The sequence below is a fragment of the Castanea sativa genome, chromosome 11 (genome assembly GCF_040712315.1).
Source record: "Castanea sativa cultivar Marrone di Chiusa Pesio chromosome 11, ASM4071231v1".
Lineage (NCBI taxonomy): Eukaryota > Viridiplantae > Streptophyta > Magnoliopsida > Fagales > Fagaceae > Castanea > Castanea sativa.
In genome coordinates, this window is record NC_134023.1 from 8792113 (window position 1) to 8864201 (window position 72089).

The 72089-nt window shown below is 33.2% G+C and overlaps 9 protein-coding genes across 10 annotated transcripts; 4 read left to right on the forward strand and 5 right to left on the reverse strand.

Annotated features, from left to right (window-relative positions):
* The first annotated feature begins 8410 nt into the window (after positions 1 to 8410).
* LOC142614829 (putative disease resistance RPP13-like protein 1) lies at positions 8411 to 12598 on the forward strand. Its single transcript, XM_075787463.1, has one exon. It carries the CDS (start codon positions 8411 to 8413, stop codon positions 12596 to 12598), a length of 4188 nt encoding a protein of 1395 aa, XP_075643578.1.
* Positions 12599 to 26221: 13623 nt separating this feature from the next.
* LOC142615487 (uncharacterized) lies at positions 26222 to 29801 on the forward strand. Of its 2 annotated transcripts, none has more exons than XM_075788228.1 (3): positions 26222 to 26367; positions 27794 to 27859; positions 28172 to 29801. In XM_075788228.1, the coding sequence occupies exon 3, from the start codon at positions 28217 to 28219 to the stop codon at positions 29615 to 29617; it is 1401 nt and encodes a 466-aa protein (XP_075644343.1). In that variant the 5' UTR covers positions 26222 to 26367; positions 27794 to 27859; positions 28172 to 28216; the 3' UTR covers positions 29618 to 29801. The 2 variants fall into 2 exon arrangements, with proteins under 2 accessions (XP_075644343.1, XP_075644344.1); XM_075788229.1 differs by having other exon boundaries at positions 26279 to 26554.
* A 6467-nt stretch (positions 29802 to 36268) lies between these two features.
* Positions 36269 to 36652, forward strand: LOC142616017 (uncharacterized). Its single transcript, XM_075788910.1, has one exon. It carries the CDS (start codon positions 36269 to 36271, stop codon positions 36650 to 36652), a length of 384 nt encoding a protein of 127 aa, XP_075645025.1.
* Positions 36653 to 38326: 1674 nt separating this feature from the next.
* On the reverse strand, positions 38327 to 40656 carry LOC142614524 (peptide-N4-(N-acetyl-beta-glucosaminyl)asparagine amidase A-like). Its single transcript, XM_075787057.1, has one exon. The coding sequence runs from the start codon at positions 40409 to 40411 to the stop codon at positions 38558 to 38560; it is 1854 nt and encodes a 617-aa protein (XP_075643172.1). The 5' UTR covers positions 40412 to 40656; the 3' UTR covers positions 38327 to 38557.
* A 6553-nt stretch (positions 40657 to 47209) lies between these two features.
* LOC142614527 (polyubiquitin) lies at positions 47210 to 49676 on the forward strand. Its single transcript, XM_075787060.1, has 2 exons — positions 47210 to 47270; positions 48275 to 49676. The coding sequence occupies exon 2, from the start codon at positions 48277 to 48279 to the stop codon at positions 49420 to 49422; it is 1146 nt and encodes a 381-aa protein (XP_075643175.1). The 5' UTR covers positions 47210 to 47270; positions 48275 to 48276; the 3' UTR covers positions 49423 to 49676.
* A 1784-nt stretch (positions 49677 to 51460) lies between these two features.
* LOC142614526 (peptide-N4-(N-acetyl-beta-glucosaminyl)asparagine amidase A-like) lies at positions 51461 to 53606 on the reverse strand. Its single transcript, XM_075787059.1, has one exon. The coding sequence runs from the start codon at positions 53556 to 53558 to the stop codon at positions 51780 to 51782; it is 1779 nt and encodes a 592-aa protein (XP_075643174.1). The 5' UTR covers positions 53559 to 53606; the 3' UTR covers positions 51461 to 51779.
* Positions 53607 to 54778: 1172 nt separating this feature from the next.
* LOC142614525 (peptide-N4-(N-acetyl-beta-glucosaminyl)asparagine amidase A-like) lies at positions 54779 to 56888 on the reverse strand. Its single transcript, XM_075787058.1, has one exon. The coding sequence runs from the start codon at positions 56648 to 56650 to the stop codon at positions 54845 to 54847; it is 1806 nt and encodes a 601-aa protein (XP_075643173.1). The 5' UTR covers positions 56651 to 56888; the 3' UTR covers positions 54779 to 54844.
* Positions 56889 to 69874: 12986 nt separating this feature from the next.
* LOC142616018 (uncharacterized) lies at positions 69875 to 70567 on the reverse strand. Its single transcript, XM_075788911.1, has 2 exons — positions 70181 to 70567; positions 69875 to 70126 (listed from the first exon to the last, which is right to left on the reverse strand). The coding sequence occupies exons 1-2, from the start codon at positions 70565 to 70567 to the stop codon at positions 69875 to 69877; spliced, it is 639 nt and encodes a 212-aa protein (XP_075645026.1).
* Positions 70568 to 70696: 129 nt separating this feature from the next.
* Positions 70697 to 71434, reverse strand: LOC142616019 (putative mitochondrial protein AtMg00310). Its single transcript, XM_075788913.1, has one exon. The coding sequence runs from the start codon at positions 71432 to 71434 to the stop codon at positions 70697 to 70699; it is 738 nt and encodes a 245-aa protein (XP_075645028.1).
* Positions 71435 to 72089: the final 655 nt, after the last annotated feature.

Here is a 72089-nt window from a genome sequence, read left to right on the forward strand (position 1 = left end):
CTTATCCATTTTTGTTAAAAACAAAGGTAAATATGTATTTTTCTCACATTTTATGTATCACTCGTCCCAAAACAAAATAATACATAAAAAATTAAGAGAATTAAGATCTAGAAACATATTTTTAATATTTGTAGAACTTTGGTTGAAGAACATACCTCCTCTAGTATGAACATTCTGGAGCCGATCAATCCAAGTAAATACAAATTCAAAAAAAGTTCACAAACTACACTTATATACATGATTAACCTTAAATTTAAAAAATCCTACACTTTCATACACATAAGCAGCAGCTTAGAGAGAGACAAATAGAGGGGGAGAGAGAGAAAGAGAGAGAAGAGCAAATCCAAGACTTTACTAGCTGACCACTACCGATCTAGAAAACCACCATAACTAGAACCCATGACAAATCCACCACCGGTCTCCAAGAACACCATGACCAGAACCCATGGTTGATCCACCACCAATCTGCATGGCCGAAGCTTCACTGGAGCCATGGTCGTCTCTCACACACACACACACCCAAACAAGAGCCATAGCTGAAAGTGTGTTTCTTCTCTGCATTCTCATTGCCACCATCACCAATGACAGTGCCTTCCTCTTTCCCCCAATCCCTTTCCTCTTAAACCTCAGGCTCTCTCTCGACCCATACCAGTGGCAGAGCCTCCTTGCCTTCCTTGCTCTCTAACACGACGATTTCTCTCTTAAAACCCCCTATGCTTTCTCTAATCTACACCAAGCCCATGACCTCAAGCTTCACCCCCGTTTTCTTTCCCCCTCTCTCTCCGTTCTAAACCAAATCCATACCCATGGTGGAACTTTTATTTTGTGTTTATTGTGATTTGTGGGCTTTCTCTCTCTCTTGTGTTGTTTTGTCTTGTGTTTGTTGTGATATCTAGGCATTTGATTTGTATCAGTCTTAATTTCAAATAATTTGATTTGTAATGGTTTGGAATTTCATTTGTAATGTTCATCATTTTTTGTAAAAAAATCAAACCCTAACTCTTTGATTTATTTTAAATTCTTTTTAGTCTTAAAAAAGTGTTTTAATAGAGGTGCATAATAGAAGACTAACGGAGGTAACTTCAGGTGGGCAAAGTATTAAGTTTTAAACCACAGTTAGGTAAGGTACAAATGGGTCAAACCACATTGGGTTTACAATAATTTTCCCAATAAATTATTGGTTATTTACTTTTACTTTCAGAGCTTGAATTTAAACAGTTATTATTGTTTATGTAAAGTTGAATTTAGGCAAAAAACTCATTTTAGTCCCTATATTTTCACGCAATTCGCACTTTGGTCCCTAACTTTTTTTCCACCGATTTAGTCCCTATCCTGAAAAGCGCGTCTCTTTTTTGTCCCTGACATTACATCAGGGACAAAAATTGCACAACTAGCAAACGGCATGCACAGTTGGCACACTAAAAACTGACGTGGCCATTAAAATAATAATAATAAATGTCACGTCAGCATTTAAATTAAAAAAAATTAATTTATTAATTTTAACTAAATAAAAAAAATTAAAAAATAAAATTCATATGAATTGAGATCAAACTGTGTCTTGAACAATAAAAAATAAGAACCCAGTTCTAAATCTAAGAACAAAAAAAGAAAAAAACACCCACAAAAAAAAAAAAAACAAACAAACAAACAAACCTTGAGATCAAACTGTGTCTTGAACAAGAAAAAATAAGAACCCAATTCCAGATCTAAGAACAAAGAAAGAAAAAAACACCCACATACACACACTTTCTTTCCTTCACTAAAACTCACTCAAAAAAACAACACCCAGATCTCAAATGTAACAACACCAACAACACCTCTCTCTCTCTCTCTCTCTCTCTCTCTCTCTCTCTCTCTCTCTCTCTCTCTCTCTCTCTCTCTCAAAAATGTCATCCCAACAATAGCAACAGTAAGAAGCCAAGAACCCGAAGCCAAGAACCCAAATCCAATCCAAAAGCCACAAAGAAAAACATAAGATCTCCCTCAATTGGAGTTGAAGCAAAAAATCCTGACTTCTCTCTCGAAACTCTCCGATCGCCTGTCGCAACGCCATTGTCTTGCTCTCCAACCTCTACCTCAAGGCTTTGAGGCTACTCCTCCCGCCGCCGCCACTGTGGCCGCATCGGAAAGAGCTGGCCAAGAAATAGGCGAGGCACCATCGCCATTCATCGCCACCATCGCCGGAGTCTTCCACGCAGACTTCAACTTCGACTTGGTACCACTCGCTTCCTAATCATTCTCCGCCATCACCATCCCTCCTCCGATCGAACCCAAAACCAAAAAAAAAAAATCCCACCAAAACTTCTCTCACTCGCAGCTACCAGAGAGAGAGAGTGAGTGAAAACAAACCCAGATTTTGGGTGTGGCCTGTAATGGGTCTTTGATTATTTTGTTGGGTTTGAGAAAATAGGGGCTTTGGGATTTATGAATTTGTATTTGAGCTAAATTTTTTGGGTTTATTTTGTGTTTGTTTCCTAAGAAAATATAGGTTTATGGGTTTGTTGGAGATTGGATAGTTTTCTGGGTTTATGGGTTTGATTTGCTAAAGAATTTAGTGTTGTATGGTTGATTAGTTATTCAATTATGGACTTTGTGAAAATCATGTGGATTAGTGATTTGTTGGAGAATTCGGTGTTGAATGGTTGTTTGTTGGTTTTTTTTTTTTTTTTTTTAAATTTCTGGGTTTGTGTTCTTGGATGTGGGTTTATGGTCTTGTTGTTCTTGATCAAGACACACTTAGATCTCAATTCATATGATTTCTAGTTTTTAATTCTGTTTTTAATTTTTTATTTAGTTAAAATTAATAAATTAATTTTTTTAATTTAAATGCTGACGTGGCATTTTTTATTATTATTCTAATGGCCACATCAGATTTTAGTGTACCAACAGTGCATGTCGTATGTCAGCTGTGCAATTTTCGTCTCTGATGTAACGTCAGAGACAAAAACAAGACGCGTTTTTCAAGATAGGGACTAAAATCGGTGGAAAAAAAAAAGTTAGAGACCAAAGTGTAAATCGCATGAAAATGTAAGGACGAAAATGGGTTTTTCGCCTTGAATTTATTCAACTATGTGTTGGCTTTATTTCGTGCCAAATTTGCTTGTAATTCAGCATTTAGAAACCCTGTATTTAGGTGGGAATAATGTAAGAGTTGTATGTGAAAGAGTGTGAAGATTTGATCAAGTGTGTACAAGTGCAACAAGGAGTGACTTGCAATTGGAACTTGTGACTGACCCACAAGTAGTGACTAGCCAAAATGTAGCACACGTGTGAAGCATGCAAGAAGTTGAAGGGTCAGGACAGCTAGATCACTACAAGACAAAAAGTACAGTCTGGCCAATCTGGTAACTAGCAACTAGAACTCGCAACTCATCCCAGTCGCGAAGTGAGTCACCAGTGCACCCTGTTTTGCTGAAAATTGACTTTTCACATTCCATCTCATACTTTACTATAAATACCCTTATACCCACGAAATGTAGAGAATTTCGAGAGAGAATTTTGAGAGAGAAACCCTAGAAAAAAACAAGAATAATTCATCCACAATCTTATACATTTAATTCTCCAAATTCCTCTACTCTCACTCTCTCCATTGTCATACCCATGAGAGGATTATAAACCAAATCCTTACCTCACCAAATTCAGAGTAGTGAGAAGGTTCTTGGTGTTTAAGAAGCAGTTCAAGAGAGAACCAATTCATATTGGTTAATGCAATGAGCTAATTGCAGGATCCGGTAAGCTAGAGAAGACACAGTTTGACGTAACCTTGTTGGAGCAAGAAGCTTGGAGGGCTTTGGTGTATCGGGTAGATTAAGCTTGGAGGGTTTATTGCTATTCATGTATTCCAACTAATTTTCTAGAGGATCATTTACTGCTTGGAGGGCGACGGAAAGGTTTTTCGCTGAGTTCTTTGGTTTCCTCTTCGATAACACATGCTGATGTTATCTTGTATTTGCATCTCTCTTTCCCTTATTCTTAGCTTTTAATTTCTGCTGGTTGTGATTAATTAATGGCTTAGAGTAGTTTGATAATTTGGGTTTTGCTTATATTTCATATTCTGCTCATTTATTGTTTGAATATAAGCTTGCTTTAGAAAATTTGTTTTTGGGCGTCTAAACATTCACAAATGTTTTATACACTGAGTAAGTTTTCTGTTTATTTGTGGGATGATACCAAAATATTGACGGAAACAAAGTTGATATTGTGTTTAAAAATAAACTAAATATAAGAATTTCATATTTATGGGCATCTAGATTCTTAAGAATTTGAATGTCAAGGGTTAATGTGTTATGTTGATTCTCTATACCAACTGCTGCCATATTTATTTTTATTACAAACAATAAAATTTCCCTTTACCTCTAAAAAAAATAACACCCTAAATTAAGGTTTTAACTAAGAAATCTAGATATTTCCCTATCTCATAGAAATTAGACACATCACACAAGGTTAATTACCCAAACACCAATTTTGCAGCGGCTACTTTTATATTGTTGCCTAACCATTAACCCCCACGCCTCTCTGGCAGTTTTGCAAGTGGCGACTGTTATATTGTTTCCTCCCTCCCTCCCTCCCTCTCTCTCTCTCTCTCTCTCTCTCTCTCTCTCTAAATGAGTCCTACCTAGTCTATTAAACAAAATTTGAAAATAATAATTTATTTTGACTTCAAATACAAGTTAATTTTGAATTAATTAATTTTAAGTTCAACCTCATTTTCTTGTCAAACATATTCGACCTTGTTCACGTCCATAGAGACTTTTATCTAATCACAAATCATCCTAAAAATTAATAATTAAAGACTAAAATGGTGTTTCCATCATTAAAATTTGAATAAATCTGGATTTCATTCCTAAATTTTAAATAGTCTTTTTTTTTTTCCTTTCTTAAACTATTAAAAATGTTATACTTTCTAATCTTACACTTTAAAAAAAATATTTTTATCCCTAAAAGTATTGAAAAAAATGTTCTTTATTTTACCCTATTTTCACCCTTTAACTATTAAAAAAAGTTTTAAAAAAGCAATATAACATTTTCAATAATTTTGGAATGAAAAAAAAAAATTGAACTTTTTAAAATTTTTGGACAAAAATTGAACTTCTCATGCAAACTTTAGTCTTAGCCCATAATTAAACTATAGCTAAAATTATATAATTTGAATTAATCAAATAAAATTATTTTTGTTTATGAACTTGAAAATTAGATTCACCAAACTTATATTGTTAAAAATCATATATAATTACTAGAAGCAAATTTTTTTTATATCATCAATGAATTGCAAAAAATAATTTATTATCTTGATGACATTACAAATAATAATTTGATATCCTATGAATTCATTTACATACCTAGACAATCCAATAACAAGTCTATGATGTATATTTGTATACATGTATATATGTAAACATAGACAATTATACAAACTTAGATTGAGTCTCTTGCTAAATGGATCACTAAAAAAAATCAAATTCTAACTTACAAAACAACTAATTATTACCTCAAATCAAATAAAATTAATGGGATAAAGACAAAGAACTTGTGACCCAGAATTGGAATACCAAAATACCTAAATATGCATAAATATTTATACAAATTTTTCAAAAAGAGAAACAAATGTGATGTGACAAATAAATCAACAATAACAAAAAGAACTATTAGTGAAAAAAAGTTGTTGAAACAATAAGAAAATCCACCAAAAGAGAAACAAAATTGGAGAGAGAGTATTGACCTTTTTTGTTGTAGACAATTACTTGGAAGGAGAAAGGTGGAAATCAAGTAATAAGAAATTTCTATGAAAATCAAGATGAAAGAGGAATGGTAGGAGTAGATGAAAGGTTGAATAAAGTGAAACGGTAGAATGTAAGAAGATATAAATCAGAAAAATTAAAAAAGTCTATGAAGGAAATAAAATGGAAATTTTAAAAAGAGAGTGATTGAAGGAGATGATAGATAGAACTAAGAACACAATGGTTGAAGAAGATGAAAGGTTGAACAAAGTGAAAATTGCAAAAAATAAAAAATAAGAAAGGATTCTAATGATATGGCGCAAAAAGAATTTTGTAAAATTTATTTCTAAGCTTTCATTATTATATATAATATAGATATATATGTATAGATATTATTTTTGGTTTTTTATTCTTCAATGATTTAATTTTTTAGTTATAAACTTCTACCAAGAGCCTTAAAACTTAATGGACAAAGTTTAGCTACAAAATTAGTTGAAGGTTAAGGTTACAAATTTACTCAATAAAATATATATTACAACATATTTTGAAAATCTAACCGTTAATTTACATGTTTTTTATGCTCTTAATACACATATTAAATTTTGTGTCAATCAAATATTATTTACTATATGAGTTATAAGCTTATATTTTGAGCATAATTTTAAAGTACAAAAACTTGCAATTTAAAAAATTTATTGATGAAATAGCTATTGATCTTTAATTTTCTTGAAATTTTGCAAGCATAGAGAATATAAGAAGAAGATATAATCTAATAGTAAATTTGTCAAAATTCACTTCCAATAAAGAGATATTAAGTAAGTTTGTAACCTAAGGCTACAACTAATTTTGTAGTTAAACTTTATCATAACTTAATTTGCATCTCTATGTACAAAATAGGGGAAATGGTTTGATTTGTGAGGTTAACAATATATTTTAACCATGAAAAAAAAAAAAAAAAAAAAGAGAAAGAAAGAGGTGGATCCATTTTAAATCTTTTAGGTGTCGGGTTGAAAAAGCATCATTTTAAATACTAAAAATGTGGAAGAGTTTATTTTCCCACTAAAAAAAAAAAAAAAAAAAAAAGTCTTTCAAAGAAACATATATTTGCATAGTATACTGTAGCCATTTGATTAAAATAACAAGGGATTAGAGGGGAAAAAAACTTAAAATATACTGTAATAATACTAAACTTTTAGAAAAGTTTTATTAAAAAAAGACCTTTCTTTCTATCTTTTTTATTTTGATTTCGTGAGCTAGTGGCAGTTGGTAGGAAATTTTGAGCAAGACCAGTATCAGACTTTCAGTCATTAGGATAATCAGAGCAAATAGATGAAACCTACACTAGAAAGAATTCTGTCGAGCGTCGCGTGCTTTAGGGTGAAGATGAATCATACGACCAATTGATAAAGCAAAAGTAGAAATAAAAATAATATGAATCGACTTTCACTTATTGAGTGGATCCATTTTAAATCTTTCTTTTACATGCCGTGTTGAAAATTGAAATAGCACCCATAATTTTAAATACTAAAAATGTGGAATAGTTTATTTTTAAAATGTAAAATTTTTAACTAACACTAGCCTCATCACATACACTCATTTCATTTGAATTTGTTTACTGCTAGTGAGATTACATGGAAATGGATTTTTAAGAAGTTGAAATTTAGAATTTTGAAAATGAGTAAACTGCTTGGTTTAGTATGTGCTAATTTTTAGAAAAAAATTGTATCAAATGTGTATGAGATATATTTAAATAAAGAGGGTGTGCTAATTTTTAAGAAAAATGAATATTTGGTAGTTTTGTTTTTGTTGAATTACAATTTTAACCCTATTTTTAATTTTTTAAGAATAAGAATTATCTAATTAAATTAGGGATATTTTTTACATTTTTTGAAATACTAACTAACTTTCTAAATCATCTTAATATATATAGATAACAAAAAAAATATTAAAGAATTTTGACCTAAAGGCAAAAGTATTAGTGAAATAATTATGAAAGTTACCATAATAGTAATACCCTTATACCACTTAGGTGGATCCATTTTAAATCTTTTGGGTGCCGTGGAAATAGCACCCCAAATTTTGAATACCAAAAATATGGAAAATTTTATCTTTAAATTATAAAAATATGAACTAACAAACAAATAAAATATTGAAGTGAGTTTTAGTTGGTTCAAATGGTAAATTTTTTTATAGAATTGATGTTTGGGATCGTACATAGAGTTGTTGGGAGGGTCTTGCTGATCAGTTTGTAGTAAGAAAATTTTTTTTTTTTTGGTCAAAAATTGATAAAAATCAATAAATAATAATGATATATGTTAAAGAGCGATTAAAATTATTAAAAAAATAGATAAATTTGATATAATGCAACTTTCACACTCTACGAATCTACTAACTATATAAATTTTTCAACACAGATTTATTCAAAAGTCAAGCTTAATACAGACTATACAGTCCACTTTTAGGAAACAGAAGGGCGTCCATATGAGAAATGACCTGGTAATGGCATGGTCTTTCCGCACCGGTTGCATCCAAGTTGCTCGGATGTTTTATTAACTTTGAAATCTTCAAACAAAAAGACTTGAAAAAGGTAGACTCACTTTTTCTTTCACTCTTTATTTCACAGAACAAAGAATATCTCCACTCCTAACTAACTCAAATTTCAGAAGAGTTCTTCTAATTCCCAGGATCAAATCATGTCATTAATCGGAGAGGCTGCTTTATCCTCCTTGTTTGGGGTGCTGTTTGACAAGTTAACCTCCTCTGATTTGTTGAAGTTCTTTCAGCAAGAACAAGTTAATGCTGACCTCAACAAGTGGAAGAAAATGTTAATGAAAATCCATGCAGTTTTGGATGATGCAGAAGAGAAGCAGGTGACAAGTAAGTTTGTGAAGATTTGGCTGGATGAGCTGGAAGACTTGGCTTATGATGTGGACGACATCTTGGACGAGTTTGCTACTGAAGCTTTGCGACGTGAGTTGAAGCCTGAACCCAACAAAAGTAAGGTACAGAAGATCATCAATGCTTGTGTTGGTTCGAATGGAAGTTTTGCTCGGACGATGCAGTCCAAGATTGCAGAGATTGACTCAAGACTGCAAGGAATTGTGAAAGATAAGAATGATTTGGAATTGAGAGAAACCAATGGGGGAAGGACTAAAACAACAAGATCAAGGGTGCCCACAACTTCTCTGGTGAATGAACGTCATACTTACGGGAGGGATGAGGATAAAAAGGCTATCATCAAGTTATTGCTGAGTAGTGAATTTAGTGATGCTCAACTCTCTGTGATTTCCATAGTTGGTATGGGAGGGCTGGGTAAGACAACTCTTGCCCAACTAGTCTACAATGATGAGGATGTGAGCCATTATTTTGACTTGAAAGCATGGGCTTGTGTTTCTGAAGATTTTGACATTGTAAGGGTGACAAAAGCAATTCTACAATCTGTTACTTCTAGTCACTATGAAACTAATGATTTAAACATAATTCAAGTCAAATTGAAGGAGAAATTATATGACAAGAAGTTTTTGCTCATTCTGGATGATGTTTGGAATGAAGACTATGATGATTGGACTAAACTACGTTGTCCGTTTGAATTTGGGGCTCCAGGAAGTAAGATCATTGTCACCACTCGGAATTACAATGTTTCATCAACAATGGGAACTACTCCGGCTTACGAGTTGGAAGGGTTATCAAAAGATGCTTGTTGGCATCTATTTAAACAACATGCATTGGGGGCAATAGATTTTATAGTGCATCCAGAACTTGAAGAAATTGGTAGAGAAATTTTAAACAGATGCAAGGGGTCACCTTTGGCTGCAAAAGTACTTGGAGGCGCTTTACGCACTAAACGAAGTCCTAATGAATGGAAAAATGTACTAAATAGTAAGATTTGGGATATTCCAAAAGAAAAAAAGGGTATTATTCCGGTTCTTGAAATGAGCTACCAATACCTCCCTTCACATTTAAAGAGATGTTTTGCTTATTGTTCACTATTCCCAAAAGATTATGAATTTGAAAAGAATGAGCTTGTCTTGTTATGGATGGCAGAAGGTTTGGTTCAAGAAACAGAAAGAAACAAGCCAATTGAAGATCTTGGTGCTGAGTATTTTCATGATCTAGTCATGAGATCATTCTTTCAACAGTCAAGCAATAATGAATCACTCTTTGTCATGCATGATCTCATCAATGATCTAGCTCAATGGGCAGCAAAAGGCTTGTGCTATAGATTGGAAGATACTCTTAGCAGTAACAAGCAATCCAAGATTTCTACAAAGGTAAGACATTTCTCTTACATTCCATGTCAGTTTGATGGCATCAAGAAGTTTGAAGACTTGCCTATAGATATGCATCTACGAACCTTTCTACCCCTACCAAGAAATAACATGTGCTACTTAACAAACTATGTTCCTAATTGTTTGCTACCACAATTAAGCTGCTTAAGGGTAATATCTTTATGTGGTTATGAAATCATTGAGCTACCAAGTTCAATCGGTAATCTGAAACATCTAAGATACCTCAACCTTTCTCATACTTCAATTAGAAGTTTACCAGAATCAACAAGTTTGCTATATAATTTGCAGACATTGATGTTGAAAGCTTGTCACAAACTTACAAAGTTACCGGAGAAAATTTGGGATCTAGTTAATCTTCGGTATCTCGACATTACAGATACCAATTTAATTAGAGAAATGCCGGTGGGAATAGAAAAATTAAAGAATTTACATACACTATCTAATTTTGTTGTGGGGAAAGATAGTGGGTCCAAAATAGGAGACTTGATAAACTTAGAGTTTCTTCGGGGAAGACTTTGCATTTCAAGTTTGGAGAATGTTCTTGATGTTGAGGATGCACGAAGAGTCAAATTAAATGGTAAGAAGAATTTAGATGCATTAGTTGTCAAATGGGGGTTTGCACCTAAAGGTTTACAATATGCAAGCATTGCAGTAGATATTCTTGACATGCTACGACCTTGGACAACGGTGAAAGAACTTTCAATTGATGGCTATATTGGTGTGAAATTCCCAACATGGATAGGAGATCATTCCTTTTCTAATATTGTGGACTTAAAGATTGTTAGATGTGAAAAATGCATGTCCTTACCCGCTATTGGACGTCTATTCTCCCTCAAATTCCTTATCATTAAGAGCATGTCTAAGGTGCAAACCATTGGTCCTGAGTTTTATGGGGAAGGTTGTTTGACACCTTTTCGATTCTTAGAAAAGCTTCACTTTGAGGATATGCAAGAATGGCAAGATTGGATTCCTTGTGGAGTTGAGTACGGAGATTTCCCTTGCTTGCGTGAGCTTTTTATCTCTCAATGCCCCAAATTGCAAGGAAAATTGCCAAACCATCTCCCATCATTGGAAAACTTTTCTATTAAATATTGTGAGCAGTTGGTTGTATCAATTCCAAGCCTTCCAATTCTCCAAGAATTAGAAATTGTGGGATGCAAAGAGGTGGTGAGCAAAAATAAGGATGAGTTATGCTTGCTAAAGTCAATTATTTTTTCTATTCCTGGTCTTAAAAGCTTAACAAAAGAGTTCATGGAAGGGTTAGGAAAGGTAAAAAACCTAAAGGTAATCGACTGTAATGAGTTGACATCTTTGTGGCAAGATAGTCTCATGTCCCTTGTTAAGTTGGAAATCTGGTCATGCCCTAGTCTCATCAACATCAGCTTGACGTCTACGTTAAAGACACTGTATATTAAAGGTTGCGGTGCTTTAAAATCTTTGCCAATGTCCAATTGTACAAGCTTGGAATATGCAACTATTGAGCACTGTAATTCTTTAATGTTCATTTCAAGACACCAGCTGCCTCCAACTTTGAAAAGGCTAGAGATACAAAGATGTGTGAATTTGCAGTTTTTGATAGATGAGGGAGAGGCTTCTTCTTTATTAACGAAAGAGGAGAGTATTAAGAGCAACGCATCACTTCTTGAGCACTTGTATATTAGTAATTGTCCATCTCTAAAATGTGTATCATTGAGAGGGGAGCTATCTGAGAAGCTTAAACACCTTGAAATTTGGACATGCTCAAAGCTGACATCCTTATCATCAAGAAACCAGTTACCTATGGCTCTTAAATACCTTCAAGTATATAATTGCCCGAAGTTAGAGTCACTGGCAAACGAGTTACCCAATAATGCGTCTCTTGAATATCTTAAAATCAGTCATTGTCAAGAGATTAAATTCTTACCGGAAGGCCTACACAAACTCAACCACCTCAATGAGATCCACGTTGACAACTGTTGTAGTCTTGTTTCATTTCCGGATGGAAGGTTTCTCCCTACTCACCTGAGAAAAATATTGATCACTAACTGTGTGAAACTAGAGGCCTTGCCCCGCATGCATAACCTCACTTCTCTTCAAACATTATGTATATATGAATGTACAAGCACTGTATGCTTTCCGGAAGACGCCTTCCCTACCAACCTAAAGGAACTTTTGTTGAAAGGAGTGACTAACTGTAAGCAAGGATTGAACAGACTCACGTCTCTTAGACGTCTCACCATTTATGGTAATGGATTTCAAGATTGGCAGTCGTTTCCTGAGGAGGAGGATGATGGGAAGATGATGATGCTGCTACCTACTTCTCTCACCTCTCTTTGGATCCTAAATTTTCCAAATATAGTGTTACTATCCTCCAAGGCCTTTCAGAACCTCTCTGCTCTTGAAAAACTGTATATCGACAATTGCCCTAAACTCGCATATCTCCCAGAGGGCCTGCCTCACACGCTTCTGAAGCTTTATGTTTACAATTGTCCAGTGCTGAAACAACAATGCAGGAAAGGAAAAGGGCAAGAGTGGTTGAAGAAGATCAACAACATCCCGTTGGTTAAGATTGATTACCAGTCCATCTATGAGCTGGAGCAGGACGAGGAGTGATAATTGTGTAAAACAGAGAGCATTTATGCAATATGATTTTTAAAAATCCGAACCCTCTGCAGGTGTTGCAGCAGAGCCTATCTTCTAACTGGAATGTTATTTCAACTAGACATCATTCCTTGCGCAGATGATTGAAGCATTGTCACCTATGCGCTGCAGATGGGCAGGTATTTCATTAAGCAATTATGCTATAAAATGAAATATAATAGTTTCGTTAAAATGTGTACCAACCTTGTTAATGATATTGATCATTCCATAACTTGTTTATATCCTTATGCTTTTCTTGGAATGCAAGAGCCCTTTAGTTTGGATAAGATTCCAGAATTATATCTTAATTTATTGAATCAAATACCATTGTTAATTGGTTCTCTATCATGGGCGGAGAGATGTCTACCTATGCTGATATTTTTCTTCTACTATTGTTGTTATTGCAGCCACTCTTAGGAATCTCTTTTCTTTTCTTTTCTTTTCTTTTTTTGGGTGGGTTAATTACTCTTTTGGCAATTTAAAAATGCAGAAGTGAGGCCATGCATGAAGGGAAGGCTGCCAATGCTTCTCAAGTTCTTAACTATTACAAGCACAAGGTCATGATCTGTCAAGAAGCAAAGCTGGGACTCATTCTTTAAGAAGTTGTCAACCTCCTTTTTGCAAGTGGACAAAATTTCTTGATTTTTGAGATCGTCAACTGCTGAAATCAGTGGACGTTAGTACCAAAAGAGTTTCTAGTGAGGAGCAAGCTTTCTATGTAAAGGTTGAAAGGGAAACCAAATTGCAATGGGCTTTCATGGTTTGATGGCTTAGGAGAAATCCATAGTCCCTCTTCTGACAATTTTGGAAGCCTTATCCTTTGTACTTATGAAAGGCAGGGTGGCTGCACTTGTACTTACCAGTAGCTCTGAGGATTGCAGCTTTTGTTGTAGAAAGTAAACACCTCGCTGGGAGATATAAGTTTTTAAGAAATACATTTCTTGATGTGTTGCATCGAGATTTTCTAATTGGCGACTGTCCAGTGCTGAAACAGCACTGCAAGCAAGGTAGAGGGCAAGAGTGGCTCAAGAAAGGCAGAGGGCCTCGTGTTGATAGGATGTGCATCTATGTGGTGGAGGAGGAGCAGCAATAATTGGGCAAAACAGAGAGCAAATGTACAGAAATAAGCATATTTACTCCTAGGTACATCATTTAGAAATTGGTACCTCTCATCCTCTGTGTGTGTATATTCATGCAATATTATTTTTAAATATCTGAATCCTAACCCTAACTAATGCTTCTAGTATTGCAGCAGAATCTATCTTCTCAAATTACAAAATTTGGAGGTATGATAACCTTTTGGGTTGTAAATGTTCAATTTTTATTTTTACTTTTTTCCTTTTTACTATTCAACTTCTGCCACTTTGGATTTTCAGCTCAACAATTGTCCTTATTGAAGAAATTAGAGTTGTAATTTTTGGTGAGTGTTGCTTCAGATTGTGTATTTATAAGGCTGATTAAAGTGGATTTTGTGTGGGCATATATCATCGTGATCACGATTTTCATTTCATTCAATAAAATTCTAATTACTTATCAAAATATATATATATATATATATATTGGTGCAAGATTTTTTAACCTTAAGAGGAATTGCTTTTGTATTTTTCATTGGGGGCCATTTAGAATGTGCCTTAGTAAGATAAATTTTGGTCTCACTACCGGATTATAGTGATCTTATATGTAATACTTTATAACCCCACCTCTTGTTCTCTCTCTTGCTTGTTTCTTGGTTTGTGCTTCCATATTATTTTTCTTTTTCTTTCATCTTTAGTATGTTTATTGAAAACGTAGTAACTAGTAAGTAAGAAGAGGGAGTTATTGTAAAACTGGTAATAGACATCATATTTGCGTTGGATTTTCCTTTGGTAACAGAAGAGATGTAAAGTTGGAATGATGATATTAATTAGAAAGTAAACTCTTTGAGCGAAAGAGTTTCAAGTAAATTGGCTTGGACCGCAACTATGTGATTCAGCTGGTTAGACAGGAATGCTCGAGTATATAAAGACAATGAAAAAGTAAGAGGCAATAGTCCAATCAATCATATGGCAAATTGGCCAGTGTTAGATGCAGGCTTTCTATGCAAAGATTGAATGGGGAACCAAATTGCAAGAGGCTGCTTTTGTTGGATGGCTTAGGAGTAATCCATAGTCCTTAGACAATTAATGAAACCTTATCCTTTGTACTTATGAAAGGCATGGTGGCTGCACTTTTACTTACCAGAAGGTCTGAGGTTTGTAGCCTTAGTTGTGGAAAGCAAACACCAATTTGGGAGATACAAGCTGTTAAGAAAGACATTGCTTGATCTGCTGCGTCAATTTTCTAAGCTCCCAGCTTAGTAATTCTTCAGTGTCCTGTTTGATGCATATAGCCTGGTCCTCTTTTTATGCAACTTTTATGTTAAAGATCGTATGTACTAATTACAAGTTTCAGGCTTACCAGTTAAAAAAAATATCTTTGTGGATTCTGTTGACTAACCACCACTTTGACTAATAAGTTGAAAATTGTTGTTTGAATCTTTACTTTCAGCCATCAAATAATCCTGGCTTAAGAATAATCTGGACATTGTACTTGAAATCATAGCTTTAGGACATACCACTATGGTGAATACTAAATTTCATTATCTGGTAAGTCCATCATTTTAATCCCTCTTTTGGAATTTTTCTTGATAGTGAAGCACGAAAATTTTAGCTTTAATTTGTAGTTTATTTTTCATATATATATATATATATATATATATATATTTGTAGTTTATCTTACTCAATTTCATTTCAAATTTTCAGCTTCTTTATGATTGATTGTTGGATGCAAAGTGGGCCAGTCATCCAGCATTAGATTGATTTATTGGATTCTTGCAAAGATGGTCACAATAGCTAAAGTCTGGCATCAGGTAGTAAAAAAAAATTTTGCTGGTTTTTTTTTATCATTTTTAACTGTGAAGGTCAACTGAAATACAAAAGTTAATCAGTAAAAGAAGGGTCATATCCATAAAGATATGACCACTTTCATATCCACTTTCAAGGATTTCACAATGGACCAATAAAAGAAGGGTCAATACTTCTTCGCTTGATGAGTATTTGGGTGCAGTTTAAACCTCTCACTATACCTCCTGACCTGAGCTGTCAATTTTAACTTATTTAATAGTTCCATTCAGTAAATGCATATTAATAGGAGGAACTTTGATGCAGCTATTGAAGAAACGAAGCAGCCTATTTGTAAGGATACATCCCCCAACACAAGGTATAATATTGAAAACAACACTCAAGAACCTGAATTTATATCTTGCTGACATGCAGTGTTTTTAAAAACAAACTCTAATTATAGGGTAGACATGAGATTTAGATTAAAATGAGAAATTATGGCTTCAGATTTTTATTTGTTTGAACTGGATTCAAGTTTTTTAATTTTAGTAAGACAAGATGATTTGCCTGATTGCAAGTTCTATATTGTGCTGTGGAACATCTTTACCAGTGGGCATATATGGAATGGAGGGATGGCATTTTAATACTATGCCTAACTGGAATGTTATTTCAACTAGACATTATTCCTTGCTTAGATGATCAAAGCATTGTCACCTATGTGCTGCAGATGGGCAGGTATTTCATTAAGCAGTTATGGTATAGAATGAAATATAGTAATTTCAGTAAAATGTGTACCAATCTTATTAACAATCTTGACCATTCCTTCAAATATGCACATTTTTACCCTTTCTTTAGAATCCAAAAACCATTTAGTTTGGATAAGATCTTACAGTTAGATACTTAGATCTGAGTTTATTGACTCACATTCCATTAATAATTGGCTCTCTGTTTGTGTGGGATGCTGATTCTCTTAGGGCTTGTTTTATTGGCTAATAACTCTTGGGTCAATTTAGAAGTGCAAAAGTAAGAGCATGCCTGAAGGGAAGGCTGTTAATGCTTCTAAAGCTTATAATGGAAGTTGTAAACCAATTGGAAACGATTTGTTGATTGTTAAGAATGACAAGTGCTGATTTCAACAGAAGTAAATACCAAAAGAGAATGTTGCTGTTATGATTGGATGGCTTAGTTGAAATCCATAGTCCTCTATTAGACAATTTGTGAAGCCTTGTCCTTCATATTATGAAAGCCAAGGTGACTGCACATGTACTGAACGGTAGCTCTTAGGTTTGCAGCCTTTGCTATGGAAAGCAAATACCAAGCTGGGAGATACAAGCTGTTAAGAATGACATTGCATAATGTACAGCATTCGCAATTTTCTAAGCTCTCAGCTTGCTAATTCTTCAGTTTCTGGTTTGATGTACAGAGCCTGGTCCTCTTCTCATGCAACTTTTATGTTAAACTTACCACCATATGTACTGACGACAAGTTCAAGCTTATCAGTTTAAAGAATATAGTTAAGGATGCTGTTAACTTACCACCATTTTGACCAACAGGTTGAAAATTGTTGTTGAAACTTTACTTTTGTCCATCAAATAATCCTGGCTTAAAGAATAATCAGGATAGAATTGCATATTGTGCTCGAAATCATAGCTTTAAGATAGACATTATGGTGAATACTAAAGTATACTACCTAGTAAGACCATCATTTTTTGTGTCTCTTTTGGATTTTTTCTTGATAGTGAGAGCACAGAAATTTTATCTTTCATTTTTAGTTTATCTATTCATTAAAAAAGGAGGAAAGATTTGTAGTTTATCTAACTCAATTTTTTTCATTTCAAATTTTCAGCTGCTTTATGATTGATGGTAAGATGCAAAGTGGGCCAGTAATCCAGCATTGGATTGATTTATTGGATTCTTGCAAAGATGGTCACATAAGCTAAATTTTGGCATCAGGTAGTAAACAATTTTGTCTTGGTTTCTTATCTTTGTTAAGTGTGAAGGTTAACTGAAATACAAAAGCTAATCAGTAAGGAAGACACATTGACTGATTTATGCTATTTGGGAGGGATTTTGTTGCAGATATTGAATGAAGCAAAGCAGCCTTTTGTAAGAATACATCTTCCAACAGAAGGTATAATATTGAAAATAACACTCTAGAACCTGAATTTATATCTTGCTAACATTCAATGTTTTTCAAAACAAACTCTAATTATAGGATAGACATGAAATTAAGATATAAATGGGAAACTATGAATTCATATTTCTGTTTGTTTGATCCAGGTTAAGTTAATTTTAGTATGAAAAGATTGTTCACAATCATCACCTGATTGTGTTTCAGTGGGAACAACCTTTCCTCTTATTATATGATCCTTAAGAAGTAAAAAATCATTGCTGATGATAGATCTGGTTTCTTGCTTTGAAGTATACCTTATTAGCTGATTGTTCAATCTTTCTCTTACCTTTTCTTCTCCATTTTATTTTTCTATGTTTCTCTTTACTGTCCGTTTTATGGTTTGCCCAATTTGAATCTCTAATGAGCTTAAAGATTGAGGAAAGAAATTATTCAGGTCTGAGTGGGCAAACACCTAATTGAATTTTCATTTGTGTTCATGTAAATAAAAATATCAGTGCCCCTTTCTTTTATGTTTTTTATCTTTCGAATAGAAGCAAGTTATAGATAAGTACTAGAAATTTGTGGTGACTTTCATTTTCGAAGTTTTTTCTTTAGATTAGTGTATGCTATAGTACCTTCTTTTCCACAAATGTTACATGCAGTATAGAACAAGAAACCAAGGTCTTAGTTGTCACTGAATTTTTATTTGTAAATTTTCAGGCAAGTTTTACATTGGATATGTGATCTAAAGGAGGCTAACCAGTTATTATAGATATTCTAAACCATTGAAAACATGGAAATGGCAAAGCAGTTCCACTGATTTTGCAAGTCTGGTAATTACAAATATTTTTCTTGTCTTCATTTCATAAGGTGCCACTGCTTTATGTGTTCTGTATAATCTATTTTGGTCTTCGTAAATAGTATAGTGCCTCCACTCCCTTGATAACTAATTGGATCTTGAATTTCTCAACAGGCATCTGCAATTAATATAAGAAGTTTTTGAAAGCGAGCACCATAATGCCAAAATCCTTTCTGTCTTCTATAAATTTCCTGCCCATCGAGCTTGACCTGTTGTAAATTGTAATGTCTATCCTTCTAAGCATGTATATTAATGAGAAGGCTTATTAGGTTTGCTTTACAGCTTCAGATCATGGTAATGAATTAATGATGGAGCTTATAGTCTTTGAAATCCTGACTCAAACTATTCAGTGGTCAAAACTGAAAACTCTTACTACTTGAGAGATGTATAATAATGTTGCCACTTGGTTCTTTCACTTGCCTTGCCTGTCCATAAAAATTTCCCAATGAATACCTATTGGTTTGGGCTTCCAGAATCTTACTTTCTTTGACATTTAGTTATCCAAAGAATTTTTGGCTGTCATGGAAGATGGAACTTCTCCATTTTGCTTATTTATAGTATACACTGTTTAGCTTACCACATTAAAACATTTCAAATATAACCAATCTATATTGAACATTGCTTGTGTTGTATTATTATTAATTTTTTTTACAAGAAACCAAGCTTTATTAAAAAGAACTAACCTCAAATCATACAACCCAGAGCATCCTTTGTGATCACATATAGCAAATGATCAAGTAAGGCCACAAGGGTATGTTTTGGAAGATTCTTCAAGCAACAGTAGAGTCTTTTGATGGACCATAAATATGCATGGGGGACCTTAATAACATTCTTGAGCATTGGGATAAGATGGGGGTAGTGTAGGCGATACTCCAAACAATTTTTTGAGTGATTCCATGCTATTGACTTGGGTTTCAATGGAAACAAGTATACCTGGTCAAACTAAAGGTAGGGTCAAGAATTGCATCAAAGAGAAATTAGACGGGAATGTGCAATGATGCTTGTGAATTGTGATTTAATTTAGTTTCAAAAATTTGATGTAAGTGTATTCATAGACGAGTTTGTGGCGGTAAAGGGTGTGAATGCTGAATTCATCCCATTATAACATTAAATAAAATGCACTGATCCATATAGAATTTCAGTTTCATGTCCTTTTTTTTTTTTTTTTGTGATTAGAAGTAGGAAGTTTTTGTTCATTAATTTTGGAAATTAGAAAGTGTCACATGATCCACCCCTGATTAGTATGGGGCAGTGGGCAAGATTTGGGATTCTATTACTCGAGTCTTCACCTAATAGAAAAATTTTGGGAATAAGAAATGAAATTCATATTTAAAGATCTTATTTGTTTTTGGAGGTGCTTAACAATAAAATATATATTTTGTAGAAGATTTTTGAATTTCATTGAATTGGAGGAGGTGCTTTAGACAATGTTATGGAGAGGATGGGTAATATCCTGACCCAAATTATGTGATTATTGTTAATATTTTAACATTTAATTAGGTTAATTTAAAGAGTGAAGTCCCTAAGTGATAAGCTTGATTAACTATATGTTACTCTTTATCATCAAACGTCAATTGATTTTTGGTGTAGGACTATGGGTTCCACTTCTAATGATTGTGCTCTTTATTATCAAATCAAGACACCAATCAATTTTTTGTGTAAATAGGAATTGAACCCCAAATCTCGCATTCAACCATTAGAGATTTTACCAATTGAGCTAACTGGAATTTACAACTATATATTGTATAAGTAATATTATGTAATAGGGTAAAATATAGTCAACACATCTGATATTAGGTGAATAGTATACCAACCAAATCCAAGACATTTCAAAACTAACCAACTTAGTCTATAAATCCAACATAGTCACTCAAATGTTACTCATTTTTATGCTTTCTATTACATGATCAAATGCTAAATTTGTCAGTTTTAAAAATATTTTAGAAATTAACCCAAATTTCAGGACGTTAGCTGTATTTTATCTTATGGGCAAGTAATTATGATAACCTATCTATATATATAGTAATATAGGAGTATTAAAAGAGTAGGAAAACACATGGTTAATGTTGTAAATATGTTGAGAAATTCTGAAGGGTTAGATGCAGGGTTTCTATGCAAAGATTGAATGGGGAACCAAATTGCAAGAGGCTGCTTTCGTTGGATGGCTTAGGAGTAATCCATAGTCCTTAGACAATATCTGAAGCCTTATCCTTATGATAGGCATGGTGGCTGCACTTTTATTTACCAGAAGGCCTGAGGTTTGTAGCCTTTGTTGTGGAAAGCAAACACCAGGCTGGGAGATACAAGCTGTTAAGAAAGACATTGCTTGATCTGCTGCATCAATTTTCTAAGCTCCCAGCTTGGAAATTCTTCAGCATCCTGTTTGATGCATATAGCCTGGTCCTCTTTTTATGCAACTTTAATGTTAAACATTGTATGTACTAATTACAAGATTCAGGCATACCAGTTAAAAAACTATCTTCATGGATTCTGTTGACTAACCACCACTTTGACTAAAAAGTTGAAAATTGTTGTTTGAATCTTTACTTTCAGCCATCAAATAATCCTGGCTTAAGAATAACCTGAACAGCGTTGCACATTGTACTTGAAATCATAGCTTTAAGATATACAACTATGGTGAATACTAAATTTTATTATCTGCTAAGGCCATCATTTTTTTTTCCTCTTTTGAATTTTTCTTGATAGTGAAGCACGAAAATTTTAGCTTTAATTTGTAGTTTATTTTTCATATATATATATATATATATATAGTGTATCTAACTCAATTTCATTTCAATTTTTCAGCTGCTTTATGATTGAGGGTTGGATGCAAAGTGGACCAGTCATCCAGCATTAGATTGATTTATTCGATTCTTGCAAAGATGGTCACATTAGCTATATTCTGGCATCAGGTAGTAAAAACTTTTGTGCTGGTTTCTTATCATTTTTTAACTGTGAAGGTCAACTGAAATACAAAAGTTGATCAGTAAAGAAGATACATTGACTGAATTACGCTATTTGGGATCAAGGTTAATTGATAGTGTTTTTTCTCTCAAGACTCATATCCGCTTTCAAGGATTTCACAATGGACCAATAAAAGAAGGGTCAATACTTCTTTGCTTGATGAGTATTTGGGTGCAGATTAAACCTCTCACAATACCACCTGACCTTAGCTGTCAATTTTAACTTATTTTTAATAGTTCCATTCAGTAAATGTATATTAATAGGAAGAACTTTGATGCAGCTATTGAATGAAATGAAGCAGCCTATTTGTAAGGATACATCCCCAAACACAAGGTATAATATTGCAAACAACACTCAAGAACCTGAATTTATATTTTGCTGACACGCATTGTTTTTAAAAACAAGCTCTAATTATAGGATAGACATGAGATTTAGATTGAAATGGGAAACTATGGCTTCATATTATTATTTGTTTGAACTGGATTCAAATTTTTTAATTTTAGTGAGACAAGATTATTCACCTGATTGCAGGTTCTATATCGTGATGTGGAACATGTTTATCAGTGGGTATGTATGGAATGGAGGGATGGCTTTTTAATACTATGCCTGACTGGAATGTTATTTCAATTAGACATCATTCCTTGCACAGATGATCAAAGCATTGTCACCTATGCGCTGCAGATTGGCAGGTATTCCATTAAGCAGTTATGATATAGAATGAAATATATTAGTTTCAGTAAAATGTGTACCAATCTTATTAACGATCTTGATCATTCATTCAAATTTGCATATTTTTACCCTTTCTAAATTCTGGCATCAGGTAGTAAAATGTTTTGTCTTGGGTTCTTATATATCTTTGTTAAGTGTGAAGGTCAACTGAAATACAGAAGCTAATCAGTGAGGAAGACACATTGACTGACTTATGCCATTTGGGAGGGACTTTTGTTGCAGATATTGAATGAAACGAAGCAGCTGCTTTGTAAGAATACATCTTCCAACAGAAGGTATAATATTGAAAACAACACTCTAGAACCTCAATTTATATCTTGCTAACATTCAATGTGTTTCAAAACAAACTCTAATAATAGGATAGACATGAAATTAAGATAGAAATGGGAAACTATAAATTCATATTTCTGTTTGTTTGATCTGGATCTAAGTTTATTTTAGTATGACAAGATGGTTCACCTGATTGTGTTTCAGTGGGAACAACCTTTACTCTTATTATATGATCTTTAAGAAGTAAAAAATCATTGCTGATGATAGATCTGGTATATTGCTTTGAAGTATACCTTGTTAGCTGATTGTTCAATCTTACTTTTTCCTTTTCTTCTCCATTTTATTTTTCTATGTTTCTCTCTACTTTCCATTTTATGGTTTGCCCAATTTGAATCTCTAGTGAGCTTAAAGATTGAGGAATGAAATTATTTAGGTCTATGAGGGCAAACACCTAATCGACTTTTCATTTGTGTTCATGTAAATAAAAATATCAGTGCCCCTTTCTTATATCCTTTTTATCTTTCGAAACAGAAGCAAGTTAGAGATAAGTACAAGAAATTTGTGATCAATTCTTTCATTTTCGAAGTTTTGTCTTTAGATTAGTGTATGCTATAGTACTTTCATTTCTATAAATATAGAACAAAAAACCAAGGTGTTAGTTGTCACTGAATTTTTATTTGTAAATTTTCAGGCAAGTTTTACATTGGTTATGTGATCTAAAGGAGGCTACCAGTTATTATAGATATTGTAAACCATTGACACATGGAAATGGCAAAGCACTTCCACTGTTTTTGCAATTGTGGTAATTACAGACAGTTTTCTTGTCTTCATTTCATTATATGCCACTGTTTTACTTGTTCTGTATTTTCTATTTTGGTCTTTGTAAATAGTACAGTGCCTCCACTCCCTTGATAACAGATTGGATCTTGAATTTCTCAACAGGCTTCTGCAATTCCTATAAGAAGCTTTTGGAAGCAAGCACCATAATGCCAAAATCCTTTCTGTCTTCTACAAATTTCCTGCCCATCGAGCTTGACCTGCTTGTAAATTGTAATATCTATCCTTTTAAGCATGTATATTAACGGGAAGACTTATTAGGTTTGCTTTACAGCTTCAGATCTAGGTAATGATGGAACTTATAGTCTTTGAAATCCTGACTCAAACTATTCACTGGTGAAAACTCTTACTGCTTGAGCTGCTAGGTTCTTTCACTTGCCTTGCCTGTCCATAAAAATTTCCCAATGAATACCTATTGGTTTGGGCTTCCAGAATCTTACTTTCTTTGACATTTAGTTATCCAAAGAATTTTTGGCTGTCATGGAAGATGGAACTTCTCCATTTTGCTTATTTATAGTATACACTGTTTAGCTTACCACATTAAAACATCTCAAATATAACCAATCTATATTGAACATTGCTTGTGTTGTATTATTATTAATTTTTTTTACAAGAAACCAAGCTTTATTAAAAAGAACTAACCTCAAATCATACAACCCAGAGCATCCTTTGTGATCACATATAGCAAATGATCAAGTAAGGCCACAAGGGTATGTTTTGGAAGATTCTTCAAGCAACAGTAGAGTCTTTTGATGGACCATAAATATGCATGGGGGACCTTAATAACATTCTTGAGCATTGGGATAAGATGGGGGTAGTGTAGGCGATACTCCAAACAATTTTTTGAGTGATTCCATGCTATTGACTTGGGTTTCAATGGAAACAAGTATACCTGGTCAAACTAAAGGTAGGGTCAAGAATTGCATCAAAGAGAAATTAGACGGGAATGTGCAATGATGCTTGTGAATTGTGATTTAATTTAGTTTCAAAAATTTGATGTAAGTGTATTCATAGACGAGTTTGTGGCGGTAAAGGGTGTGAATGCTGAATTCATCCCATTATAACATTAAATAAAATGCACTGATCCATATAGAATTTCAGTTTCATGTCCTTTTTTTTTTTTTTTTTTGTGATTAGAAGTAGGAAGTTTTTGTTCATTAATTTTGGAAATTAGAAAGTGTCACATGATCCACCCCTGATTAGTATGGGGCAGTGGGCAAGATTTGGGATTCTATTACTCGAGTCTTCACCTAATAGAAAAATTTTGGGAATAAGAAATGAAATTCATATTTAAAGATCTTATTTGTTTTTGGAGGTGCTTAACAATAAAATATATATTTTGTAGAAGATTTTTGAATTTCATTGAATTGGAGGAGGTGCTTTAGACAATGTTATGGAGAGGATGTGTAATATCCTGACCCAAATTATGTGATTATTGTTAATATTTTAACATTTAATTAGGTTAATTTAAAGAGTGAAGTCCCTAAGTGATAAGCTTGATTAACTATATGTTACTCTTTATCATCAACCATTAGAAATTTTACCAATTGAGCTAACTAGAATTTACAACTATATGTTGTATAAGTGATATTATGTAATAGGGTAAAATATAGTCAACACATATGATATTGGGTGAATAGTATACCAACCAAATCCAAGACATTTCAAAACTAACCAACTTAGTCTATAAATCCAACATAGTCACTAAAATGTTACTCATTTTTATGCTTTCTATTACATGATCAAATACTAAATTTGTCAGTTTTAAAATATTTTAAAAATTAACCCAAATTTCAGGACGTTAACTATATTTTATCTTATGGGCAAGTAATTATGATAACCTATCTATATATATATATATATATATATATATAGTAACTTAGGAGTATTAAAAGAGTAGGAAAACATATGGTTAATGTTGTAAATATGTAAGTTATATAAGGGTAATTTAGTATTTCCATATGCACGCCTTTAACCATCATTATCAATTGATGACACATGTAATACCAAAATAAGCCCAAAGACCAACACCTGGCCTGTCCATCTCAATTTGGTCTCTACTCTACCTTCGCGAGGAAGGAAACTCGAACAACCGAGAAGGCAAAAGAAGTAGGAAGTTTTTTGTTCATTAATTTTGGAAATTATGAAGTGTCACATGTCACATCCATGATCCACCCCCCATTAGTATGGGGCAGTGGGTAAGATTTGGGATTCTATTACTCTAGTCTTCACCTAATAGAAAAATGTTGGAAATAAGAAATAAAATTCATATTAAAAAATCTTAGTTGTTTGTGGAGGTGATTAACAATAAAATATATATTTTGTACAAGATTTTTGAATTTCAATGAATTGGAGGAGGTGCTTTAGACAATCTTATGGAGAGAATGTGTAATATCTTGACCCAAATTATGTGACTAAATTATGTGATTATTGTTAATATTTTAACCTTTAATTAGGTTAATTTTAAAGAGTGAAGTCCCTAAGTGATAAGCTTGATTAACTATATGCTGTATAATTTTTATATGTTGTATAATTGATATTATGTAATAGGGTAAAGATTATCAAAAAAAAAATTGTAATAGGTAAAATATAGTTAACACTTTTGATATTGGGCCAATGCCTACAAAATATAAAACATTTTAAAACTGACCAACTTAGTCTATAAACCCAAAAATATTACTCATTTTTATGCTTTCTATTACCATGACCAGGAACCAAATTTGTCAGTTCTAAAATATTTTAGACATTAACCTTAATTTCAAGGTGTTTACTATATTTTATCTTTTAGACAAGTAACTATGAAATTTATACATAGTAACATAGAATAAAAAAGAGCAGGAAAACACGTTTAATGTTGTAAATATGTAAGTTAGATAAGGGTAATTTCGTATTTTCACTTGCACACCTCACTAGCCAATCAAATGAAGACACATGTAATACCAAAATAAGGCCAAAAACCAACACCTGGCCTGTCTATCTCAACTTGGTCTCTACTCTCTATACCTTCGCGAGGAAGTAAACTCGAACAACCGAGAAGGCAATAAGAAGCTCTCAGCTCCCTTTATTCCTTCAACAAAAACAATTCATTCTACCATTGTTCCCTTCAAATTTGGTAATACTTCTAACTACAAACTCTTTTCTTTTGTACCCATCATTTCTCCATGGGATTCTTAGTAATTGGGTTATTGGGTGTTTGTGAAATCAGAAAATTTTTAGAAAATAATTTGTTAAATTGTGTGATCTGCTAGTGGCTTTCTACAAGGTTTGAAATTTGGGTGTTGGGAATTTTGGAAAAACTGGTAAGATTGTGGTTTTGAAAATATATGTATATATACTTATATGATGTGTTATTAAGGCTTTGGAAGGAACTGGTTGTTCATTGCTTGAAGGTGTGTTGTGGTTGCTGTATATATATCATTGCATGTGATTAAATATTAAGCAATATTTGGGTTTTTTTAATTAACCAAAAAAATTCTGGGAAATGTTCTTCTTTCATTAATAGAATTGTTTTCATTTAAAATTTTGAAGAAAAAAAAAAGTTGGACATAGTATTTATTGGGAACTAATTGTTCATTACTTGAGGGTGTGGTTGTGGTTGTTGTGTATGAATCTTTGCATGTGATTAAAGATTAAGCAATATTAGGGTTATGCTGAAATTTTCTGTAATTTATTGGGTTTGAAAAAGTGATATGGATTGTTTATAAATGATGTATAAAAATTACTTTATGATTTTTGTGAGTAAATGTGTTGAAATTGCCACTGTGATAGATTCTGCGTTTGCGACGCGAAATAGTTGTATTAAATTCTATTTTGTGAGTTTGGATGTTTAGGGTAGTTCCTATGAAAGCTAAGAGTAAGACACTAAACGGTTGTAATGGAATTGCCCTCACAACAGCAATTTCTAAGTTGACTGCAATTCTGTCAGCGTGGATTTGAGTATGCTGGCTTGTATGATTTTTAATAAATCATGACTTTATGATTAGGCTCTGAGAATGTTGTGGCATGTACTAGACATCTATAAGAGTCACTCTGTCAATTGGCGTGAAAATTGGAGTGATTTGATTGCCCATTTGAATTTTGCAAATTTATCCTTCTGGAATTCACAGTAAACAGCAGGTGACATACCCATCTTTGGAATTTATTTCCAAAGCTAGGGTGTATGAATTGAGCTGCAAATTGGTATTCTTATCATTTGGTATGTCTAGAACCTAGATAAATTTTGTATGCCTTGGTTCTACTGTTTAGTTCACAAATGAAAGTTATAAGCTATGCAACTACATTTCTATATCAGTATCTGTGAAACAATGTGTGGTTGTATCAGTATGTTTGAAGTTTATGAAGGAAGTTTTATGATGAATTGTAATTGCCAAGTTGGTTGCTATGAGTTCCTTGAATATGATTTAAGGGCTTAGTAAGGATTAGTTAAGATAACATAAGAGAATTATGGTCATTGAGTGTTGATTAGACTATTGTGAGCTATGGTTGGAGTTAAGTTGAAACCAAGAGTAAAGTTAATTTAACTCCTATACTTGATTTAGGTGAAGCAAGGGAGGATAGGTGAAGAGATCTGCTTGAGACTCTAGCAACCCAGCTGCTGGATTGAGGTAATGGATTATGCCATGAAAATTTAATGGTCTATATTCTTAGTATATGTATTTATGTTCATCAATGCTTTTAGTAAACTCATATTTGATATTTTTTTACAAATGATGAATATGCATTGATTCAAAACCAGTTTTGAGATTCCTAAGTTATGATATGTTTGGAAAAAATAAAAGCTTTTAACTTAGTAAGGAAATGATTATTATGGATAAGTTACCCATATTATATGCATAGCTTATTATTTTTGGCAATTATTATATAAGAATATCTTTACTTATATATAAAAAAAACAATTGGTTTGCTGCATCTTTCAGGGAATTTGAGATTGTGAAAAAGTTACATTTCTACTGTTGGCAAAAATGTCAGAGGTGGAAAACAAATCTGAATCCATTAGTGGAGAAGAAAGGGTCAAAAAGGAAGAATTCCATGTTGAAGCGAAGACCAAGGATACTAAACCAAATGATGTGGTGGAAGAGAAGATGGAACTTGAATTGAAGACCAAATCAGTCAAGAAAGAAAAGCCAAAACATAAGGAAGACCAGAAGAAGAAACATAAGGAGGGAGATGAAGAGAAATCTAAGAAAAAGGAGAAAGAGAAAGAGAAGAAAAAGCATGAAGATGGAGAGCAGAAGCTGGGAGAGAAAGATGAACATGAAAAGAAGAAGAAAAAGAAGGAAAAAGAGCATGACACCATTACAGATGAAGAAGCTGGAGAGAGTCTGAGAAAAGAAGGGAAAACAAAAGAGAAGAAAGATAAGAAAGACGTTGAAAAAGAAGAGAAGAGGAAAGGGAAAATAGATGATAAAGAAAAGGAAAAAGAGGAGATGAAGAAGAAGAAAAATGATGGGGGTTCAGGGGATAAAGAAGAGGACAGAGAAGGGAGAAAGTCAGATAAAAAGAAAAAAGATAAGGAGGAGAAGAAGAAGAAGAAGAAGAAGCACAAAGATGAAGACACGGAGGTGGAAAAAGAGACAGAGGAAGGCAAAGATAAAATATTGCGTGTGAAGGAAGAGGATAAACACACAGAGAAAGTGGCGGATGAGAAACATAATGAGAAGGTAGACAATGAGAAAGATGAAATGAAGAAGAAAGATAAAAAAGAGAAGAATGATAAAGAAAAGAAGGTAAAATTCAAGGATGAAATTGAGAACGAGAAGGACAAGGAAAAAAAAGATGATGAGGAGGAGGGAGAAGAGAAAAAGACCAAGGAGAAGAAAGAGAAAAAGCACAAGGGTGAAGCAGACGAGGGAAAGGAAGATGAAGATGAGGAGAAAGAAGAGAAGAAGAAGAAAAAGAAGGATAAGGATAAGAAAGAAAAGAAGCATAAGGGTGAAGTGGATGAGGGAACAAAGGATGGAGATGATGAGAAAGAAGGGAAGAAGAAAGTCAAGGATGAAACAGATGGGGGAAACTGCAAACCTGAAGTTATCTCCAGGGATATTGAAATTGAAGAAAATATTAAAGAATCAGAGGGGGGAAAAGGGAAAGAGAATGAGAAAGATGATGTGAAGGAATGCAAAGAGAAAAAAAGAGAAAAGAAGGAAAAAGGTGAGAAGAAAAGAAAACTTGATGGGAAGGACAAGAAAAAGGGCATGGATCTTGTCAAGCTAAAGCAGAAGTTAGAGAAGACTAATGGAAAAATAGAAGCCCTATTAGAGAAGAAGGCAGACATTTTACAACAGATGAAAGAAGCTGAACAAGTTGAAGATGAGAATCCTGTTGCTACTGAGAAGCCCACAAATGTGGCAGAGGCCACTTAGAATGGCACTATCTACTACATGCTTTGCCCTATACCTTTTCAAATTATGTAATATATGTTGAGCCATAAATCTTTTAATTTTGTGTGAATAAAATGTGATAATTTTCAATATTTCAACACAGGTCTGGTTTTAAACATTTGTAAGTTAAAATTTTCTGATATGTAATAAGTTCTTATTATGGTCACATCATTGCAGATATGTTGTTAGGTAAAATAAAAATTGACATTGCTCAATTAGCAGGTGCCTGAATAAATTTTGTGCGTTTGGACCTGGAAGAACAAACAAAGAATCCTGTGTCTCCCTCGTCACATCACTCCAAATTTACTCACTTTTGTGGTTTGAAAATATTCATTGCTGTGTGATGATGCCTTGGCCAAAGAGGAAGCACTCAAGTCCAAGATTTTGTCAAATTAGAACTACCCCTTGTTGTAATCTTCCCTCTTTCACAGGGAAATTCTGATGGTTATAGGCCTCTCAATGCAGTTTATTCATATTGCCTCTCCCTCCGTGTGTAAATTGATTATCTTGAACCTGAATGCACAATATACAACCCAACCAATTCAAAATAATTTGACTACACAATATACAACCCAACATGACAAATAAATGCAAGGGATAACATTTTTTCTAAAGGAGCATATAAGTAAATTACCGTCATAATCTTACTTGTATATGATTATTATCACGAGGAATATCAAGCTAGAATTAGGCATATTATCTTTCCATAATGGAAGGGAGAAACTCCCAACAAGCTAGAATTGCTTTGTCAAGGAAGAAGTTCACCAAGATCTCTTGCGAGAATAATTACCTTCAAATTTACCAATTATCACTTTTCTCAGATGATTTCTCCAGCTAGAAGACCACTGAATGTATGAACCATCTTCTTTAGCTTCTGTTTTATTTCGAAATTCGCAAATTCATCTGACAAAGGCTGAATATGTTAATGCAATTAATGATGAACAGCGAAACTTTAAAAAAAAAATTATATATATATATATATATATATATATATATATATATATATATATATATATATATATTGTTTCAAAATCTATCAATAATATGCAACTATCAAATGACCATTTATCTATGGATATTTGAAAGGTTGGCGTAAGTGAGAATGTGAGATTGAAGTTAATTCTCTTTTTATAAAATAAATAAATAAATAAAAAACTATGGTCATTAATTCAGAAAATTAGGTTAAACAGTATAAAAATATGAGAAAGAGTGAAGAAAAAAATGTAATGATATTTTTCTTTGATGAAGCTTCATTGGACTATAAATTCTATGAAAGTAAACTAAAATTTCAAATGATAATAATTTGAAAGGTTACATTGCCTAAAAAGTACAAATTCAGGGATTCATAAGTTTAATTCAAACTTGAAATTTAAGCCCACTAAGTTCAACACAACACTTGATTTAGTAGTTATTGTTTTTGGTAAACTGTAGAGCTTATAAAGGTGAGGACTATGTTCTTGTCCAAATTGAACAACCAACTCTTTGACATTTATGTTTCTAAAAAAAAAAAAAAAAACTCTTTGACATTTATGCTCTATGGCAAAACAAATTGACCCTGTTTGAATATAATTGAAATCATGATTTTAATATGTCTGGTTGTGTGTAATTGTATGCAACAATAATTAGCAAAAAATAAAATTGCTTATCTGACCACCCATGGCCGTCACCCAGCAAACTAAAAGCTTCAAACAAGTTTCTCATTCTTTTATGAATCTCGGTCTTGATATTTAAAGTACCAAAATTGAGAGGAAAAAAAAAAACAACAAAACAACATAAATGGAGAATAGTACTAGTTATAAAAATGGAGAAGAAAACAAATCCCTCCTCCCAAATTTATGCTTGTAAATTTATTTCACAAAAAAAAACCTAGAGTCCAAGTATGAAAAGCTCTTAAAATGGACCATGCTGAATCCTACTAATGGATCCCGTCACTTCCCACTTACAAATAACTAACAAAATGACCTTGTCAAATAATTCTAGGGTTAATTGCATTTTTCTCACTCAAACTCTGTGGCACTTTTCAATCCCCTCAAAATTTTAAAATTGAACAATGTCCCCCTGAATCATTGGAAATTACCAAGTTATTTACTAAAATTTCTAAATTCCATTAAAGGAAGAATCTAATTGATATGGGGATGGGCTAAAAGTTTACAAACAAAAAGTGCAGATCTTGCCTGCAACCATTTACATAAAACTAATTGACAACATTTTGTTTGTATGATTACATATGAATAATGGCATGACCACCAGAAAGTTACATGACAGTAAATAACAATGGAAGGTAAACAAAATAGTAAGCATAAGAATTTTCAGATGACATCAAGAACAAACATGCATATGAAAATACATACATGTTTACAATATTAAGAAGTTGCAAAGGGTATGGATCACAAAGATGATCAACTCTGTATAAACTGAAGATTTTTTATTAGATTGTGAGAATCATCACCTTATTCTTATTGTAATGAATGTAAACTTTTTTTTATATTGAAACTGATGATTTAATGATATTAACATGGTCACAGTTGGTACAGACTTCTTGCACCCTTGAAGGAAGGCAGTTAAGCCAGACGAAATGGCTTCTACGTTTTCTTGAGTCAAAGAAGTTGGTGTCAATGCCACCTGCTGTTCATTGTTGTGGAACATATTTTATATATAACTAGAAGGTTGCCCGCGCGTTGCGCGGATAATGCTGTAAGCTTTTATATAAAATGGTTTTTGAAATTTTTGTACATATATTATAACATAAATGGTGGATATTTTCATTGCTAAGGTCACCTGCAATTATAGTAGAAATTTCAGAGCATGTAGGCATCTTTTGTTGTCTACCATCAGTTGATCGTAAACCAATTAATTGCAAGCATATATTATGCATATCAAACTCCTTGAACCTATCCCTTGTCATACGAAATGTCTAACTAAGGCATTGACCCTATGAAGCATCTTCAGTTGATCGTAAACCAATTAATTGCAAGCATGCATTATGCATATCAAACTCCTTGAACCTATCCCTTGTCATACGAAATGTCTAACTAAGGCATTGACCCTAAGAAGCATCTTCAATAATATTTTAACTATAGCGGTGCTAAGGTTGCATAGTGATTCATGTCTAGGCAAAGCAACAAACACACTTTGATATTTAACAATAAATAAATAAAGCAAGTAGTTTCAATGATGGTTGAGGTAGACATGATTCAACATATTTAACAATTTTTTAACCACCGCACACCCTTGGTGCGATACTCACTTCACAAGTATAAGTACTTATAGGGTGTGAGAGGCAATGGTCGTGGTTCAAGTCTCTAGGAAGGACCTTCACACACATATACACTTAGATTAGGCTAGAATAGAAATTCTATCTTCTATAAAAAAATAAAAAAATAAATAAAACAATTTTTTAACAAAGGTGTACCAGTATAATATATTTAACAATTTTTTTAATACCATTTTGAGTTTATATAGATTCTAGGCTAACCTTCAAATAATGGAGACACCACATAATTTTTTTCGGCCCACTTAGTTCTTAATTTGTACCTTTAGGGTTCTATTGTTTCTTTCTTTGTTCTTATTTTTAACAATTGAGTTTCTATCATTTAGTAGGACATAGAATATGTGTAGATTGTGGTGATTATTTTAAAAATTTGCTACCAAATAATACTTAACCCCTCAATAGGTAAAAGAAAATTATTCACCTAAAAATAATAACTTCTTTCTTACCCGTAGCTAATTTAATTTGTTTCACTTATGTCAATTAGGCTAAAATAGAAATTCTATCTTCTATAAAAAAAATAAATAAATAAAACAATTTTTTAACAAAGGTGTACCAGTATAATATATTTAACAATTTTTTAATACCATTTTGAGTTTATATAGATTCTAGGCTAACCCTCAAATAATGGAGACACCACATAATTTTTTTTTTGCCCACTTAGTTCTTAATTTGTACCTTTAGGGTTCTATTGTTTCTTTCTTTGTTCTTATTTTTGACAATTGAGTTTCTATCATATAGTAGGACATAGAATATGTGTAGATTGTGGTGATTATTTTAAAAATTTGCTACCAAATAATACTTAACCCCTCAATAGGTAAAAGAAAATTATTCACCTAAAAATAATAACTTCTTTCTTACCCGTAGCTAATTTAATTTGTTTCACTTATGTCAATTAGGCTAGAATAGAAATTCTATCTTCTATAAAAAAATAAATAAATAAATAAAACAATTTTTTAACAAAGGTGTACCAGTATAATATATTTAACAATTTTTTAATACCATTTTGAGTTTATATAGATTCTAGGCTAACCTTCAAATAATGGAGACACCATATAATTTTTTTTCTGCCCACTTAGTTCTTAATTTGTACGTTTAGGGTTCTATTGTTTCTTTCTTTGTTCTTATTTTTGACAATTGAGTTTCTATCATATAGTAGGACATAGAATATGTGTAGATTGTGGTGATTATTTTAAAAATTTGCTACCAAATAATACTTAACCCCTCAATAGGTAAAAGAAAATTATTCACCTAAAAATAATAACTTCTTTTTTACCCGTAGCTAATTTAATTTGTTTCACTTATGTCAATTAGGCTAGAATAGAAATTCTATCTTCTATAAAAAAAAAATAATAAAACAATTTTTTAACAAAGGTGTACCAGTATAATATATTTAACAATTTTTTAATACCATTTTGAGTTTATATAGATTCTAGGCTAACCTTCAAATAATGGAGACATCACATAATTTTTTTTCTGCCCACTTAGTTCTTAATTTGTACCTTTAGGGTTCTATTGTTTCTTTCTTTGTTCTTATTTTTGACAATTGAGTTTCTATCATATAGTAGGACATAGAATATGTGTAGATTGTGGTGATTATTTTAAAAATTTGCTACCAAATAATACTTAACCCCTCAATAGGTAAAAGAAAATTATTCACCTAAAAATAATAACTTCTTTCTTACCCGTAGCTAATTTAATTTGTTTCACTTATGTCAATTATATAGGCTGCTACATCATACAACCAAATAAAAATTATAAATTTTCTGTCAAGCATTTTATCAAATACTATGGATTCAAAATAAAATATATGATTACTCTTGGGCTCTTTGCACTTTGAATCCCACAAAAGTTTTGCCTCCATTGGCGCTTTGAATGTGACCCAATCCATAGAGATACATGTATTTGTGCTCCGACTACATGTGGCTTGGAGGAGCTTGATTTATTGATTAAGCTTGATTTATTGATTAAGCTTCTTCCTCATTGATCTTTCTACCTGCCCAACAAAACCAGATTAGTTACTCAACCTGTCTTTGCCTTAGGGTCTAAATATTACCCAATTCAACTAATTTTCTTAATCACATCCTCATGTAACATATTTAAATCACTCACCAAAAGCCAAATCATGAATTACAAAAACAGTGTGGCTCAGTAAAAATCTCAACCAGTAAATAGTTCAAATGAAAAGAAACAAACCACCATCTAGTTCGATTATCAAAAACCCATTACCAAACAACAACAAAGAATGAACAAATTGAGTATTAGTATTTTGTATCCCTTAGATACTGAAGAAGGGTTTGATAAATTAGAGGCTGGTGGCATTTTCTCCTTGTGTTTAGTGACTTTAGTCCCCGGCCAAAACATGGTAAAGTTGAAGCTTCAATCTACCCGAGTCTATCTTCCCTTAAACATTGCAAACCGTAAACTTAGTATCCCAAATAAAATTTTGAAAAAAAAAAATTGAAAGAAAGAAACAAAGAGAGAGAGTTGGCAATATTTATTTATTTATTTACAGACACTAAGAAAGGAGCTTTTATCCATGAACTCAAAGAGGAATCGTTGATCCATCAATATATAATTTTCAAAAGAAATAGGTACAATAGTGTGCGTTTAATTGAAAGGGGAAGTGAAAGAGTTTTTTGTTTGTGTTTTTGCTAGAAGAAGTGAAGAGTTAAGAAAGAGAATGAATGAAATTTAAAAAATTTAAGATGGGTTTGATCTCAACAGAAATTACTTGGAAAGTATAATATTATTGTAAAGGTGTAATAGTGCAAAGCTTGGTCTCACTTTGCCAGGTGCTTATACATATTGTGCATTTAAATTTGAACGGGGAAGTGAAAGTTTTTTATTTGTCCGGAAGAAGTGAATAGTTTTTTTTTTTATGGAAAGAAGTGAAGAGTTAGGAGAGAGGAAGAAGTGAATTGATTTTTGATGAAGCAATAAGTGCTAAACATAAAAGCTGCATTGTTTTAATTTTTGAAGTTGGAAAACATTATTTCATAATAAAGAGGATTGCAAATAACTCATATAGAGCGCCACATGGCAGAACCTCATGCACTCTCGCATGAGGTCTCTGCTTTTATATATATATTGATTGATTATTTATGAACAAGTTCTTGTGATTTTAGAATTTAAATATAATTGACTATTGATTTAAAGAGCTGGAGAGAGGAGACAGAGCAAAAAAATTGCTGACATTGTGTTTAGATCCAGAACAGAAATATGCTATGACTATTTGATATTTAAAGAGGATGAGATTCCTTATGTTCACCATACCTCTTAATATAAAGAGGATGCTAATACGTGGAACACAAAATGCTAGATTGAACTATCAATTAACAGTAAGACCTCTATTGCAAGGAAGAATGGCTGCCTCTGCTCTACACCCAAAATCCAAGTACCTCAGTCGCTCAAACAGCTTGCCTTCCAAACCATACACTCTCATTTCAGAGTTTGATGACCACTTGTCCAGATTGAGGGCTTCCAAATCTGCTTCTTTTTCACCTTCATTAATACACAACAGACTGAATGGCATCCAGGATTTACGTGATTGTGTCAATAAATTGCTTCAGCTGTCATTCACTCAACAAGCCTTAGCGCAAGAGCAGCACAAGACATTGGTTGATGAACTGTTACATGAATCTCTTAGACTGTTGGATCTGTGTGGAATCACAAAGGATGCCTTATTGCAGACAAAGGAATGCACATATCAACTTCAATCAATCATGCGAAGAAGACGGAAGAGGTGAAATGGAGCTTATAAGGAAGATTGGAAAATACTTGGCCTCCAAAAAGGTGGCCAAAAACGCAATTCACAAGGCCCTAAAAGGCACGGAAAGCCAGTGCACCAACAAAAACCAAGAGATTTTGAGCGTGGTTAGCATGTTGAGGGAAACAGAATTGGTCACCCTCTCAGTGCTTGAAGCCTTATTATCCTTTATAGCGGGGCCAAAGTTGAGATCAAAGTCCAACAGCTGGTGGTTTGTTTCCAAACTGGTGCACCCAAAAAAGAATGGTGTGTGAGGATCCAAAAACAAACACAAATGAACTTGAGAAAGCACATGCGGAATTGCAATTTCTTATTGTTCACATTACAAGAAAATCTGATTGCGCTGTGCATCTTGAGAACATACAGAACTTGCTGGAGAAATCAGAGTCAAGCATTTAGGACCTTCAAAAAATGCTTGAACAACTATTTAGACGTTTAATTAAAACCAGAGTTTCCCTCTTCAACATCTTCAACCACTAACCCAAAAGTCATGGGCAACCATTTGTTTTTCCTTGAATTACAGAAAAGTCATTGAGATCAATAGTTGATACCTGTATATGAAATAGATCTACAGCGTAATTTCTCTTCTAGTTCTAAATCAATATAGTATAATGTAAAATCATTGCAATTGTATTTGCAATTTACCCTCTTCTAGAGGATTTACTTTAGTGCTGGAATGTTAAAAAGTACTAATATACCTTGTGCCATTTTAATATCTTCTAATTCCTTTCCAATACCAGTAAACCTTTAAGACGAGATGTCAGCATGGTTTTAACAAGTTTTGGGAATATAATATTGAATGTTGCCTTAAATAAATTATAGTACATAGTTTTAACAAGCTTTTGAGGAGATTTCTCAATGTAGCACCCATAATAAATATGCTTTCTATTAATAGATTTTCTTAATACTCTTGGGGATAAACTTTGCCTGCATAAAATATTCCAGGCTTATCCCTGTTGCCCCCAAAGGTGAGCTCTTTAGGTGCATCGCATTTTGCCATCATATTTGTGTTTAACTTGGAAATCTTTGGCTGTGATATCTACAGGAAAGATTTAGCAGTCACCAAGACGCAACATTCATCTTTCCAAGTTAATTATCAATAATATAGTAATAGTCCCTAATCCTGCAGTTGACTTCATAGCTACCGTTAAAAGATTAAAATTAAAATTCACCACCTTGTTAAAGGATCAAAAATAAACCAGGAATTGGTTAAAGGATGAAAACTAAGCAAATTCTTTTGGTCAAGTATAACTTTTCCTTGGTGATAATCTATCTTATAATTGAATTGAAGGACAATGCTTCACCACGACACAATATTGTTCTGACACACTACTATAAAACAGATACTAGCACATAATTGAGACTCAAATTTCTCATGTCTAGACTTTATTTAGGGGGGGAGAGCGGGTGGCTGGTTTGGAACTCATTCCTGCAATTCTATTTATTAAATTGTCACCTGTTTTGCATTTAATAAATGAATACATAAACCAGAAATGCAGACAACCGCATAAGTCAATTTTACAAAACACAAAAATATCACCACTTTCATCATAACCTGCCATTAAAATGTGAGATACTGGTTATGCAAATGTGATTCATTTCCAAGGACCCAGTCTCCACATAATACATATATAATTATTTGAAGATGGATTAATGAAGACAATGCTCAACATCTATTGAAAAAACAAAACCAAAATCACACTTAGTGCACATAATTTAATAACAGTTTACAAGAATTTCCACAGAAGGAATCTGTCAGCATAATGACAATGGACTACAAAATGCTTACTTTTTTATTTTGGGTACCATTTGCTGGAATTCTGTGGAATATCATATAAAAGGAGTCCTTTTATAAAGCAGTTGAAGAATCAACCGAGACAACAACCTAAATATCTTTACCGTTATGCAGTAAACTGGGTGCTAGAAAAGCCCTTTGTGCAGGGGAAGGCTTCATGCTGCTTAGCCCATAACCAAAATGAGACCTTGTTCCTCTATGGCATTTGTATCCTACTTGATCATAAAGGATGGTATAATTCGAGCTGCTAACATTTCTGAAGTAACATAAATCGCCATCATATTTGTACACTTGTTGTGTACTGCCCAATCCACTGACCACCAAGTTGTTCTTTACAGCCATATAGCCCTGTCCATTCTGCACATTTCTGAGAGAGCCCTCTGAGAATCCAAAACCAACATCCTTAGACTTCTTCTCAAAAAATCCCAAAGTGACATTTTCAAGAGATACAGAAGTTCCATTTCCATCATCCAATTCGTTGTAGTATAAATAAAGGTCGAATTTTTTGTGGGATTCTGTTGAGTAAACAGAAGATGATGGCATCTTTGCACGAACACTGTCATTGAAATGGATTATTTGATTCACAATCTGCAAATCCCCATCACTTTCTATCAGCATTGAATTATTGTACCTAAAGTTTTGAATCCAATTTGTTGTGATATTCCCATGGGAGGACTTCACCCATCCAGTCGAGGATATGGACCTGGTTACACTATTCAAAAACGTCCCATTTAAACCCTTAAAGTCAGATACTAAAGAAACAACAAGAGGCGAGCTAACATGCTCCAAAAGCCCCGCTTCAATTTCTGTGCTCTTGCTGTCCAACCAAAGATGCAAGTTTGCATCAACGTACCAAACATTCAAGGCATTCGTCACACTAAACCCAAACTTATGGCTCTTTCCATCAACTATATTCCCTAAAAATGGTGTAATCTCAATATTATAAGAAGGGAGATCAAATGATCCGATACCAGTAATGGGCCTCCATAAAAGGGGATTAATCCCTCCAGTAAAAATGACAGTAAATGGCCAAATTGCACCGACCACCTGACCATCAAGACTAACTAAAACCTCCCTAAAAGGCCCATTTCCGGCTGCACCCGTAAGATTGGTTGCCTCAATGTACTCATTGTAAAAATTTGAATACCAAAATTCATCATTCTCATGAAATGAAACATACACCTCCAACACAGCTCTATAAGCATTTTGTGGAATCTTGAATTCACTCAATGCAATATCAGTGGAACTCTCAATTTCAAACCACAACCCATCATTCAGCGGAAGGTTCCGCGAAAAGGGTATGATTAAATCAGCCGGGGTATGGTATTTAGACACTAAAGCACCCAAATTTGACACATCATTTTCTTCAGCAGGATAAAACTGAATAGTTATATTCACATGGTACACTCCAGTATAAGTTTTAGTAACAACATTACCAAGATAAACAGCAAGTGTTTGATTCTTCATGAGTAATGAATAATACCTTGTAATGTCCTTCTCAACACTCCAAACAATCCCCGTAGCCCTTGGCTCAGCTGTGCAGCTACGAAATAGTTCAGCCCCACCAAGCCAAACCCCAAAAATCCGGTCATATTGCCTACCTTTGCAAGTAGCATTCCATTGGAAGACAATCTTGGAAAACTTCTGAGATGGGCAGTGTGAGGGAGGTGTGTAGTTTGCAAGTACAGGAGGCTTGCCATAAGTGTAGCCAAAGTCATGCTGGAGGATGTTATAAGAGCAAGGCTTTGTGTTGGGGAGTTCGATGGGTTTTGTTACTTCAAAGAAGAGAGTTGGTGGGGTGTCATTGAGAGGTTGTTGTTGTGACTCAGAGAGATCTAGCTCTTCTCTAAAAAGGCTTTTCTTGTGGAAAAGATTGGCTGTGGAGAAGAGGGGGTTGTGAAGGAAGAGGAGGAGAAGGAGAGAGTAAAGCACAGAGGAGGCCATGAATGGTAGTTAGAACTAAATTGAAACTGATGGGTTTTCTCTCGGTGGAGACTTTTACTTTACTTTGTTTGGAGGAGTATGAAAAAAGGTTTGGAAAGTTTTGGACTTTTCTTGTAAAATAATTGATCGGGAAAGAAGGAAAAAGAGGACGAGAATTTTGAATTGGAAAGTAAAACTCTGGTGCAAAATGGGAAAGGCCTGAGGATTGGTCTGTATGTCTTGTGAACATTGTTATGACCAACTGTCAAGTCCTAGTCCTAGGGGAAAGTGAAATACAGAATAACTAGAAAACAAAGATTACAAGACAGATCTCCTTCATAGTGATTGCTGATCAGTGAACAAGGCAGTCTTCCAAGGTACATTCATTGGAATTTACCGATTTATGATTAATAAAATAAAATAAAATAAAGAATGCATGATTACTCTTCCTAAAAATTAAATTATGTACTAAATAAAGTTGTTATTTTATATTTTCTAAAATTTAAAGTTATGATTGCGCAGGCTACTTTCATTAATTAATAAATTAATTTTATATTATTTGTTAGATTATATTCCCTTAAATTAAGGGATATATTTAACAATTATTTAATTTAGGTAAAAATTTATTATTTAAACTTCTACAAATTTAAATTTTATCGAAACTAAAAGTCTATTATAAAAAATTCTAAACTTTAATCTTAAAAAACAACGAATGTTTTCTTTCTTTAAAAAAAAAAATCACGTTTTAATTTTTGTTCCAACTAAAAATCTATTATTAATATTTTAAGAACAAATAAGTAATAAGTTAATTGTATATTACTTTTATGATATAGTTCCTTAGATTAAGGGGTAATATTTAGCCATTTTAATTTAATCAAACATATTTTTTAAACTTCAAAAATTCTAAACTTAAATCCTAGATAAAAACTCATGTTTTCTTTCTAAATATATAAAAATTTTAAAAAAATTCTACAATATGGTAAAGCCACTTGATATAATCACGGCCTATAAGTCCAACTTTTATTATATAGTATATGATTTCAACAAATTTATATTCTATTTAAACTAAAAATATATTATAAATAATTATAAATTTAATCACGTTTTCTTTCTTAAAAAAACCCCATGTTTTGACTTCTACTCTAACCAAAATTCTATTATCAATACTAGTCTCTGAGAATGCGTTCAGCGTGTGCTTGTAGGCTCTTCTATTTTTTATTTTGTAAAAAATAATAATTTGCATCTATTATAATTTAAATATATATATATATTTTTTTTAAACAAATAAAAATGATAAATTTTAGAGATAAGCAGTAACTGTAATTTCTTTTTTGAACGTGAAAGAAAAAAACCTTAATTTTTAAGAAATATCTTTTTGAATTCAAAATGAAATTTGTTAATTGACATTTATGACCATATTTCTAAATGAAGTTACCATTCATTAATGAAGATATTTTTGAACCACATAAAAGTCCAGTTGAATGAAAAGAATCCTCTTATATGTAGTATAGATTTTAAGAACAACTAATTAATAAATTAATTTTATTTATTTGTTATGATATAATTCCTCAAATTAAAGGATAATATTTAGCAATTGTTTAATTTAGATAAAACTTATATTTAAACTTCAACAAATTTAATTTCTATTCAAACTAAAACTCTATTATAAAAAATTCTAAACTTAAATCCCAAAAAAAAAAACCTACATTTTCTTTCTTAAAAAAAACATTTTGATGTCTACTCCAACTAAAAGTCTATTATCAACATTTTAAAAATAATTAATTAGTAAATTATTCTATGTTATTTGTTATGATATATTCCCTCAAATTAAGGGATAACATTTAACAACGGTTTAATTTAAATAAAACTAAAAATCTATTATAAAAATTTTCTAAACTTAAATATCACACAACTCACATTTTTGTTTTTGTTTTTGTTTTTTTCCCCACCAGTTGCATCTTATTAAATTAAAATTTTATTAGGATATTATGCTAAAACACTTTTGACTAAGGGATAAGATTTAATAATAATTTAATTTAGATAAAATTTTATCATCTAAGTGTGCGTTTGGAATAAATTTTTCAGCTTATCTTCACTTTTAGCTTATTTTTGCTACTATTCTCACTACACTTTTTAATGCTATTCATGGGTCTTATTGCACTTTTTGATACTATTATTGGGTCTCACTATACTATTCAACATATTTTTTTTAACATTTTTTCTACACTTTCAGCAAAAAAATTTTCAATTTCAGCTATATAAGCTATTCCAAATGGACCCTGAGTTTTGAAGTTTGAATTCTACTCCAACTAATAGTTTATTATCAAAATTTCAAAACATATATATATATATATATATATATATATATATATATATATATATATATATATATATATATATATTAAGTCATGACTTTTTGATATAACACTCGTAACCAATAAAGTCATCCATAAAATTAAATTCCACATATCACACCCCATGTTTTTGTATTTTTTCACTTGTTTTTCCCAAGTTGCAACTTATGCTTATCGTTCATCACGCTTATTTTTTTTAAGTTAATAAATTCATCGTACTTATTGTTCTTTGTTTCTAAACTTGCACGAAGAATATTATGCCAAAAGAAGTTTACTATAAAGAAGCAAAACAATGGACACCCATTTAAGTTCTCGATTCTCTTATATAAATTTTTAATTTTTTTTATATTCTCAATTTTTGAACTCTTTTTTGTATGTTTTGAGTTTGGGTTTTGATTATTATATTTAATTTTTGAGTGTGTTGGTTTTTTTAATTAGACTATCATTAGGAAAAAAAATATGTATTGAGGAACTATTTTGTTTATTATTATTTGTGTTGGCTATGGCATAACCCAAATAGGATTGATCAAACACATTCCATATCTCATATTAAGAAATTAACACAAAGCAGTTTGAGAATTTAAAAATATAAAAATAGATAAACACCGATAATGTCCAAACTCTACACAATCGGAACTTATTTTAGAATTTATTATTACTTTTATTTAATTATTTTTTTTAAAAATAGCTTATATATGAATCTTCATCAAATCGTGCATCGTACAGGAATGATACTAGTAAATAAATAAATAAAATCATATTATGGTAAGTATATCTATATTTTTGTCAATAATTTATTCACTTGTAGTTTTTATTTATTTATAGAATTTCAATATATAATGTCTGCTCCTAATGATAGCTATCACATCAAGACACTAATAATTTTGTTATGTGTAGGCAGAGATTGGGGATTGAACCTCATATCTCTTATTCAATTATCAAAGATTTTACAAGTTAAACTAAACTTATTCACTTGTAGTCTTGTACACACAAATTCACTATGATTGCATTTTTTTCAATATTTGTACATAATATGACTCTAGTTTAAGCATTATTCATTATTTTGGTCCTTAACATTTACCCTATGTGTTAAAATGATTCATAAAGTTTCAAATGTGTCAGTTTAGTTTTTATTTTAGAGTTTTATTGTGGTTGTTTATTTGAATTTACAAAAATTTGTTTCTCAAGTTTTGATTCATTTTTACAACTATACCATAATTCAAGAGAATTAAGATACTAACTAAAACTCACAACTTCGACATAGGTTGAATAAAAGCAATACTATAAATATATTTGATTCATTAATTGAAATACATATTTTTTAAAAAAACTTTAGGACACTTGGTACGTCATGTGGCATAAAAAATAATATTTTAGTATTACCATTAGTGGCATTGACATCCTTTTTTCTTTTTTTTTGAAAGAGGGTTAAAGTTTCAATTTATAGGGTCCGCTCTTGATGATAGTTATTTATCATCGGATTAAGACATTAAAAAGTTTTTGGTATAGGTAGAAATTGAACCTCAAATATCTTATTCAACCATCAAAAACTTTACCAGTTGAGCTAACTAGAAACCCACGTATTGACATTCTCGTTTACCATAGAATTAGATATTTATTGCAATTTCCAGAAACGCAATGCCATTTTTTATTAATAAAAAAAGACAATAGCAAACTGGTCCGGCTAGTTTGTACTGTAATCAATCTATTTTGGTAGGACATAATCGATTAAATGTAATAAAATCATATTAGAGTCCTTAATTATGTAAATATTTATTATTAATATCATTGAAACAATATTACTAGCTATTAGCAAACCACTTCAAATATTTTAGTAAATTTTAACTGAAAAAGAAAAAGAAAAGAAAGAAAGAAAAATTGATACCAACAATTAAGCTAAGAATATTAAAATTGTTGTTTCTATCTAAAAGATTATTGCAACTTGATGCAACCACAAAAATATCCAAATGAAATAATGAATATAAACTTATACTTATTATATATATATTAACTATTTATTTTTTAAAATACTTTTGATAATAATTTTTTTTTTGTGGATAATTTGATAATTACAACTGGTGATGAGTTATTTGAATTGTGCATATTATAATCACATAAGGAGCTCCTATTAAATTACAAAACTCTTGGCATAATTTTTTTTTAATGAAAAAGTCAAAAGATGCCCTAAAGCATTTGTTAGTGAAGAATCTTTTAATTGTTTAGGGTTGTTTAATTTGGGTTTGGCTTAGATAAGAGTAATTCATAGTTAGACCCACAATTCATATAAGAGAGAATACTCATTTATGGTACTTGAGTATTTAATAATTTTCTTTGAGATAGAATGATTTGATAATGAGTTTTAATCTACACATTTTATTTAATTAGTAAGTGATGTGATTTTTTTTTTATTAAAATAAAATGAAATTTCAATTAAAAAATATCAAAGGTAAGCCAAACCTATTTCTGATTAATACCTACCCATGTAAAGTAGGGTATGTTGGAGCATTTTAATATTAATTAATTAAAATGAATAAATATTACAACATAAATTTAAAGATGTTGGAGAGAATATAGAAGATGAGGAGTTAGTGAAAATATTTAATCCCACGTTGAAAAGGAGAGAGACTATTTTATTCTTTTTAATTGTGGTGATTAATGGGCTAATATGAATTGACTTAAATATTGGGTTAGATACGTGCGTAAGGGGAGGTAAAAGGTGGAAATGGAGGTTGTTCTAGCTATACAACAACATTAAGATATTAGTTGATTTAGGCCCTGTTTGGTTTTTTATTTTTCATCACTCTTCACTCAATTTTCGTCACTCATCACTCATTATTGAAAATACCCCAACTCCCTACACCCCACCCGTTTGGCATCATCACTCAACTTGTCATCACTCAATATTTTTCAACTGTTTGTGGGCCCCATATCTGTCACTTGGTCAGAGCAAAGCTGTTTTGTTACCCACAGAAGGTTTTCATCCCATCGTTTTCTCTTTTCTCATTTCCCCTTCCCCCTTCAGCCCTGTCACTCTCCCAAAGCACAAACCCGAACCCATAAAAATTTCTCAAGGTCCCTTGCCTCGTCAGGACCGTCACTAGTGAACAACACTCATCTCTCTAACGTGTATCGGTGGCTCTATTTCCTCCGTCATGACCCAGTGGCGCCAATCGGCATTCTCTACAAGTCATTTTAAAACAAAATTATCTAGTGCTCTAAGTACAATAGATCAAATCAGATGCTTACCCATGGGTTGAAAACCCATAGCCACGGGTTTCAATAGATCAAATCAGATGCTTACCCAAACATCAAACAAAGAAAAAAAAAATAGAGAAGCACAGGTTCACCACGGGTTGAAAACCCATAACCACGGGTTTCAATAGACCAAACTAGATGCTTACCCAAACATCAAACAAAGAAAGAAAAAAAGCAGAGAAGCAAACTTTCATCACCACGGGTTGAAAACCCATCACCACGGGTTGATACAGTTAAATCAGATGCGAAAACCCAAACATCAAACAAAGAAAAAAAAGGAAAAAAACCAGAGAAGCAAACTTCTCATCACCAATTCTTGATTCAATGTAAAAGATGCGAAATACCTTGCTATTTCCAACAAATCAGATATATAAATAGCTCAAATGTAAATAATACCTTCATATTTTTGTGAAAAAAACTAAGAAAGAGGTCGGGGAGATTGGTTTGGTTGGCGCGTGAAGCACTGCGTGACTGTGACACGGCGGCGTAGGTTGGCTGAGCTCAGATCGGTGAAATAGTGCGTGAGGAGGTGAGGGCAGTGAGAGATTCTTTTAGCTTGTGGTGGTACTGGAATGGAGATGAGAGAAGTCTAAGATGAGAGGGTTCTGCTTTACTGAAGAGAGCCGTTGAAGAAAGCATAAAAAGTAGCGCCTCACGTGTATTGCTCTGATTGTGGGACTAGGTATGTAGTTTTATGAAAATGCCATTAAAAACAGAGTTACGAAAACTAAAATCACTCAAAATGTGTTTTCAGTTTCCATAGCTCATTACTAAAAAATCAAAAAATTGAGTGATGGAAACAAAATCCAAACGGACTTCTCAGCTATAAATCCCACTATTTTTGAGTTATGAGTTATAAAAACAAAGTTATAAGTTATGGAAACAACAAATCCAAATAGCCTCTTATACTCTGACTAAAATTTTATTACTAATAGGGCTCATCGATTTTATTACTAAAATACTGTAGCAAAATAATTTTTTAATGTGTAAAAAAACATGTCCCATAAACAGTGCACCAAGCGCTGGTCTTTTAAAAAAAAAAAAAAAAAATAACGCAAACGTAGCCCAGAAAACGGGGATCCAAACGGGCAATAATAGGGCTCATCGTTAAAACGTGGCACAATCCCATTGGTGACTATAGTCAGCAAAATCACCAATAATAATTCTATAAATACTGCACCTCCCAAGTCCTCATCCTTTAGCTCTTCATCTTCTCACTTTCAGAAAAATCTCTTCCCAATTTCTCTCTCTCTCTCTCTCTCTCTCTCTCTCTCTCTCTCTCAAGGTAAAAGCCTTTCTCTTTTATTCTCTAATTTCAGTTTTCAATTTCAATTTATTAAATAAAAAATTTAAAGAAAAATTTATCATATTGATATTTGTAAAACCTGTATCGATGTGTAAATTACTTATGATTCATATCCCAATTAAATTTTTTTATTTTATTTTTATTTTTATAATTTGGTTGAAATTTCGATTAGGGTTATGCTCGTTTTGGCTGATTGAATTTTGTTAGATCTTTCCGATTTTCCAGTTGATTGCAATACGATTTGTTCTTTTTGATCTTGTGTTTGTGTACTTGATTGATAAAAACCAATTTTTAGTTGTAAGATTCAAAGAATTCGATTAGGGTTTGCAATATATATATAATCTTCTTGATTTTTTTTTTCTTTTTAAATTTTGTTTCTTTATTCTTTTTGTGTATTATATGGGATATAGACGTGGGTATTTTGATGGGTTTGGTTTGGTTTGTTTTTCCCTAAGGGCTTCAATCTTATAAGTGTAGTGGTTAAACAAACAGTTGTTTATAAATTCCAAATCGATTTAAATTGAGACGTTGATTTTGATTTCATTATGGTCTAGTTTGTATTATAGACTCAGCTGACATGAGTAAAACTTAGGTTTTGGCCTGTTTGCATTTACCATTTAGATAAGAATAGTGTTATCTTTGCCAAGAACAATTAAATTCAAAACAAGCAAGTGTTTGAATTCAACTGGAGAACCTAATGTATTGGACTTAAGGTAATTTCTTAAGTTTTATCCATAACATATATGTTTGACTATCTTTATTTTATTTGTATAATTTACTCAGAATTTGAAAATATATTAACTAACAATAACATGTGATGGATGATTTTTATTTTTATTTTTTGAAAATATAAGCATATAGAAGATTGTGGCGTTTCCATTTGAAATATGGTTTTGATGATTTCTTAATTTAATTTATTTTAAAATTTTGGTATGCATTATTATAACGTGTGGGATCATTCAAACCAACAGATGCAGATCTTTGTGAAAACTCTCACTGGAAAGACCATCACCCTTGAGGTTGAAAGCTCCGATACTATTGACAATGTGAAAGCGAAAATCCAGGACAAGGAAGGAATCCCACCAGATCAGCAAAGGCTCATTTTTGCTGGTAAACAATTGGAAGATGGTCGAACTCTTGCCGACTACAATATCCAGAAAGAGTCCACCCTCCACTTGGTGCTTCGTCTCCGTGGTGGGATGCAGATATTTGTCAAGACCCTGACTGGAAAAACCATCACCTTGGAGGTGGAAAGCTCGGATACCATTGATAATGTCAAGGAAAAAATACAAGACAAAGAGGGTATCCCACCAGACCAGCAGAGGTTGATTTTTGCCGGCAAGCAGCTTGAAGATGGTCGTACCCTTGCAGACTATAACATCCAAAAGGAGTCTACCCTCCACTTGGTGCTTCGTCTCCGTGGTGGTATGCAAATTTTTGTTAAGACTTTGACAGGTAAAACAATAACATTGGAGGTGGAAAGCTCGGATACCATTGACAATGTCAAAGCAAAGATCCAGGACAAGGAGGGTATCCCACCAGACCAACAGAGGTTGATCTTTGCGGGCAAGCAGCTCGAAGATGGTCGTACTCTTGCAGACTATAACATCCAGAAGGAGTCCACCCTCCATTTGGTGCTCCGTCTTCGTGGTGGCATGCAAATTTTTGTGAAGACCTTGACTGGAAAAACTATAACATTGGAAGTTGAAAGTTCTGATACTATTGATAATGTCAAGGCAAAGATACAAGACAAAGAGGGGATCCCTCCGGACCAGCAGAGGCTGATATTTGCTGGCAAGCAGCTGGAAGATGGGCGCACTCTTGCTGATTATAATATCCAAAAGGAATCGACACTTCACTTGGTGCTTCGTCTGCGTGGTGGGATGCAGATTTTTGTGAAGACATTGACTGGTAAAACCATAACTCTGGAGGTGGAAAGTTCTGATACCATTGACAACGTAAAAGCTAAGATTCAGGACAAAGAGGGTATTCCACCCGACCAGCAGAGGCTGATTTTTGCTGGTAAGCAGTTGGAGGATGGGCGGACTCTTGCAGATTATAACATCCAAAAGGAGTCAACTCTTCACCTTGTCCTTCGCCTTCGAGGTGGTTTCTGAGGTAGTTTGTGGTGTAGTTATTTCGATTTCTGTGGTTATGAGTCATTCTGTTAAGTTCGGTGGTCATGATTAGTTTTTGTTGACCATTGTTTAATAGCTTCTAACAAGATTCAAACTTGCTATGTTCTATATGATTTGGTTAATAATTTCATGCTGTTTTTAATATGGTGGTTAAATTGGCCCCATGAGGTCATGTTGTTGTTGCTGTTTAGTTTAAAATAAAGTAATTTTTATGCACACTTGTTGTGCTGCTCTGTGTGTTTGTTCATCTTGTTCATACATATTTGTGTTGCACTCTGCTCTGTGTTGGTTCATCCTGTATATACATATGTCATACTATGTGTTGTACTCGCTGGATTTAAATTTGTGTTGCACTCTGCTCTGTGTTGGTTAATATTTCCTTTGTTTTTTTATTTTTATTTTTTAATTTTATAAAGATGCTAATAGAGAGTGCGGATACTGGTGGGGGTCAGCATATACTAATTACTGTGGAATGTCTAATGTTGGCTCTGTTGCAGTATGTAAAAGATGTGGTACAAAATGACCTTTCTTTTGGAACAAGATGTGGTACAAAAGATGTGGTACAAGATGAAAATTGCTTGCTAATTTTTTGGAATTTTTTTTTAATGAAAAGATGGAAATCTAATTAAACAAAGAGAGTATACATGTATGACGTCGAAGGCTCAAGCCTTTCGGCTAGACGGGGAAACCGCACATATAGATTCAAGACAACACCTCAATCCATTACTTGCAAAAGGAAAATAGGCCCAATAGGGGTGGCAGTTGGGCAAGTTGTGTTTATTTGGGTCGAGTCATAATGAGTTGGGTACATCATTATTATCCAAATACTCATTTATAACCTTTATAAATATAAATTAAATACCTATTGTCCACCCAACTTATTTAATTAATCTATTAACCAGTCCAAATAAAGTCAATTGTTTTATTTATTATTTTTAATAAAAAGATAAAGAGGAGCAAACTATTTTAAGAGTTTGAAAACTCCTACTTGTCTTATATTTTCCTCCACTTTCTCTTGAACCAAATCAAGCAGAGTGAGAATGAAAATGGCTAGAGTTTGAGGCTTACCCTCTCTTCTCTTTGATCTGAACCTCTTAGAATGTCTTACAGCTTATTAATGGTTGAAAATGGCTGTATAATTGAACAACCTCTTAGCCACCAAGATAATACGACTTACAAATTATAGGCATTCTAAATGGGCCATGCAATGACGGTTCATAGCTCCAACTGCTGCATTGCCATTTTCTCAAACATTTCTCATGCCAAAGCATGATAATCTTGCGCTCATGATGCACATTTCAGTAGTTTAGCTTTGACAAGAGCCCATACATTTCATGGGAAAGTGGAATCCGGTAGGATATTTAACACCATTTTTTTTTTCCTGGGGGGGCAAAATTTTGAACGTTTTTGGGGGACACAAAAATTTTGCACTTTTTGGGGGACAGTTAGAGACCAATATCTTTTCCAAATTTCCCTCTTTACACTTGATTGTGAGTTTTCAACTGCACATATTTTCCCTAAGATCAGGGTTTTTATATCAAGCCCCACTTATTTTGTTTAACTTGGAAAAATAAGAAAATCATATAGGAAATTACCTCATTTTAAATGTAAAAAGTTTACAATAAATAGAAAATAACTTTATAAGGTCTTGGTCCTAGGTACAATCTAAGAATTACATGACTTTAATCATATTTTCATTCTATAAAATATAAATTATATTGAATAAAAGGTTAATTTATGAATCTTTGATCTAAGTTTGGAGACTAAGTTACGAGGTAAGAGTTTATTAAGCACTTACCTGACATGCTTGACCGGTCTTTTAGACTATTGTGGCTAACGTCATGTCACATCACTCAAACAATATGTCAAATTTAAGATTTCGAGAAACAAATATGAACAAGATTATCATATGATTCAAAACATGATTCATTGCATTTATGTATCATATGATCTAGCATGTGAGCATCTCAAGAACATTGTATGAACAACATGACATTGCATACGAATTGCCTCATAAAAATCATGTAATCGTGTGAATCAAGGATATTCATTTTACATGTTATGCAAACCTGATTATTTCAAGATGGATTAACGAAGAATTTCATTTTGGAAGTCTTTTTTACAAAACACAAAAAGATCAGCACTTTCATCATTACCTCCCAATATAATGCGGGACACTGGATATGCAAATTTCCACCTAAAACATTTGAAGATGGATAAATGAAGAGAGTCTTCATCTATTGGATAAATAAAATGAACAATTTAAACTTTTCACTGTTATGAAGTAAACTGGGTGCTAGAAAAGCATTTCGAGCTGGGATAACAATGCATTCTGCTTAAACCAATGCAGAATGAGACTTTCTTCCTTTATGGCATGTGTTTCCCACATCATCGTAAAGGATGGTATAATTCAAGCTGCTTACATTTCTAAAGTAACATAAATCGCTGCCATCATATTTGTATACTTGTTGTGTACTGCCCAATCCACTGACCAACGAGTTGTTGCTTGTAACCAAATAACCCTGTCCATTCTGCACATTACTGAGAGAGCCCTTTGAGAATCCAAAACCAACATCCTTAGACCTATTCTCAAAAAATCCCAAAGTGAAATTTTCACTACTTACAGAAGTTCCATTTCCATAATCCAATTCGTTATAGTATAAATAAAGGTCGAATGTTTTGTGGGATTTTGTTGAGAAAACAGAAGATGATGGCCTTGCATGAACAGTGTCATTGAAATGGATGATTTGATTCACAATCTGCAAATCCCCATTTCTTCCCATCAACATTGAATTTTCGTAACTAAAGTTTTGAATCCAATTTGTGGTGATAATCCCATGGGAGGATTTCACCCATCCAGTTGAGGATATGGACCTGCTTACAGTATTCAAAAACGTTCCATTTAAACCCTTAAAATCAGATACCAATGAAACAACAAGAGGCGAGCTGAAGTGCTTCACAAGCTTCCCTTCGATTTTTGTGCTCTTGCTGTCCAACCAAAGATGCAAATTTGCATCAATGTACCAAACATTCAAGGCATTCGTCACACTAAAACCAAACTTATGGCTCTTTCCATCAAGTATCTTCCCTAAAAATGGTGTGATCTCAATATTATAAGAAGGGAGATCATATGATCCGATAGCAGTAATGGGCCTCCATAAGAGGGGATTAATCCCTCCAGTGTAAATGACAGTAAATGGCCAAACTGCACCAACCTCCTCACCATCAAGACTAACCAACACCTCCCTAAAAGGTCCATTTCCGGCTGCAACCGTAAGATTATTTGCCTCAATGTACTCATTGTACACATTCGAATACCAAAATTCATCATTTTCATGAAAAGAAACATACACCTCCAACACAGCTCTATAAGCATTTTGTGGTATCTTGAATTCACTCAATGCAATATCAGTGGAATTCTCAATTTTAAACCACAACCCATCATTCAATGGAAAGTTCCGCGAAAAGGGCATGATCAAATCAGCCGGGGAATGATGTTTAGCCACCAAAGCACCCAACTTTGACACATCATTTTCTTTAGCAGGATAAAACTGAATGGTTATATTCACATGATACACACCAGTATAAACTGTCGTAACAAGGTTACCAAGATAAACAGCAAGTGTTTGATTCTTCATGAGCAATGAATAATACCTTGTAATGTCCTTCTCAACACTCCAAACAATCCCAGTTGCCCTTGGCTCAGCTGTGCAGCTACGAAATAGCTCAACCCCACCAAGCCAAACCCCAAAAATCCGATCAAATTGCCTGCCTTTACAAGTTGCATGCCATTGGAAAACAATCTTGGAAAACTTCTGAGATGGGCAATGTGAGGGAGGTGTGTAGTTTGCAAGAACTGGAGGGCTGCCATAAGTGTAGCCAAAGTCATGTTGAAGTATGTGATAAGAGCAAGGCTTTGTCTTGGGGAGTTTGATGGGTTTTGTTACTTCAAAGAAGAGAGTTGGTGGGGTGTCATTGAGAGGTTTTTTTTGGGACTCAGAGAGATCTAGCTGATGTCTAAAGGGGCTTTTTTTGTGGAAGATTTTGGCTGTGGAGAAGAGGGGATTGTGAAGGAAGAGGAGGAGAAGGAGAGGGTAGAGCATAGAGGAGGCCATGATTGGTGGTTGGAATTGGATCGAAACTATTGGGTTTTCTTTTCTTTCTTAACTCTCTTCTTGATGGAGACTTTTTACTTTACTTTGAGTATAAAAAAAGTTAGTTTTGGAGTTTCTTGGGAAATAATTGATCAGGAAAGAAGGAATATTAGACAGAAAAAGATAACGAGAATTTTGAATTGAAAAGTGAAAATAAAGTGCAAAATGCCAACAATATGGGAAGGCTTAAGTGGCTTTACCAAATTGGTCGTTTTGTTTTGTTAACCTCGGTATGGACAACTGTCAAGTCCTAGTCTTAGGGGAAAATGAAGTACCTAGAAATAAAGATTACAAGACAAATCTCTTTTGCTAAAACAAGACACATGGTGAACAAGGCAAGTCTTACGAGGTACATTCATTGCTATCTATTTTTAAGCTCATAATATTTTGTCACATCAGTTTTTTAGAAGAGTTTGTTCTCCACAGACACACATAGACACTAGTATTATTCTTGTGTGATGCATTACTTATTCAAGTAATTTCACTGCATATTTAAATGAAAAAGCCTTAAATTTAACGATTAAAAACAATCCAAATAAATAATTGATAGCATATTTAAGTGATAACCTCAATTCAATAGTTATGAAAAATCCAAATTACTAAACATTAAAATGTATAAATGAGAATTGAATTTTTTTTTCTTTGTAACTTTTTCTCAGTCCTTGACAATAAGTTTGCATTTAGAGTCCATTTGGATAGAATTTATTACTGAAAACTAAAAACACTATAGCAAAATAATTTTTAAATGTGTGAATAGTCTACGAGACCCATTTTTAATGAAAAAGTACATAAACAGTGTCATGAACAGTGCCGTAAGTGGGTGAACAGTAATTTTTGTCCCTCAAGAGCTGAAAAGCTGCCGCAGGAAAAAAAGAAAAAAAAGAGCTGAAACGTGAACGTGGAAAACGTAAGCACAATAATTTGTATCCAAACGGATACTTATAATTGAAAATAACTTCATTAGCATTGACATACGAAGAATTTCAAGAGATACTAACAAAGAATTTCATTTTGCAACTTTGTTATACAAAACACAAAAAGATCGCCACTTTAATCAGAACCTCCCATTATAATGAGGGATACTGCTTATGCAAACCTGATTCATTTTCGAGGACCCTGTTTCCGCCTACAAAATTTTTAATTATTTGAATGGATTAATTAAGAGTGTTCATCATCTATTGGAAAAACAAAACGAAAAATCAAACTTCTTTACTGTTATGAAGTAAACTGGGTGCTAGAAAAGCCCTTCAAGCAGGGAAAGTCTGCATATTGCCTAACCTAAAACCAGAATTAGACCTTGTTCCTTTATGACATTTGTTTCCCAGTTCATCATAAAGGATGGTATAATTCGAGCTGCTTACATTTCTAAAGTAACAAAAATCGCTGCCATCATATTTGTACACTTGTTGTGTACTGCCTAATCCACTTACCACCAAGTTGTTCTTTACAGCCATATTGCCCTGTCCATTCTGCACATTTTCAAGAGAGCTCTTTGAGAATCCAAAACCAACATCCTTAGACTTCTTTTCAAAAAATCCCAAAGTGACATTTTCACTCGATACAGAAGTTCCATTTCCTTCATCTAATTTGTTGTAGTATGAATAAAGGTCGAATTTTTTGTGGGATTCTGTTGAGAAAACAGAAGATGATGGCATCTTTGCATGAACACTGTCATTAAAATGGATGGTTTGATTCACAATCTGCAAATCTCCATTGCTTTCTATCAGCATTGAATTATTGTAACTAAAATTTTGAATCCAATTAGTAGTGATATTCCCATGGGAGGACTTCACCCATCCAGCTGAGGATATAGACCTGCTTACACTACTCAAAAACGTTCCATTTAAGCCCTTGAAATCAGATACCAAAGAAACAACAAGAGGCGAGCTAACTTGCTCCAAAATCTTCCCTTCAATTTTTGTGCTCTTGCTGTCCAACCAAAGATGCAAATTTGCATCAATGTACCAAACATTTAATGCATTCGTCACACTAAACCCAAACTTATGGCTCTTTCCATCTATTATCTTCCCCAAAAATGGTGTGATTTCAATATTATAAGAAGGAAGATCGAATGATCCAATACCAGTAATTGGCCTCCATAAGAGGGGATTAACCCCTCCAGTAAAAATGACAGTAAAAGGCCAAATGGCACCAACCACTTGACCATCAAGACTAACCACAACCTCCCTAAAAGGTCCATTTCCTGCTACACCTGTAATATTATTCGCCTCAATGTACTCATCGTATAAATTCAAATACCAAGATTCATCATTCTCATGAAATGAAACATAGACCTCCAACACAGCTCTATAAGCATTTTGTGGAATCTTGAATTCCCTCAGTGCAATATCAGTGGAGTTCTCAATTTCAAACCACAACCCATTATTCAATGGCAAGTTTTGCGAAAAGGGTATGATCAAATCAGCCGGGGAATGGTATTTAGACACCAAATCACCCAACTTGGACACACCATTTTTTTCAACAGGATAAAACTGAATAGTTACATTCACATGGTACACACCAGTATAAGTACTAGTAATAAGGTTACCAAGATAAACAGCAAGTGTTTGATTTTTCATAAGCAATGAATAATACCTTGTAATATCCTTCTCAACATTCCAAACAATCCCCGTAGCCCTTGGCTCAGCTGTGCAGCTACGAAATAGCTCAACCCCACCAAGCCAAACCCCAAAAATCCGGTCAAATTGCCTGCCTTTGCAAGTTGCATTCCATTGCAAGACAATCTTGGAGAACTTCTGAGATGGGCAGTGAGAGGGAGGGCTGTAGTTTGCAAGAACTGGTGGCTTGTCATAAGTGTAGCCAAAGTCATGTTGGAGGATGTGATAAGAACAAGGCTTTGTGTTGGGGAGTTTGATGGGCTTTGTTACTTCAAAAAAGAGAGTTGGTGTTGTGTCATTGAGAGGTTTGTGTTGAGACTCAGAGAAATCTAGCTCTTGTCTAAAGAGGCTTTTTTTGTGGAAGAGATTGGCTGTGGAGAAGAGGGATTGGTGAAGGAGGAGGAAAAGGAGAGAGTAGAGCATAGATGGGGCCATGAATGGTGGTTGGAATTGGATTGGACTGTTGGGTTTCTTATCTTCTTGGTGGAGACTTTGTTTTTAAGTACAAGTTTTGAACTTTCTTGAGAAATGATCAAAGTAATTGATAGGTAAAGAACGAATTGACGGAAAAATATAACGATTTAACGAGAATTTTGAATTAAAATGGAACATCATTGCAATTGTGCAAATCAGGAAGATTTGAGTAGAATTGTAACGCCCAGCCCATTAAAAAAGAAAAAGAAAAAAGAAAAAAGAAAAAAGAAAAAAGAAGGAAGGTTCAGATATTTTTGGGACCACACGTCACACCTACCTTATCAACCCCCTACCACATATTTCACACACGGTCATGGTTTTAAAAACTAAATGGGAGTCTGAACCATTTTTTTTTCAAAATTTTTGGTTCAATATGATTTTTGACCGGTTTTTTCCAATTTTTGATCGGTTTTCATCGATTTTAGGGGTTTTTACCAGACCAGACTGGCTCCCAATTTCCAATTGAACCGGTTGGACCAACCGATCTGGTTTGGTTATTAAAACATAGCACAGTATCTCTTTTATCTCTTTGACCGGTCAGTGCTATTCTTACTCATTTGTTTTCCTTCTTTTTCACGTAAACACTGCCTCACACTCTCCCACCGGTGCCACTTCGTATCACCATTTTCATTGTCATTTTTCTGGCAAAACTATCGAAAAATCTTAGGAACTTCTAAGCATTTTCACAATTTTTATTTGAGGTAAAGATTTTTATTTTTTGATGGGTTTTATGCTTTTACTTGAGGTTCTTTTAATCTAAGCTTTGATAATAATATTCATGTGATTTATGAGCCTTGGAAGTGATATTCATGTATTTATACGTATGTGTTTTGCCTTGGTGGATTTATTTGATGAGTGAGTTTATAGGTTTTACAATGGTGGTTATCTAAGTGGTGAAGATTTGAGGGTTTTGGTCTTTTAATGTGAAATATATAGTGAATATAATTTTTATTGATTATTTGGAGCTAGTTAAATATTAAGATTGTTTGTCTTGGAGGATATTATGATTTTTGGTATCATAGGTCTCTTGTTGATGTGGTGTAAAACTTGTGGAAAGTACTTAGAAGATGTTGAGGTTTTGATGTTAGAGATAATACATTGAATGAGTTAATTTTATAAATTGGAGCCTATGCCTTATGAATTAATCTGTTGAAAAACTTTGGGAGTGGAATACATTATTGATGTGGTTAAATACTAGGCTTACCTAATCAAAGTATTTATTTGGCAATCCTAATTTGTAACTAGATACAATTTCAAGCTTTTATGCTTATTGTGATAGGTTTACTTAATATTGTTTAGGTTCTAGCTAATCTCTTTTGGAGCTTGGAGAGTTAAGCTTTTTGCGGGTTGTAAGGTAAGTAGCTTTTATAGGAACTTTTTTTTTCGGAAAATAATCATGTTGCATAAACGTCGTTTTTGGGTCAAACACATTTTAGAAAATTATTTGTAGAACTATGTTTTCTTAAAAGAGTTGTGTTGTGACCCTATTATAAATGACTATTTATGAATAGTGTATCATATTTGGTAATGTATATGGGGAATTGTATGATGTGTTAGCTTGGAAAAGATAAGCATCTTTTATGAAACTCTTGGGAATGGATTTTATGGATTTATTGCATTATTTGGAAATTCTAAAGATGTTGTATCTTGATTTATGATATTTGGAAATTTTTAGAAAATCTTATTGACAAGAAACAATTTTGGAAAATTTGAGGACCTTGTGAATATATTGGGTATTTCAAAGGTTTTTGTGAAACTACTTGAAATTGAATCGTGTTTTGATTTCATGTAAACTTTGAGCTCTTCATGTTTTTACCCTTGGGCTATGACATGTGATTACCCAACCGGATGCTGTAGCCTTTATGACATTGGTATCTTGGCACCCCGTCTTTGTGGCGGATTGATTTCTTTGTAGCATAATTGATGTCTTTGTGGCATAATTGATGTCTTCGTGGTATAATTGATGTCTTTGTGGCATAACTTGATGTCTTTGTGGCGTATCTGACGTCTTTGTGGCGGCTTGTCATGTGGCCTTGGGTTGGATTTTCAGGTTTTAAAATGGTGTTTTGATAGCTCACAGTAAATATTATGAAATTTCATGTTGAAATATTTGAGAAAGCTTTGTGCTATATCGTTTAAATCATTCTTGTCATTTTACCAATGAAAAATGGATTTTCTGGATTTTCATGGAAATTCTTGAATTATAACATATTTTGTAAAATGTTAATCATCATGAAACTTGTATTTCCTCCACCCCCATTAATTATGCTACTTATTGAGCTCTATCTCATTCCATTCTTTTATAAATTTTTTCAGAGTAGGCAATAATCTTTTTGAGATAGGTTTTGTGGCTAGTAGTAGTGATGTTGCGGAAACCTGAAGAAAGTACATACGATACTCTCTTTGATGGAACAAAAACTAAACTGTTAGTTTTTGGTAGTAAACCTCGAATCCACGAGGGGTTTCCTTGAATCCACAAGAAGATAACTGGAATTCACCAGAGAAAGAGTTTGACAAAAGTCCGTATTCTATTGATAATAGTCTGAAAAACTAAATTGCCTTTGGAGGCTACAATGCATTTAAATAGTAAAAACAAAACCTAGGGCAACTAGAAACTCTAAGGTGGCTACGAAAGCATTCAAAATCCTAATTTGACTAAACAACATTAAAAGCACCTAAAAAGAAGGAAATAAATAACCTAAACCTAAAATAAATAAAAATAAATTACATAAAAAAAATACTAAAATTAAATATTTACAAAAATTAAAGAACCCATGTCCTACATTAGACTCCTCCACTTGAAACAAACTCGTCCTCGAGTTCATTTTTTGAAATCTAAAATCTTCCGCTCCAAATAAACAAATACTTCGAATGCTTTAATAACTTGATTTGGTTTTGAAACTTAAATCCTTCATAGAGTGTAGCATAAAATTTCTTCTCATCTACCTTCAATTTATTTGCGACATCAATCAATAAGGAGTTGATAATAAAATTAAAATTTTCTACTCCAAGAAAATTAACATATTGTGTAGTCATCTTCAACAAGTCCACTGAGACCTGAGGATTGTGAGTTGTAGACTTATTCTCATATTTGACCTCAATTGAATCTTCCACAATGTTCTCAATAATTACTCTCTTCAGTCCTGTCATTATCCACAATCAACTTAACCTTTGTTTCTTTGACATCTTCATCAAATTTTTGACAAGTGGTATCTTGAATCTTCAATTCAATAACTTATTGCAAGTTTTGCTCTATTTTAACCACTTCAAATTCTTATTCAGTAATAGGTTGCTTCTTCTCAACCCTCAAACTCTTTCCTTTATTTGACACATGGACTTGACTGTGATAATTTTGGGTTTGATCTCTTATGTTTTGAACACATTACTTTTCATCTGAATATACAGATTTATAATCAACACTTGTATAATCTAGTATATCTTAATAGTCATTAGAAAATCATAAATCAATTAATACTCTTTTCATTCTTTGTTAAGAGCAGATTGGATGCTTACCTTGTTGCTTTCTATTGATTTGAATGTCCTCCTCTGCTTCATCGTCCAATTTATTAGATGCAAGCCACACTTTTTCTTCATCACAAATATTCCAAAAATTAAAATACTCTTCCAAATCAATAAGCCAATCATTAAAATCCAACTTACACATATCTTCATCGAAGAATGAAATTTTCTTGTAATTAGGAGTGCATCTTTGAATAGATTGATCATTGTTATTGTGAGATGATTTCCTAGTAAGAAGAGTAGCAATATTTTGTTCGATTTCACTTATAATTTGTTGACTCTTTTCACAAAATTGGTGATTCTCATCACAAAAATTAAGGAACTTAGCTGTAGTGAGGACCGGGTTGTTGACGTCATCACTACCGTCACTGTTGTGGTGGTCACCGTCTATCCGGTTAGCTATCAAACTAGGGTAAGTCAAGGCTCTAATACCAACTAATGTCGCAAAAGCCTGAAGAAAGCACACACGATGCTTTCTTTGATGGAACATAAACTAAACAGTTAGTTTCTGATAGTAAACCTCAAATCTATGAGGGGTTTCCTTAAATCCACAAGGAGATAACTAGAATCCAGCAGAGAAAGAATTTGACAAAAGTATGTATTTTATCGATAATAGTCTGAAAAACTAAATTGCCTTAGGCTACAGTGTGTTTAAATAGTAAAAACAAAACTTAGGGCAACTAGAAACCCTAAGGTGGCTAAGGAAGTATTTAAAATCCTAATTTGACTAAACAACATTAAAAACACCTAAAAGAAAGGAAATAAATAACCTAAACCTAAAATAGATAAAAACAATTACATAAAAATACTAAAATTAAATATTTACAAAAATTGGAGAAACTATGTCCTACATCAAGTAATTAGACTAACTACTGATGGAGGTTGGACTTTTGTGATGGAGATATTTAGATGATGTATATCCTAGAGTAGGCTTAACTCATTATTTTTTGTATTATAGTGATTATGACTTTTATTTCCACTAATAGGACAAGCTGATGGTATGTAATTATATTTATTTAGACTTCTATTCTTTTATGGCCAATGATCCTTGTAATTATTGCATAGAATTCTGATTTACTTTAGGAGTATATTCAATGAAATGATTATGAATATTCTTAATCTTGGTACTTGGTATGGATTATTTGGATTGATTTGTCAAAAAAGAAAAATACACAGCTACCTTTGAGTTTCTTTTCTCATGCTTTGGACCCTTTTGGGTGGCATTGCCAAATTGGTTTATTTTTTGGATAACTACCAAATTGTTCAATTTTTTTTATTTTTTGTGAACCTTATTATGGCCAACTATCAAGTCCTAGTCCTATAGGGGAAAATGAAATAAATACTGTAAGGACCAAAAACTCATAAAACCAGCTTAAAAACGTTACTGCTGCTTTATTCACTTAAAAGTCCTCGTACAATACATTTGGTAGAGAGGGTTCAACAACAAAAAGCCCCTCTCTATAATGCCCCGACTCTTATTTATACTATTTGCTCTTTTCATCATGGCTCTACACCTCACAATCTACTATATTTTTCCTTCTGACACCTGTCTGTCGGTAATGGAGCAGAGTTCTAGCTTTGCATTCAACACTGTTCAGGTCATATCCACATTAATGCAACGGATTGATCTGATATCTTCCAATTAATGCGGCCAGAATGGTTGTTGCCGGACATTTAATGCATCTCTCTAACTTAGCCTACCACCTTCGGATATTTGTAACCCTTATGTCAGCAATGCCCATGCCACATCATCTTCGGGTATTTTCAGGTAACTTCCCTTACTCCTTTGCTCCATCTTACCTACTGTATGTCGGCCTTCCTCTCTTCGGGTCTTCGGGTTCTCGGGTCCTCGGAACCTCACAAATACTAAGAAAACAAATATTACCAGACAGATCTCTTATTTTTCAAAAATAAAAAAATAGACTTAAAATTGTAATTCAACAAAATTAAAAAAAATACTAGAGAAACATTTTTTTCTCAAAATTAGCACATTCTTTATTTTAATATATCTCATACACGTTTGATACATTTTTTCCTTAAAAGTAGCACACTCTAAACCCATCAATTTACAACATTTCAAATTCTAAATTTTAGTTTCTTAAAAAGTCCTTCATATGTAACCTCACTAATAATAGATAAATTCAAATTGAAAAATTACAATAAACTTAAAATAAAAAAAGAGCCTTATCGAACGTGTGAAGTGCGTGTGATGATGCTAGTATGACGCACTTTGTGTGTGCAATAATGCTCTTTTTTATTATTATTATTTTTTTGTGTTAAAATGTTTAAAAGTGATATATAAATAGCCGTGTGTATTTTGTTGTTTTTAAAGAAAGTGGTAAGATAATGTGGAATAATGTTTAAAAATGAGATAAAGATAGTGTCCTACGAGCAACTGCATTAGTCAATGCAAAATTGTGTAAAATACAAAAAGAGGTTAATTTTACACATTTTAACCAAAAAAAAAAAAAAAAAACACACCCACATCAATGCTTGCAAAATTGTGCATATAGATACAAAAGTGCTATAGTAACCGTGCATATATGCACGGTTACTATAGCTTTGCATACTAATATTTTATTAATTTCACATTTCGCTCCTTTTTTTCTCTCTCTTCTCCATCTGGAAAACCAACCCAGGCATCTCTCCCTCATCATATCCTTCTTCCTCTGATACACCTAAACACACCCACACACACGGACACAACAACAGACCTAACACCGCAAAATCAACACAGACCCACCATCCACACAGACCTAGCATCGCAAAATCAACCAAATATTAATTACAAAATCAACCATGGACACACCACAAAAGCAACCAAAAATCAAACACACCCACACACGGACACACCAACAGAGACAGAGAGAACATTTTTATGAACTTGTGGCTGTGGGTTGGTGCTTGGAGGAGATCAGAACGTTTGGTTTAATTGGAATAAATTTCTATGGATCAGTGATTGTGGCGAATCGATGCTTGTGGATCAGCGAGTTTCACTATGGTGGATCGGTGCTTGGATTGTTGCTTGTGACTGTGAATGGAGAGAAAGTTTCAGATGGGGAATGGAGAGAGACTTTCAGACCATGAATAGAGAGAGAGTTTTAGATGGGGAATGGAGAGAGAGACTTTTAGATCGTTAATGGAGAGAGTTGAGATAAATAATAATAAAAAAGTGAGGAAAATGATTATTTAAATAAAATAAATGATAGAATAGACAAATTGATGTGAGCGTTTTGTAAAAATGGATGTGTAAAATAGAAAAAAGTAGTTTTTTTTTTGGTTGCAAAATAGACAAATTTTGCATTAACTAATGCGGTTGCTCTAAGTTTTAGGCCGAATGAAGAAAATAAAGGAAAACACCTAAAACTTAGGAACAATAAATTACTTTTTTGTTATAAAAAAGTAAATTACTCTTTTAACCAATTTATGTTTTTTAATTTAAAATTATTTAACTAAAATTGATAGAATAGACAAATTGATGTGAGTGTTTTGTAAAAATTGATGTGTAAAATAGAAAAAAGTAGTTTTTTTTTTTTTGCAAAATAGACAAAAATTTTGCATTAACTAATGTGGTTGCTCTAAGTTTTAGGTCGAATGAAGAAAATAAAGGAAAACACCTAAAACTTAGGAACAATAAATTACTTTTTTGTTATAAAAAAGTAAATTACTTTTTTAACCAATTTTGTTTTTTAATCTAAAATTATTTAACCAAAATAAAGGGGTATTTTAGAGAGTTTTAGAATTTGTATGAGGGTATTTTAGTACGCACAAAGTTGATATCCAAACAAGGAATCCTGTTATTAATAGTGTGAGTATATATAGTAGTGAAGCCAAAAAGAAATTTCAAGGGGGCCAAGCTAAATAAAAAAAAATTAGGCAAAAATGGAAAACTGACATTCTAACTTTCAACGTTTTTCATTTCAGTCCTCTAACTTTAAGTTTTGTCATTTCAGTCCTCTAACTTTCAATTTTGTCAATCTAGGCTTCTTTCAAAACTCAATTAAGATTACCATTAAACTCACTGAGAAATGACCGTTTTACCCTTCTTTTTAGGAAAAAAAATTCACAAAATATTCAGACACACACCTCATACACAGAGAAAAAAAAACCATTCCCAAAACTCATTTCCAAGGAAATGGAGGGAGATGAGGAGCCACCGTTACTCTCTCCGTCACCACATCTCTCATCTTCATCTTCTTCATCACTTCACAAAGATATCTCAAATTACAAAACCCCAAAACGCCCTTCCCAAGTCCCCAATTTTCACTCCCCATCATGCCATCAATTCTTCACTGCCTTCAAACAAACTCCGTGTCCCCCTTCGTCGTTCCACCGCCCCTGCCCTTCTCTTGCTCTGCCTTCAACTCGCCGCCCCAAGTCCACCACCCAGAGGCTCAGAGCCTTCGAGCTTGAGCAGTCCAAGTCGTCTCGAAAAGCGCAAATCCAAAAGCAAAACTCCCTCAAATCCCTCGATGAGGTGTTCAAAGACGGCGCCGTTTGAGCCCCACCCATCGATTCTCTATGGACGAAGGAGGGAGTTGAAGGGGTTCGGCGGGAAGTCAATGAAAGGTGACTTGGCGTTGTAGATGCGGTTGAGGATTGTCTGTCGGACGAGGTCGGAGGGGACTGGGTTGGAACAGTGAGTGCTGCTGACTCAGAAGTTGTCGAGTTTGAGGTCTTTGGTTCTGTGTGTGGTCTTTGTTGTTGTTGTTGTTGTTGTTTTTTTTTTTTTTTTTTTAATACAGATTTTTCCTTTTTTTCTTTTAATTCCGAAATTTATAAAAAAGAAGAAGGGTAAAATGGTCTTTTCTCAGTGAGTTTAACAGTAATCTTAACTGAGTTTTAACAGAAGCCTAGATTGACAAAAATTAAAAGTTAGAGGACTGAAATGACAAAACTTAAAGTTAGAAGACTAGAGCGAAAAACGTTGAAAGTTAGAGGGTCAGTTTTGTATTTTTGCCAAAAAATTATTTAGAAGTTATTTGAAACCCAAACATTTGCACCGTGTATAAACCTTGTGTTCTGAACTAATTAAAAAGGATTGAGGAGTTAAAAACCTATATTCTAAAATCTGTGGTTGGGGGGCGGGGGGCCCTATAACTACATTTTTATATAATTTGTAATTTTTATGATTTGAATACTATAAATATTTGAAAATTGCAAAAAGCTTGGGGGCCCAGGGCCCCCCTGGCTCTGCCTATGTGTGTGTGTATGTGCACGCGAGCGTGTGTGTATATATACACGGTTTAACTTTGTCTATCTTAGGAGTGTATATTGTTCAGGTTGAGGGGTTTCTTAAATCCAACCCAACTAGGTGGATTGAAAAAAATCTCAACTCAACCCAACCCGTTATAGGGTTCCCAACCTACATGGGTTGGGTTGGACTCATGAGTTGGAAGTTGTTTTTTGTCTTTAATAAGAAAAAGAATAGTAGCAAAACTACAACTATTTTCTAGCTTATGCTATCTAAAAATTCAAAGTAGTAGTACTACCATATACAAATTATCATATCATCACCAAATATTAAACCAAATGACATTTAGTTAGTAAGAAATCAAATAGTTTTGTCCCAACTTAGTTGAGAAACAAAATATACATACACTAAATTTTTATGTTTTATTAAATTAGGGAGAGGGGTAAAAGAGAAACTAAAAAAAGAAAATAATATATAATTAGAAAATATATTAAACATACATGATTGGGTCGGTTTAGGCAGATTTGTGAAACTACTGACTAGAACCCCTAACCCAACCTAGCCTGCAACCCAAAAAGAGGGCCAATTCAACCCAGCCCATCAACCCCTAAAAACCAACCCACCAAGTTGGGTTGGGTTGGGTCAATTTTGTGAAGATCAATAGGTTGGCTACACACCCCTAATCAGTTGATACTATATATAATAATGAAAGCATTGCATAATTTGCATTTAATTTGCAGAGCTCCTGTTGCACCACATCATCAGTTACAACATCATCCTTTATTCTACCTATTTTTCCTCCATTTTTGTTGGATATTAAATTTAGAAAATATTTAACTCCTCAATTTGACCAGTCACATTCAGTTCCTTTAACTTTACATATCCAAACTACTATTTGATTTCTTTTGTCGTACATAATTGAAAAAAAAGGGTCAAATTCTGGCATAAGCCACAATATTAACATTGAAATGAGTTTAAAATTTCTTTGGATAATTTGATAAAAGTCCTTTGCACTAGCAGTCTACCACCATAAAGAATGAGGTATGAATGTTGTGACAGTAATATAATTGTAGCATTAATACTCTAATGTTGTATAATGAGTTCTTTTCATATAGCGGTTATAATTATCAAGATAGTCTCTTCAAATCCCTCCTACATTTAACTGTTGCCATTTAAATGCTTTAAACTTCTCTATTAAAAAAAAAAAAAAACTTTAAACTATTTCATCGTTTGCATCCATTTATATATAGTTAAAATTTCGTTATTGTAAAAAACATATTAAAAAGAAACCTAGTTTTTCACTAAAGTTTTCATCTAAGTCGATGATTTAATTTAAAAGTGAAACAACCAATTAATTGATAGGATTAAATCGTCTTAAGAAAAATAAAAAACTTATTTTTTGAAAAGAAAAAAGAAAAAGTTTAAGTCTAAAAAATAATTTTTAACTTTCATTACAAACAAGATTTTTATCTTAATTTTTTAAATTAAATTCTAAAGAAGTTGTATTTTTAAAAATTGAATTTAACCATAGCATCGTGTCTTCAGTATGATAATCATGGGTCAAGCTATGGGTAATTGGTTTTGGAATACCATCTGTTTCATGTCTAGTATAGATTGCATTATAGTTCTTAATTCTAAAAACTTATTAAATCTGTCTATTTATTATAAAAGTAAAATAATGAGCTACTTTTTTTTTAAAGACAAATTAATGTGCATATAAACTAGTTTCCTTCTACCTTTTGATGTCCTTATTATAGAAGCTACAACAAATGATCTTCAATTTATACTCCAAAGAATTTAAAAGATTATACAAGTAACATCAAACTAGAAAACTATCAACTTGCATTTAATTATTTCTTAATGATAATCAATCTTACAAACTTTTTAAAACATAAACAAAAACATGTACTTATACATAAACATGTATTTTAGTCATGAAAGAAATTAAATAATTTTATACGTTCATTCCTATAGCAGGCACTAAATGGATGATAAATCTGAAGAGAATTCCAAAAATTGCTCAGTCTAAGATTATCATATGTAGGGGTTGTTATTGCATATTTTGGGAGGATGCTCCCTCCCTCTCACAAAGGGGTGGTCCCCATGGTGGGTGGAACCCACCCCTCTATGAGAGGGATGGAGTATACTCTCGGAATATACAATAATTTCCCATATGTAAACATGGTGCTTCTGAATTTAGTCTTGTATCATAAATTTGGAAATTTATCTAACATTAACATTGTTAATTTTGGTCTAATTCTTTCACTAAGGAATAAACAATCTAAGGGTTTACTTGGACGTGAATTTTGTACCATGCAATACCATCTTTAATGTGATGGAAAATGTTAAAAAAGTAAAAATATAAAAGATAAAAGTTAAATGGTTAAAAACATTTTTGAAATAAAGGTTGAGATTAAAAGTGCTTTTAATCTCATTGCTTGAAATTGATAATGACGGGTTCTGCAATCCAAATTCTTGTTCCTGCAAAACTGCCTTTTCGTACAACTTATATTGCCCAATAAGTGAGCAAAACCTTTCTTATAGCTCTTCTTGAAAGGGGTGATGTGAGTAAGATAGATCCAAAATGCAAAATGGTTTTTCCGATATCTATGTCTATATATATTGGTTAATTTGAAGAAGGGGTTATAAATATTTAAAAATATTTAAGAATAAATATAGACATAGATAATGAAGAACCATTTTGCATTATTTAAGAATCTATAACCCCTAGTATTTTGTTTTCCTATTTTTATAGATTTTCTTTCAAGATTTAAAAATATAATTTGTGCCTCTTGTGTTGGATTGGGTTGTGATCCACTATTTTCTGAATAGCATTTTTTTTCTTGAAGTTTGGGTGCAAACGGTGTCCCTCTTTGTGTAATTCAAATTTGTGTTCTATCTTAAATGGACTCATTATTTTCTGTATTATGTGTATTGCATAGTACAAAGACATGCATATAAGGAATGACTGTGTTAAATCATTTATTTATTTAGTATGTTTAAATCTAGGTTTACATTTACATACATGTTTATGTTTTAAGTTCCTTTTAGAATAGCCACCAACCGAAATTTGGGAGAGATAAATTAGCATGATTAGAATCATATTTGTATTGAGCAATTTCTCTCTTATTTCTATATTCAAGGTTTAAGTAAAGTCAACATTTTTTGTTGGTTTAGTTTAATTCTATTAGTCATGTACATTTATTATCTTAAAAATATTTCTTAATATTAATTATAATGTTATTTAAGAACTAGCGTGTATTATAATATCAAAAGACAAAACCTTTTTTTCATAATTTTGAGTCACCAATAATTCTAAAGTTTATGCTAGAAATAGGACTATGAGTGTGTGTGGCGGGCAAAAAGTTCCACTAGATTGGTTTTGATTTTATATTATTTTTTTTCTTGATCCTGTGACTATTTGCTCACACAATTAATTGATAGGGATGGAATGCAGAGTCAACCCCTAAGTACTCGTTATAGGACCAAAGATGAAAATTCAAGTCAAATACTACTGGAGTGGTGATTAATATTCAGAGTGAAAATTGCTTAGAAAAGACTAAGTGTTCGTCCTTGGGTTTAATCCGAGGATGACTTTATAGATGGAAGACCTCTCTCTCTCTCTCTCTCTCTCCCTTTTTTTTTTTATAAAAAAAATCCGCCCCCTGATCCAGCTGCTTCTTTACTTTATATAACATTGCAAAGATGCATCTAGACCTTACATTTGGAAGGTCATGATCAAACTACCTTGATACTTGTCCCATCAAAATCTTGCTAAAAGGTTTTTACACTAGGGTATTAGCTGTGGAAATACTATTCAGGGTCATTTTCCCATTAATATGGTCATCTAAGTAGTTGCATTGCATTTAATGCGGATGGAATGGCTACTCTGTCCTTCATTTTTCTTCTCTTCGAAGTTACCTTTGTACCCCCTTGGATTGCACCACGCCACCTCTAACTTTGCCCCTCAACCTTCCAAGGTTAGGCAAATGTCCTCAGCACCCTCATCCATTATGGTTGTGCAACCTAGGTATGAGTTAAGTGTATACTTTCCAATGACAATTTGCCGATGTTTTCCCGAAGTTCATCTATGGTGTAAAAATGATGTAATATCTATAGAGTTATACGAGGTGTAACTTGAACTCAATTCATATATATATATATATAATTTTTTTTTCCATACTAGCAAATAAATACTAGTTTGCTGGCTACGGATAATAAGCGTATGTTTTTTTTTTTTTTTGAAACTGGAATCAAACTTTCCATTAAATCAAAGAAGCATCAAAGTTTACAGACTCTAACGCAAATGATGGAACCTCTTCCATCCAAAATAAATCAGATTGAACATGTTGGGCATATCTAGCAAGTACATGTGCCACCATATTTCCATTTCTCTTAGTACAGCTCACCGAAAGCCACTCCAATGCTCCCATCAAATGCCGAATATCACCAATAATATGCCCAAGTGCAGACTAGTTGTCCTTGGTTGAAGTAATACTCCTCATAGCATTGACACTATCACCTTCCACTATCAAAGTCGTGAGCCCAATATCTGTTGCAAACTCCATCACCTTACGACAAGCAAGCAGTTCTGCCTCCTCACTGCTCTGAACTGCCGGACCCTTTGCTGTCATTGCAGCCATAACTTCTCCCCTGGAGTTTTTGATCACAGCTCTAAGCCCAGAATTGGTATTGTCCGCAAACATTGCCGCATCATAATTCAGCTTGTAGACATCTTGAGATGGCGGTTGCCAGCTGGTTCTAGCATTTTATAGTACCTGGTGAGGCACACCGTGTCCAGTTTCAGCTTGTAAACTCTCCTGTGATCGCTGGAATTCCTCCAGTAATTCAGCAGCATGCTTGTTCAGCCATTCCGGTTCTAGGAATTTGCTGCCATGCATCACTCTATTTCGCTGATTCCAAATTAACCATACCTGTACCAACATTAGCTCCACCTCTGTTTTCTCCAACCGATCCATCAAATACTCCATCAAAGCTACAAAATCATTTTGACCCATCCCACACTTTTGCAAGGCTCGAGCACTACCATGCCAAATATCTTGAGCAGCTTGAAATTCCCATAAAACATAAACTGTTGATTCTGGAAATTTGGACCAGAACGGACACAGCTCTTCCAAACAAACCCGTTTCTTCTTTAGGTTCATTCTTATTGGGAGAATATCATGACACACTCTCCACCCAAACACCTTCACTTTGTTGGGGATACTTAGCTTCCATAGAGCAGCCTGCACCCTACTAACCTGATCTCCTGATAATGGTTCAGCCCAACCTTCTTACAAGAGAGACCTGGCAACTTTATAAGCTGACTTCACTGTGAAGATGCCATCCTTGCTATGCTTCCAGTAAATTGAATCAGAAATTTGCCTCCGACTAAGAGGAATATCACATATAGCTTCCCCCACTTCCCTATTAAATTTAGTCATAATAACCTCTCTACGCCACACATGGAGGTCTTGGTTAATCAAACTTGACACCCATACTTCCTCTTCGTCATCCCTTACCGAAAAAAGAGGCTTATTTGTGGGGTAATGTGAAATCCACCCATCTTGATAAACATTAATAGAGGATCCATCACCCACACGCCAACAATGTCCAGTTCTTAAAATAGGTAGGGCCACCACTAAACTCCTCCACGCAAATGAACAATTAGGTGACTTTGTGGCCTCCAGAATTGAAGTTCTAGGAAAGTACCTTGCTTTAAAGCATTGATAGAGAAGAGAATTTGTGTCCTTTAAGAGCCTCCACCCTTGCTTAGCTAACATGGCTAAATTAAACGATCTAAGGTCCTGAAATCCCATTCCACCATCCTTCTTTGACAAAGTTAATTTATCCCATCTTTTCCAATGAATTTTTCTTTCATTCCCAACTTGTCCCCACCAAAATCTTGCACATAAAACATCCAACTCATCACATAATTTCGATGGGAGCTGAAAAACACTCATGGTATACGTCGGTATAGACTGAGCAACCGCCTTGATGAGAACTTCTTTCCCAGCTCTAGAAAGCATCATCCCCTTCCACCCTTGTAATTTTTCCACACCCTATCTTTAATGAAAGAAAAAGTATGGTATTTTGCCCTTCCAATTAAAGTAGGCAAACCCAAATATGATTCAAACCGAGACATTAAATCCATTTCGTGCATAGTTATTAAATCCATTATAGACATTAAACTGACTTAGAATTAAAGTCATTGAGTGATTGGTTCAACTAATAGGCTGGATCAAATAAAAATTATAAAAATATAAAACAAGTTTGTCAAATCATGAAAAAAAAATTATACACGTCTAAATTATTATTTGAAATTAAGTATAAAAACCTAGCTACATGGTATATTTGAAATAAGAGTCAAGCTCACTTTCCAAATATTTTTACTCTAGTATCCAGTTGTACCTTTGAAAAATATAAACTTACTTGTAAATTGCATTATCTTAGTTTGTTCCCATATTATACTACTACATGTAATGGCGATATAGTACTATCCCAAAGGTACATTAAAAACTTTCAAACGGACATCATTTTTATCAGGTCAACAACCCATATTTAATCATGATTTTGAAATTTGGACCGTTCAATGAACCGTAAAAGAGAAAGGTGCAAGTTTTTGAGGTTGGACTGAGGTTGAACCGAGGTCGAACCGTGATGATGTCATAATTAATTTAATAATTA

Coding starts and splice junctions, on each gene's coding strand:
- LOC142614526 (XM_075787059.1), bottom strand. CDS start 53,558: ATGGCCTCCTCTATGCTCTACCCTCTCCTTCTCCTCCTCTTCCTTCAC.
- LOC142615487 (XM_075788228.1), top strand. CDS start 28,217: ATGTCAGAGGTGGAAAACAAATCTGAATCCATTAGTGGAGAAGAAAGG.
- LOC142614524 (XM_075787057.1), bottom strand. CDS start 40,411: ATGGCCTCCTCTGTGCTTTACTCTCTCCTTCTCCTCCTCTTCCTTCAC.
- LOC142614525 (XM_075787058.1), bottom strand. CDS start 56,650: ATGGCCCCATCTATGCTCTACTCTCTCCTTTTCCTCCTCCTTCACCAA.
- LOC142614527 (XM_075787060.1), top strand. CDS start 48,277: ATGCAGATCTTTGTGAAAACTCTCACTGGAAAGACCATCACCCTTGAG.
- LOC142616017 (XM_075788910.1), top strand. CDS start 36,269: ATGGCTGCCTCTGCTCTACACCCAAAATCCAAGTACCTCAGTCGCTCA.
- LOC142616018 (XM_075788911.1), bottom strand. CDS start 70,567: ATGAACCTAAAGAAGAAACGGGTTTGTTTGGAAGAGCTGTGTCCGTTC. Junction 70,127..70,180: donor GACACGGTGTGCCTCACCAG/GTACTATAAAAT, acceptor GATGTCTACAAG/CTGAATTATGATGCGGCAAT.
- LOC142614829 (XM_075787463.1), top strand. CDS start 8,411: ATGTCATTAATCGGAGAGGCTGCTTTATCCTCCTTGTTTGGGGTGCTG.
- LOC142616019 (XM_075788913.1), bottom strand. CDS start 71,434: ATGATGCTTTCTAGAGCTGGGAAAGAAGTTCTCATCAAGGCGGTTGCT.